We start from the raw sequence: 72,089 nt of genomic DNA, 5'->3' as shown, positions 1-72,089 counted from the left end.
TGTTTTGAGACAAAGTCTCACTCTGTTGCCCCAGATAGAGTGCTGTGGCGTCAGCCTAGCTCACAGCAACCTCAAACTCTGGGGCTCAAGTGATCCTTCTGCCTTAGCCTCCTGAGTAGCTGGGACTATGGGCATGCACCACCATGCCCAGCTAATTTTTTTCTATTTTTGGTAGAGATGGGGTCTTGCTCTTGCTCAGGCTGGTCTCAAACTCCTGAGGTCAAATGATCCTCCCACCTTGACCTCCCAGAGTGCTAGGATTACAGGCATGAGCCACCACACCTGGCCAGTGCTTGGTAATACTTTTGTATTAAAATCTATTTCATATGACATTAATATACCTAATCCAGCCTTCTTATTCTTAAGGTTTGCATGGTATATCTTCTTCAACCATTTACTTTCAAAATATCTTCCCTTTCATATTTAAACTATGTCTCTTAGAGACAGCATATAGTAGGGTCTTGTTTTACATTTATTAAGAAATCTTCACCATTTAATTGCAGTGTTTTGGTCACTCATGATTAATGTAATTATTGAAATGGTTGGTGTGGTAAGCAAAGGATTTCCTAACCCTCAGAATCTAGGAATAATATATTACCTTGCATGATACAAAAAGACTTTGAAAATGTGATTAAGATTAAGGACCTTGAAATTGGGATATTAGATTATCTGGGCGAATCCATTGTAATCTCAAAATCCTTTAAATCAGGGAACATTTCTCAGCTGTGGTCAGGAAGAGGTATAACCACTGAGTGGAAGAAGTTTCAGAGAAATATGACATGAGAAAGATTTAACCCACATTGCTGGCTTTAAAGACAGAGAAAGAGAGCCTGGAGCCGGTAGCTTCTAGAATCCGGGAGCCATCCTTAGTTTACAACTGACAAGAAAACAAGGATCTCAACCTTATAATCTGAAGGAACTAATTTCTACCACCAATCTGAACCAGCAGAAAATAGATTCTCTCCTAGAGCCTTTCTGAAAGCAATGAATCATCACCCTCTCATCTAAGGTTAAAAAGAAAAGCAATGAGCTTTATTGTCACCTTGATTTTAGTTTATTGAGACCCATACTACATGTCTGACCTATAGAACAATAAGATAATAAGTTTGTGTTGTTTAAGCCACAAAGTTTACAGTAATTTGTTGGACCTGGAATAGAAAATTAATACAGATGTTTGGTACCTGAAAGTAGGAAGTGTTGTAACAAATACAGAAATGTGAAAATAGAATTGGCTTTGGAATTGGACACTGATGAAGCCTGGAAGAATTTTGAAAAGCCTGATAGAAAAAAGTCTAGATTGTCTTGAAAAAGCTGTAACCGGTATGTGGATATGAAAGGTGCTGCCAGTGAGGGCTTAAAAAAGGAAATGAGGAACATGTTATTTGAAACTGATGGATGGGAGATTTTTATCCTATAATGAGAAAAAACTTAATATACTTGTGTTCTGCAGTTATGTGGAAAACAGAACTTGTGAAAAGTGAAATTGAAATTTTGTTGAGGAAATTTTTTAGTGAAATGTTCAATATGTGGCCCAATTTCTTCTTGCTACTTGCAGTAAAATGTGAAGAGTGAGAGAAATGGAAAAGAGAGTTGTTAAACAGAATGGGACTGTGACTTGATGACTTTGGAAGTTCTCAGTCTATCTAGATTGCAAAAAATTGCAAAAATTAAAAGAATCCTTGTCAGGAAGTGGTGCTTTATTGACAAAGTAGAGGCTGTGACTGCACAATTTTGTTCTAATATTTCAGACAGATCAAAATTTTGGAATGTTCAGTCATACAAAATGTTCTTTGAAGTGGTTAAGAGTATGACACAAATATCATCAAAAAAGAATGCATCTTAGAAATTTAAGTGATTTCCCCACCCCCATCATCTCAGCAAAAATCAAAAATACAGATGCAATTATCTATAAAAGTCTGTAGAAAAGCCTTTCTTAAAATGGGTTGAATCCCTGTGGCATACTTGGAAGAGTCATAAGGTTCTTCGAAATTATATACCAACAGAAACAATGCCAGATTGAACTGAAAGGGAGAGAAAGTATAAAATGAAAGAAGGCTGACCTCAAAATTCCACAGTCACTAAATAGACTGATTAAAAGTAGCTACAAACATGTTCTACTTTTCTTGAAATAAGAAGGATGACTTTAAGGACAGAGCCTCAAATCTAAAGGGTAAAGCCTACTGCTACAATTTATTCCCAGGCATTGAAACAAAATGGACTTGGACTAGTTAGATTTATAAATTTCTTGGAACCTATGAATCCTTTTTCCTTCCAATTTTGCCCCTTTGTACTGGAATTTAGACCTTTTATCATATGTCTTTTGCATCTCCATATTGTGGGAGCAGGTAATTTTTCTTTAGCTACAAAGGTCCAAAGAGGGAGAAGAAAGGTGTCCTAGGTTTGATTATTCCCAGAACATAGAAAATTTAGATGATTTAGATGATGAGACTTGGGATTTTTGAGCTGATGCTCTTCAGGTGAGAATGTGGACATTGAGTTAATGTTATAATGGGTTGAGACTTTAGAGGATCTTGGAATAAGGTGAATGTATTTTGCACGTTAGGTGGACATAAATATTTAGTGGTTAGAGGACATTGGGGTAGATAGAAAATAATGACAACCAATGATGTCCATGTTCTAATCCCCAGAACCTCTGAATATGTTATCATGTGTGGTCAAAGGGACTTTGCTAAAGTTAGTAAGGTTCAGGATGTTGACATAGAAGATTATCCTGGATTATCCAGGTAGGTCCAATCTGTCTTTAAAAGTAAGTAAACTTTCCCAGCCACAGTAGGAAAGATGAGAAGGTAGAAGAAGAAGGAGAAATTCAAAACATAAGAGTCACCAACCCTCATGGTTTTGAAGATAAAGGATGGGCCAAGAACAAAAAAAAGTAGGTGGCCTCTACAAGGTAGGAATGGCTGTCAGCAGCCAGTCAGCAAGAAAAACAGGGATCTCAGTCCTACAACTATAAGAAACTGAATTGCAGCAACAACCCAAATGAGCAAGAAAGATCTTTCCCAAGCTCCTTAAGAAAGCAATGCAACCTGGCAGAGGCCTTGATTTTAGCCTAGTGAAATCTGTGTTGGAATTCTGATCTACAGAACTGTAAAATAATCAATTTGTATTGTTCAAGCCACTGAGCTTATGGTAATTTATGTCAGCAAAATAAAAATAATACAAGTGGATTTGGGTTTTATCATTTCGATGTTTGTTTCTACTTGTACCCTTTGGTTTTTGTTCATCCATTCATTTATGCTTCTTTTGCCTCTAAATATATTTGAATAGCTTTAAGAATTTCATTTTAATTTGTTGTTGGCTTTTTATTAATAGTTATACTTCTTGCATTGTGTGTATGTGTGTATGTGTGCGTGTGTATAGTTGCTCTAGGTGTTACAATCTACATCTTTAATTTTCTAAGTACATGTTCAGTGCTATGATGTGCTATTTCATGTCAAATACAGAAATCTAACTGTGCAGGGCCATGTCCTCCCTGCTCTTTATGTTTTTATTGTTACATGCACTACATCTGCATGCATTATAAACCCACAAGGTTATCATTTTTTGAAAAGGCATATAGTTTTTAAAGCTATGTATAAAAATGGCAAAAAGAAAAAAAATAATAATAAACATTTGTGTTCACCAAATATTTCTCAATTCCAGTGTTCATTATTTTCTTTGTGTGGTTCCAAATCCACCTGTTATATTGTCACCTCCTCTTGAAGAATAGTCTTTAGCATTTCTTGTAGTACAGATCTACTGCTGCTAGTTGTTTTCTTAAAATATGTTTATTTCACCTTCATTCTTGAATAATAATTTTGATATTGAATTCTACTTTGACAGTTTTCTTTGTGTATTTTAGAAATGTTACTCCACTCTTTTCTGGTCTCCATGGTTTCAAATAAAAATTAGATATTTGTTGCCCCTTGTAATATGTCATTTGTCTCTTGCTACTTGTTTTAATTGCTCTTTATTTTGGGCTTTCAATAGTTTAACAAAAATATACCTCAGGTGGGTGGCTTTGTATTTATCCTGCTTGGTTTTCCTCTGACATCTTGTATGTTCAAATTTTGTTTTTTTAATCAAATGTGGAACGTTTTTAGTCATTATGTGTTCAAATATTTTTCTCCCTCATTCTCTCTTTCTCCTCTGCTTTGGAATCAAATTTATGTGTTTGACCAACAAAGGTCAGCAACGTATTTCTGTAAAGAATCAGATAGTAAATAATGAAGACTTTTTTCTTTCCTGTTTAAAATTTTTAATTATGGTAGGATACATGTAAAGTTTACCATCTTAACCATTGTAAAGTGTACAGCCTAACAACATTAAGTACATTCACATCGTTGCACAACCATTACCACTATCCATCTACAGAACTTTTCATCTTACAAGAATGAAACTCTATACCCATTAAAAATAAATCTCCATTTCCTCCTGCCCCCAGCCTTTGGCAACAACCATTCTACTTTTTGTCTATATAAATTTGACTACTCTTGGTACCACATATAATTGGAATCATATAGTCTTTGTCTTTTGAAAACTAGCTTATTTCTCTTAATATAATGTCCTCAAGTTTCATCCATGTTGTAGCATGAATGTAACCTTTTTAAGGCTAAATAATAACCCATTGTATGCACATAATACATTTGGTTTATCCATTCATACATTTATGAATACTTGGGTCATTTCCACCTTTGGGCTCTTATAAGAATTGCTGCTATGAAGGTGGATGCTCTTTCTTTAAAAAACAACAACAACACCACATTAGAAATATAAAATCCATTCTCATGGTCCATTCTCATGGACCATAGTTGGCTAACTTCTCAAATAGGTCCCTAAAACTCTGTTCATTTTTTAAAAATGGTTTTTTTTATTGTATTATTGGGGTACAAGTGTTAAGGTTACATATATTGCCCAGGTCCCTCTCCCTCCTTAAAAATGTATTTTCTTATTGCTTTTCACCTTGGGTAATTTTTATTGCTCATTTTTCAAGTTCATTTACTCTTTCATCTGGCTTGTCCATTTATCTGCTATGTCTATACAGAGAATTTTTTTTTTTATTTCAGAAATTGTGTTCTTTAGTTCTATAACATAATGTGGAGTATTTTAATTTATTATAAACACATTTAGTTTTTAGTTTTCTGATGATTGTTGTAACAGCCATTTTTAAATTCTTGTTTATTTTTTCCAGTATGTGTTTCATTTTGAGGTTGTATTTGGTCCATTTTCTTTCTTCTTGAGGTTGTGATTTTCTTGGTGTTGCTAGTATTGGACATTTGGACCTCAAATAAAGTGGATTTTTATTGCTGGAAAATTTGGGGGGTTTGCTTTTGTTAGATTATTTTGAATTGTGTCCCAGTTATTATAAACATTCAATTTTATAGATTTTGAATCCTGTTATTTTTTATTGATAAGTGTTGTTTCCTTTGTTTTGCAGGTAATATTTTTGACTTGGTGTGAATTGCCAACTCTACTTCTTGGACAGTATCTCCCTTCTGTTCAATTTTTTTATTAGACCTACCATTCAATACAGCAATCCTACTACCGAGTATCTACCAAAAGGAAAAGAAGTCCCTTTATCAAAAAGATACCTGCACTCAAATGTTTATTATAGCACAACTCACAGTTGCAAAGATGTGGTATCAACCCAAGTGCCCATCGGTTCATGAGTGGCTTAACAAAATGTGCTGTACGTATAGCATGGATTACTACTCAGCCATAAAAAGGGTGAATTAATGCCTTTTGCAGCAATTTGGAAGGAATTGGGGACCATTATCCTAAGTGATATATGTCCACAAACACCACTTATACTCATACATTAGAACTAACCCATGGGCACACAAGTGCACAGAGGAAAGTAAAAGTCATTGGAAATCAAACAGGGTGTAGGGGGGAAGAGGGGAGGAGCAAAAACCCATCTAACAGGTACAATGGAGACTATTCAACTGTGGGCACATTTATAGCCCTGACTCGAGCCATGTAACAAAAACATTTATACCCCCTTAATATTATGCAATTTAAAAAATAAAATATTTCAATAATAAAATCTGTGTAATAGGAATAAATAATGAGGTATAACTGGACAGAGAGATAGTTTACAAAATAATCTTTTCTGTTGTCCCATTCTAGAATGAGTGAGTGGATAAAAAGAATTATAGTAGTCCCCTCTTAACTGCCAGGGATACATTTCAAGAACCCCAGCAGCTGTCTGAAGACACAGATAGAATTGAACCCTTCTATCTGTTTTTCCTAAACACGCATAACTATGATAATTTTTTATTCATAAATTGGGCATGGTAAGAGATTAACAACAACTAATAATACAACAGAACAATTATATCAATATATTATAATAAAAGTTAAGTTAATGGCATTCTCTCTCTCTCTCTCTCAAAATGTCGTTTGTGCCATACTCACCTATTTTCAGACTGCAGTTTACTGCAGGTAACTGAAGCCGTGGAAAGCAAAACCATGGATAAGTAGGGACTACTGTACAAAACCAAGAAATGATTACTAAACTTCAGAGTTCTAATGTTAATTTTGTGGCCAATTTTTATACAACTAATGCTTAATACTTATTTAGTTTCCTAAAGCAATTATTTATTTTCAAATCTTTCAATTAATCTGTTTTCTAAGTTTGCCATTAATTATCATGGGATTTGAAGAGAGTTGGTTGACCCATTATATCATGTAGCAAGGGAACAGGATACAAAATAATATAGTTAAGTGGCAATACATTGTATTTAAATTAACAATTGGAAAGCATTCAGACTATTTTACATACAGGAAGACGAGTTATACTGAGGTTTTTTTCTGGCAAAAGTGAATGCACTTTGCTCCTATATTCAACACTTAGTGATCACATATTATGTCAGACAATATGAAAGGTAAATGAGTCATCCTCCCGCTTATAAAGATCTTTGAATTTAGTAAAACAGATAGATATAAATCAAATAATCACAGTAGTGAATATATAATTGTGAATAAGAAAATTGAATTGATTGAAATGAACATAATACTATGATAGCATGTAGAAAAGGACCCTGGCTCAATAAAAGATGAAGGAAGTTCCAACTTTGACACTATTGTTGAGAAATACAAAGAATTAACCATTGTTTTGGAGGCTTGGATTAGTCAATTGTATCATTTTAATTTATATAGTAGAAAGCATAATGAGTAGGACATTTTTAAAAGGAGGATATTACCAAAGCATGTAAATAATCACAAATACTCGGCACATTAATTTTTCAGCAACATTTGATATGGAAATGTCTATCAAGTGGATTTATTTTATTCTGAGGATTAATTTTATAGAGCTTTGTCACAATTATATTTTCCACCTATATTAGGAATGTTTCTCATCATTTTGTTGTGGTTCCTGTTGTGTGCTAGAAATATCAGGAGACCATCTACATTCAGAGTTAGTTTTGAAATAGGTGACTTTAGGCTGTGTCAATTAGATTGTAAAAGCATCACACTCCTGCTGGTTTAGAACTACACAGTTCAATACATTAGCCACCAGCTACATGTAGCTATTTACATTTGAATTAAACCTTTTAAAAAGTTAAAAATTTTATTCCTCAGTCTCACTATTTACATCTCAACTGCTCAATAGCCACATGTGGTATTGGCTTCTATATTGAACAGCACAGAATAAATTTATCACCAACAAAATTATCTATTGGATCACACTGGTCTAGAGTACATAAAGTGGAGTGACATCTGTGATTCAGAAGAAAATGAAACTTTCAGTCCTCAAATGATTGTATCAGAAACTATCCTGGTTTGGCAGCTAGGAGCAGAGGGACTCCAGTGACCAGCCTCACATTGATCCATTTCATGTGAGAATCTTACTCCATTTTTATTAAGAAAAACAACAAATAATAAAATGTAATCCCTGGTGAAAAATAAAAGATCATCCACCAGTAAAGACAAAAGATACTGTCTTGTGGCTCATTACTCATTTATCGAGCGTCATTTCTCTTAAATACATGATCAAGAATGAAGGATCCACTGGGACAGAATATGCCATCTTCTTTATTTTACCTTGGAAGTTTCTTATTGATTTCCCAGTGGTCTCACAGATGATATTGACAGATATTAACTATTTGTCTTTTCCCTAGGCTTCCAGAAAACAGAGCTTGAGCCAGGAATTAAAGTGCTTAGACTTTATTTAATATGTGAAAGTCCAGGGCAGTGAAGATGAAGAAATAAGGAGAGATAGGCAAGACAAGATGCAAAGTAATATAAAGCATTACTGAGAAGTGCATTTTATAAGGAGATAAGATTTATCATTCAGCAAGTGTTTTACTTAGTATGTGAGGTTCCTCTGGAAAGTTTGCATGGAGAAAACATGCATTGGAGCAGTCCACGAAAGGGAGAAATAAGGGGATTTCTGTCTGCCCTATTCTCTCCTATCTCCCTTTTCCCATTGGTTAAGATTCACATCATGGAGATCTGACTCCTCACTTCCAAGATGTTATCAAACAGCATAGCAATCCATCTCAGTCTGGAAGTGAAGGTAGTAGGGTATAGACAATGTAGTGACTCTGTGGAATATGCAGACTTTGGGGCTTAACTTTGCTTTCAGCAAGATTCAGGAGCTTGGGAAGGGCACCAGCAAAGGAGCAGGAGCACGATACAGGATCAGTGTTGGGGTGAGAGGGATTGAAACTATGATTCAGATAGTTATATCATCAAGGATTGAGGATGACTACAACAGGGAAGAATGATATTGTATGATGACATAATCTTTAAAGGAGCTGAGGATTTTTAGGAAGAATGGAGAGAGAATGTTCTGGAAATGACATGATGAAGAAATTAAAAATAGGGAGAGAAAACAACCACCACTTGCAAGGATAACAGAGAAAGCAGTGTTGTCAGAGATGAGCCATTTTTGTGTAAGATAAAAAAGGAAATGAGAACTTTACAAGAGGTTAAACATAAAGGAAAATGGCTAATGACTGACTCAAGATTGAGGGAATAGAATAGTAGGATTTGATGAGTTGGAAAGTGGGTGGGACTAGGTTAGAGTGGGCAATGTACACAACCTCCTGGGAATGAGTGTTTAGATGACACTTAGGGAGCATTTGGGATGAGGTCCTTGTGGTGACTGACTTAAAGAGGATGTAGGCCTGGAAATGATTAATAGTCTCCGTGGCATATTGTGGGATAAGGCAATAATTGTTAGGGGAGGTGGATGGGTGGGTCTTAAAGCACCATGCAGAGCCCTCTGTGTCTGTTCCTCAGCCGTGTCCAAAGCCTGGCCTTTGCGGGTGGGCGGACAGGTACTGGCACCAGGAGCTCAGAGGCTTGGAAGGCACTATCCCCCCAACACATAGCTCTTCTGAGAGCATAATTGAGGCACCAGAGGAGCCTCAGAATAATTGAGGCACCAGAGGAGCAGTCTTTGCCAGGAGGCTCTGGGATGGGGGATAGTGAAAGGGGGGATGGGGGTGTACCACCTGCTCATCTTTCTTTCCAACATTAACATTTGTGTGTATCACAGTTGAGAAATATTTACCACTGGCTTATATGTTGCTATTTTGAAGAAAATAGCAATTGTTTCAGCTAAAACAGAAAACTATCTAAAATTCTACTGTAACCACTTTCAGACTGATCATCCAAATTGTGAGGCAAAGAATTCTGGCAGCTCAAATTATTACTCCTACATGAATGAGAAAATAGAAGTTATAATCTTTATCTTGTTAATAGGAGAAGAGGGGTGTGGTGATGGTATAAGGACTAACAGGGAAACCCCCAAATGGTATTATGCATAGAACAGAGATTTTAAATAGAAAGAAATATATCTTTATTTTTCTGGAATGAATTCCATTTTAAGATAACTTTATCTCTTAAGGCATGCCTTACATTACAAACAGACAAAAATAAAAATCTCATGTATTCATTACAATATCTCTAAATATCCTATCAGAATTTGACACACCAAAATATTTAGATCAAATCTAGCACCAGCAAATATTCTTTCTAATATTTGCCATTTTTTTACATTTTAAGATGATATTTACAAAGCAAAGCACATTGTTTAAAGAAAGCCATTACATAATGCAAAGGGTATTATTATTACATAAATCTTCAGTGTCTCCATTTGTGCTAATCAAAATGCATAGGAATATGAGTTACTACAATCCTCAGAAAATTGCTAAGAGCTTGCAATACAAATAGATATCAACACTCTTTATAGACCTGGAAGAAAATTATGTTTAGCCTAAGTAATCTTAAATCCCTTCCTAGTTGCAATAAAGACTGTTTTTAGAACTGAATAAAAATCATGTTTAGCCCAACTATCCTTATATCCCCTCCTGGATATGTGACTATTTTCTCCATTTTATGTGCAACATTTAGTCCACTGAAATGCCTATTGTCCAAGAATTAAATGAAATATGAAATTAAATTGCCATCAAACTATCATACCCCTTTGCTAATATAAAATTTCTGAACAGAGACTTGAAAGGAAATCTTCTCATGTAGCAAATAAACTTAAAATCTGCTTTAATAGTCTAGAAAACAGAGAACAAATGCAGGGAAAGCATAGGACGCATATTGACTGCAAGCTACTGGCTCCCACAGAGACTAGCAGGGGCTGAGTAACAGGCAGGTGAAGTGCAGGAAAGCTTGGGATAAAAATCCAGGATGTTCATGGAAAATTCCTCTTCCTCAAAAGCAGAGACATTTTCAAAAATCATCTTCCTCTAATAAATAAAAGATATCACTCAAGCAAGTCATGAGATGCTACTAAAGAGTAATATGACTGGTTGCAAACACACCGCCACACACATATGCGAGTAGGTTTATTATTTCATTTCCTGAAAACATTTTAAAAACCAGAAAGTTAAGGAAATACCACACACATGTATGCATCCACTATGCAGGATGACAAATATCAACTCTGTCTCATGTTGGCTCCAGACATGTTTTCATTAACAAAATGAAATTATGATGAGTAAAATTTATCTCCCTTGTTCCTCTCCATCATTTTACTTATTCCTTGACTATCCAGAGGCAGCCACCATCACTACTTTGTGTGTTCAATCGGTTTATGCTTTTACACTTTATCTCAAATATAAGTAGTCACTAACAGAACATCATCACCTATTTTACACTTCCATAAATGATATCATTGCATGGTATCATTTGAAACTTGCTTTTGTTTTTCATTCAATGTTGTGTTTTTGAAATCCATTGATGTTGACAAATGTCAATTGTAAGAACATACCATATTTGATTTACCATTCCCCTTTTGATATTGATTTTTTAGTTTCTGGTATTTCACTATGACAAATTATTCTACAATAAATATCTGTTTATACCATCATGAAATGTGCAAGAGATTCTCTGGGATGTATACTTATGAGTACAACTGCTGAGTGGGAGCAACTTCAGTGGGAGCAACTTCAACTTATATTGCTAGATTGTAAATTGGTCCTTAGTCTATATACACTTTCCCCAGTATATGAGAGTTTTTTATCTATCCACATTCTAAATTATATTTGGAAAGGTCAAACTGTTAAAAATTTTCTATTCTTAGTGGTGTAAATAATACATCATTTTAGACTGTTATTTAGACTATTATTTTCTAGATTAGTTATGAGATTGAGCATAATTTTAAACTTTTTTTTGTTTCAATTTTGCTCTTCTCTGAATTGCTTTCCATGTGCATGATCTACTTGTTTACTAGGTTAGTCTTTTTTATTTATTCACTTTTATGAATACTTTTTCACACTGTAGCTATGTATTCTTAGTTACATAAGTTAAAAAGTTCTCATATTTTTTGGTTTTATGTGTCAAGTTTATCTATATTTCCTTCACAACTTTTTGTCTTAAATGCTCTCCTTCCACATTGTAAGAAAAATAGTCACTTACATTTTCTTCTAAAGGTTTTAAAATTTTTCTTTTCATCTTGAGGTCTTAGATTCAGAAGGATTATTTTGGAAGGTAAAGTTTATGATAGGGAATCTCCTTGTGTTCTTACCATATGCAAAGCCAATTGACCCAGCACCAAACTGCAGTATTCACCTTTTCAGGATTAATTGGTACCGCCTGCCTCTATCACATGTTGTGCTCCCATGTGAGTTTAGGTCCCCTTTCAGGCTTTTTTTCTTGACTACTGTCCCAATTAAATATTGTTTAATAGTGTGGCTTTAAAATATGGTAAGTGATGGATCAAGTCCTTCATCTCTGTTTTTCCATTTTTCAATGTTAGCTTAGAATAATTTTTGTCAGAATCTAAGACTTTGTCAATTACAATAACTCACAGATTAATTTGGTGGGGAAATTACTTAAGATATTAAGTTTGCCTATTCATTAAAATGATATGTATTCCTATTTATTCACTTCTTATTTATAGTCTTTATTATTTTTTATTTCTCTTATAAATACTATATATCTTCCATTATATATATTCTTCTAAGCCATATGTTTTTGTTATTATTGCAATACTTTATTATATTTTGTAATTGGTGTAGCTGATATATAACAATACCATTAATTTTAATGTCAAGATGTAAGATCCAATTAACTTAATAAGTCATCTTATTCATTTTAACAGTTTTTCTATAGATTCCTTTGAATTTTTTATGAACCCAAATGTATTGTCTGCAATTAAAAGCAGATTTTGATTAAAGATTGTAATTTCTGTAATAGATTATTGGTAAATATGTCCTGTAAATAAAGATATGCAAATTTGTTAAGATTTTAAAGTCTTAAACCAATATTAAATTTTATCAACTACTTGCATATATCAAAATAATCATATGACACATATTCTTTAATCTAAGTTGTATCCATAGATCATTCTGAAATGGTCTTAATTAGGCAAAGTATATTAATATTTTTATACTACAGCTGTGGTTCATTTGTTGGTATATGAGTTCATAAGTTAGTTCATAAGTTAATATATTAGTTCATAAGTTAGTATGTTATCCATGTTCATAGTAGGTTGGTGAGTAATTTTCTCACAATGGCTGTCTAATTTTTCTGTTATATTACCATTGAAAATTTATTTGGATAGTTTTTTATTGTCTTTTAAAACAGTTTTCATTAAGTAGAGATTATGTGTTCATTGGCTATTTGACAAAATTTACCTATTTAACCTTCTGGCCCTGGTATTTATTCTTTTTCCGTGGGTGGAAGGGGAGGGGGAGTGTCCCTTTTTAATAATTATTATTCTCCTCAAGTTTTCTATTTCTTTTTTGTTTACTTTTTTAATGTAAATATTTTTAGAAAGTTCTCTTTGCCATTAATTTTATCATAATTATTTCTTATGATTCTTAAATTGTGCCATAAGTATCCAAAGATACTCTCCTTTTTCACTTTCTAATATTGATTATTTGGGCTTCTCTGTCTTTTCTTAAATTACCTTAATTGAAATTTTTTTTTTAGCTTTCTTTTCTAAATAACAAACTTTTGGTTTTTAGATTTTCTCTTTTATTTCTATATTTGCTACCTTATTTTTTGTTTTTGCCTTTGTATATTTTTTCCTCTTCTTTCTTGAGTACATTTTGTTTTTTATATGTGTTCTGCATATTTTTTTAATTTGTTATTTTTTATTATTATGGGTGCATAATAGTTGTATATATTTATAAGGTACATGTGATGTTTTGATATAGGCATTCAATGTGTATTAATTAAATCAGGGTAATCAAGGTATTGAGGTAATGGATATATATTTTATTTATTGGATATATTGGACTTATTTATTTGTTATATTTTATTTCTCATTTTCATCTAGCTCCTTAAGATTACTGTGCAGCTTATTTATGTTCATTTTGTCTCTTTATCCTAACATACGAATGTATGCCAATAAATGTCCTAATTACCCCTCTGACCATAGCCCACACATTTTGATATGTAAATTTTTTTGCTGCTATTCACTTTTAAATACTTTACTTTGGTCTTTCCATTGTGATTTCTTCTTTAAACTAAAGATTGTTTACATTCTCTGTGTGTGTATGTGCACGTGTGCGAGCACATACACACACCTGTATATTTTAACATACATATGTAATTTTGTTATTGATTTTTTATTATTACACTGTGATGAGATAATACAAACTATGATTTTTTTGGAATTGAAATTTCCATTGTGGCTTGTATTGACTGATTTTTTTGTAGTTTTCATTATGTTAGAAAGAAAGTACAATCTTTATTTCTTGAATGTAAAGTTCAAGAAACAATAGATAGGTAAGTTGGTAGAGATAGATAATAATGTCATTAACAACATTATTTACATTTTCTATAGTCTTGATCGTATATTTTTTGTAATTAGCTTTTTGGAGAATATTTTCAGGTCTCCACTATGATTGTAATTTTGTTAATTTCTTTTTATAATCCTTTTAAATTTAGCTTTATGTATTTTCATTGAATATAATTCGAGTATCATAATTTAGAATATTTATATGTATTAGTGAATACTGTTATTATCATAGAATGTCCCATTCTTGTTAAGCTTTTGCTTTAAATTTTATTTAATAATTCCATTATTAGTATTACTATATCAGCTTTCTTTGGTTACCATAATCAATATATAAGTATATTTTTTATTTCTTTTTGTTTGTGTCCTTTTATTTTTAATTTACTATATTATTTGGCTTTTTGTGTCTTGTAAGAGCAGCATTTAAAATGGATATTTTGAAATGCATTCTGATAGATTCTATATTTTAATAGATAAGTGGGTTACTGAGTTTGACTTGTATCTGGCATACTATGTTTCCTTTTTTCCTTGATTTTTTTGGATTCTTTTCCTTTTGCTTGCAGGATTTATTAATTGTATTTCTATTCTTTTAGTGGTTACATTAATGTTTTAGATACATAATTAACATATAATGATTATTGACTTCCATAATTATTGACTTCTCTGGGTTTATTTTTTATTATTATCAACATTGATTTTTTGTTATTTGGTTTTTATAGTTATTTTGTTCTTGTTTTTATGGTTATTTTGTTATTTGGTTTTTATAATAGGGAAGGTCAGGGAACTTGAAATAGCCAGTGTCACTTAGCAAGAAGTCAAATCCACTTTCAGCAAATGCACTTGCTGAAGTTGAGCACATATTCTGAACTTTGGATTTTTCTAACAAATTGGAAACTATTTGGTATTTTTTTCTCCTCTCAACCCAAACCCCATCTATGTTATTTTTATATAGAATTTTAGTTTCAGCTTTTTTCGAAGAGAGAGAAATAACAAAAAATTCAACAAAAATTATTTAAATAGAATGTACACACACCTTTTATCTTCTTTTCTCTCACAATTGCTTTCTGTATTTGATGCCTTCCATAGTGGTATAATTTTCTTTTTGCTAAAGTAAATGTTTCTGAATTTGTATGAGTTAAAAATTCTATTACTTGTGTATGTATTAAAAATGTTTTCCTGGTACCCTTCTCTTGAATGATTGCTTAGAGGTATACATAAATGTACTCTGATAATCTTTTTCCTGTAATTTGAAGCCATTACTTCATTGTATTCTGGTCTCTATTGCTTCTAAAGACATGTCTACTCTCATTTTAATTATCAGAAAAATTGTTTTTCTCCCAGAGAGGTTTTAAGATTTTTCTTTTTAGCTATTACATTCTACAGTTTCACTGTTTGTCAAGGTAATTTTTACTTTTATCTTGCTTAGCTCTTGACATGCATTTTCTAAATAAGGATGCACTCTTTCAGCCTGGAAATTTCCTAGTTTTTATGTCTTAAAAATATTGACACTTTCTCTTCTTTTGATGATTTTATAGGAAGAAATTTAAGTTTGCTATAACATGACTGTCATATTTTCTCTTTCTTAATCTTTTTTGACATGCTCTAGATTAATTCCTCAGTACTCTTTTTTATCCATTAATCACTTCTTTAGCTCCTCTAAACTGATATTCATCTAATTTACTCACTTTTTGCTTTTGTTAGTTTTTATGTTCAATGACCATATTTTTCATTTCAAAAATTTCTCTTCTGTATCTGTTTATAGCCACTTTTCCTGTTAATAACCATTTTAGTATAATAATCATTTGTTCTTTCCTTTATTCATACATTTTAAGATATTAAAAATACATGTTTAAATTTATCTCAAATTGCTCAATCATAATTATGTCAGCAGATTAACATCTGTCTGATGGCTCTCTTTCGTGATTAATTTTGTGCTCCTTGTATACTTTGGAATTTTAATGGTGTTTCTTGAATGCGCCTTTCCTGGTTTCTTTGTTTGTTTTTGTTTAATCTCTCCTTTTTCACCTCCATGTGTGTGAGTAGTCGTACAGTTGTCTCTACCTGCCTTGCTGTTTTATTGGCAACCAGAGCTCTCGGAATGCAAGGGTATTATAGATGTCTTACCAAGCCAGTTGGGGCCTGGCCTAGCTTTGTTGAAGCAAATAGTTGTGCTTCCTCCCACTTGCTAGGCAACACCTTATAAACCTCAGGTTTGCCTTTGACCATAGGTGTCCTGGCCCAGCTCCCTATAGTGCACACTGAAGCTGGCTGTGTTCCCACTCATTTTAATCCTCAAAAGTCGAATACATGGACATTTCTGCTAGTTCCTTGTCCTGGAACTCAGTAGGCCTGTGACATAAACCACATTTGCTGCCATGTGTTTTTATTCTGCTTCTGGTCTTCAGAGATATTTATATTCCTTTTGATTATAGCCATGTCTTTCAAAAACATATGTGATATATAAACTTTGCTGTGATGTTTGGAAAAGAAGCAGAGATAATATTCTACACAAACTGCCAGTGCCGACTTGAACTACAATGTCATTGCAAGTGGCTTTATGTGAGCAGAGGCCAGCAGTAACAATTACAGGTGCAAGCTTTACATGGAAGAAGGAAAGCCTCAGCCCTTCTGCCACTGTTACAGCTCTGAGTGCCACTTATTTAACAGAAGAGAGTCACCTATGTTACATGATTTCAAAACGTAGATTAGTTTCTTTACCCCATTTGCACACTCATGGTCTGAAATTTCAGGAAGAGTTTCAAACATTTGGCATGAGATTACAAACAGTCTTATTCCCTGATACACTATACATCTCCTTGTGTTAGATATGACTTTCAGCCTTATAAGTCCTGTATGCCCTACCACCTTGTAAATCAATTCGTCAAAATCTTTCCTGAGAGCAAGATTTGGTTAGAAACACAGAAAAAGTATGAGGACACCCTCCACCTAGCATTTAGATTTGCATTAGAAATTATGTTGTTTTTGAGAGAATGCTGGTCTTGGAGTCAATGAAATAGAGTTACTTTGACTTACCGCTGGGTCATCTTGGGAAGATTTTTAAGTTTTGTAAAATTTTATTTTCTTAGTTTCTAAAATAGAATCTTGATCAAGATTACATTAAGTGATGGATGTTGTAGCACTAGGTGTGTAGTCAGTAAATGTTAGTTGAAAGTTGGAAAGTAAAAGACAGAAAGGTGAAATCTGGAGTACCAAAGAGATTTCCAAGTTCATCTACATAATTTTATTTTTGTCAATAACAGATACTAAAAAACTAACCTGGGTAAATAATTTAAGTCACATTACTGCAAAAATAAGGTATCTGGTTATTCCTTTCATGGAAGTACTTCAGATGTGAAGATTTTATAATCATGGCTTCAGAGAAAAACATTCAATTGAATAGACTTGTATTAACAACTGACTTGTCACTGAAGTCAAAGATTCTGAATAAATTCATTGTCATTGCACATTCATTATTTTCACTGACAATTAGTTTAGGTGGGTTCTGAACTCCTTTTGCAAAGACCAAAACAAATCACTTTGCAGAATAGCTATGTAGGCAACAAAGAGCAACTGAATTTGATCCCAGTTAAAAGTATGTGCTTTTATTAGTCTTAAGAGAAACATCATGGCTCAGGACATTGCCAGTGAACTAAATCTTAAATTACACACACAAATATATTTAAGCCCTCAGATTAGCTCCAAATCCTCTACTACTCTTATAAAATAATCACAATTAATTGCTATGGTATAGAAATTGAGCCCAAAGGATAGTAATAACCCTATCTTATATTTTCACAGTTCCTTGCAGTTTTCAAAGCACTTTTATAGGCATTATCTGATTTGAGCCTCAATATAAATCTATAAAGCAGGAATTATTACCTTCGATACACAGATAAGGAAACTGAAGTAAGGAGAAGTGAAATGGTTTTCTTCAGTAATTCAGAGCTCCACCAACCACACTATAGTTGGCAGGGTTGTTCAAAATTTCTAGTGCCTAACACAGTGTCATCTATACTGTGAGTGTTTAAATTTTTATTGTTGGATATAAAAATAAGATTCACTGAAGTGATTATTGCATAATATATTCAACATAGTATTCCCAAGTTTTCTTAGAAAATTGCTATTATAGACTGCCATTAAAATTCATGTTTTGGCATATAATGGAAACCAGTGATTTCTAAATCTGTCTCTTGAGAAATTATCTTTTATATTTTTTATTTCAGAGATTTCAAGCACTTCAATATTTATATTTTAAAAACTCCAAATTGGCAAGGAAAGCAAATAATCATTACACAAAATATAACTTTGTACAATACTACAAAACCAAGCATCATGAAAGAAAAGATTCCTTGTTATTCTTAAGTATAACTTGTCCTGATGTGTCCAAAATTATCCTATGAGACATCAGATACTGAGCTCAAATAACTCCACCACAGGATTAAGCCTGGAGCTTGCCTTAACAACAAGGTCAGATTTATTTTGCTAAGACATCGCACATGCATGTCGACATGTTTTAAATATAACTTACTGTCTCTTGAGCAGAGGGGCTATTGTAATATTTATAATACTGTAATGCTATAAATTTATAGCAGCACATATTACTATGAGTTTATATTTTAACTCTCCAGTGGGTTTATTTTCTCTTTTTTTTTTTTTTTTTTTTCTTTTGGACTTCATTAATTCAGCCATCCAGTGGGTTTAAAAAAATTTTTATAACCTCAAAAGAAATGCTTTTCCTTGTATCTGAAGAATAATACAAATCATTTGTGTCTATATAACCCTTTTCCTATTTTCTGAATTACTTGCTATGCCCTTTATTCACCTGTGTTTCCATCCAATGAGTCCTTCTACGTGCCAGTGTCAATTTTATTGTGAGGATATACATCAATGCAATTCTGAAAAAAATATATATACCTGGCACACTCTAACAAGGTGAGTGCCACCAGTTCACCTAGTCACCACCCCCTCTCCCCCAACAAACAGAAAAGTAACAAAACTCTACTGCTTCCTTTTTCAGCCAGTGCCCTATGCCACCTGGAGAAAACTGTGTCATCTGCAGTCTGGCAGCACAGTTTAAACAAGGCTGCACCATGACTTCCATAGGCCTTTGGCAATTTTGCCTTTGGGCTCCTTCTTTTATTAAAAAATATTTAAAATTCTATTTTATGACTATGTTGGTACAAAGATTAATATACTTAAATATTAAAAATGTTTATCTAAAAGTTCATTTTTCTTCTGATTTTAAAAGAAATTAAAGCATTTTTTTAGTACCCTAAAGGTACTCTGGGCTCTAGGCACCATGCCTACTATACCCAGGAGATAAATCAGCCTTGATTCTAAGGCCAACTCATCTCCTCCAGAAAATAGATTTTTTTAAAAAATGAACTGAGCAAAGGTTTCCTAAAAACCTGTATTTATATTGATGGTCTTCTTGATGTTCAAGTGTCTGAAAAGTATTTGAAGCTTCCTCAGCATAAAGAAGTAGATGTCTCCATGCACATGAAATGAATACAAATATCATTAATTTGTATCATTTCACACAGAAAGTGAGTCTAACATTTATTGAGGCCTTGCAATGTACTGGGGCTAGGGTAAGAGCCTTATGTGCATTGTTTCCAACAATACCATAACTACTCCAAGAAGTAGATATTATTATTAATACTTGTGTTATACAAATAGACACTGAGGTTCAGAAGAATAAAGTGATCTGTTCAGCGTCCCACAGGAAGTAGATGGTAGAGGCAGAATTTAAACCAATGTTTGTCTGGACCTTAACCACAATGCTTATCCCACTTGGCATTTCATATATTATTTTGATAACGATAATGTATTCTCATTACTTTTGCAATGCAATGCTCAAGTTCTTCCTTTGCTAAAATGTGGGAAAAGACAATCTGCTTCCACTGTTTTGCATCATAAGGAGGAACAGGGGGCTCTACTTACACATAGCCTGCTTTGAATCCACCTCCTCCCCCACACAGACACACAAACTTGTATGTGTATCTTATACACCACACATAACCCCTCTGCACAATGTCACCTAGCCTCCCCAAACATGTGTTGTATCAGATTCTTCATAGAATATTTCATCATTCTTCATTTTACTTTTAGTTCAAAAATGTCTTTAGTTCAATTTCTAAAGCCTATATTAGGCACAAATAATGTAAATATGCTTATGAATAATGTAAATATCAATAAAAAGGAATAATTTAAACTTATTTTATTATTTAGGCAAAGGGGTCATATCAGGTCCCACTTCTGTTGATCTCTACACCTCGGCAACCACTCTTCATCTAAAAATAATGTGTATAAGAAGGATTGCATATTACTTGCCAAAATGAAAAAAGAGAATAAAGCAAGTGGGAAGATTCGTAAGCTGCTGGATGAAGAACTGTCACCAACTAATGGTCTGAATTTGTACTAACTCTTTGGACTAGATGCTGCTATGATTCTATCCAACTGCATCAAAAAGAAGCATGGTAGATACCCTTGATGCTTAATGCTCAATTAATTGTGCCTAAACTTCTGTTCTTATCTACAATTGTTTTGTTGCTCTAATTCATACACACTGTTTTACTCAAGGAGTGCTAACATGCCATAATAGGGTTTTGGCAATATCATTAGTTTTGAGAGGAGAAAAAGATGAATAGGTTAATCACTTACTATTTTTCTAAGGTTCGACATATAAATATTTGGAAATATTTAAGCAGAACAATGGTAAATTCAGATTATGTTCATTAAATGTCTTGAATATGTATCAAGTGGAGGGTGGTGCTTTAAAATATTTACACTTTCTCACATAATCCCACATCTCTTATAGGCTTTGCTCTTTTCTCTGTTTCTCTGCTCTATCTCTGTGACTAATTTATTTAATTGGAAGGTGTTATCTTCAGTCTCTGAGATTCTTTCTTCTGGGTGGAAGGGGGAGGTGGGGATGGGTATATACAAATATAATAAGTGAGAAATGCAATGTCTGGGGGATGGTCACGATTGAAGCTCTGACTTGGGGGAGGGGCACGGGCAATATATGTAACGTTAACATCTGTACCCCCATAATATGCTGAAATTTTAAAAAATGGAAAATAAATAAATAAATGGAAATTTAAAAAAATAAAATAAAATATTTACACTAATTTCAAAGCTGCATTTTACCTCAAGGAAGTTCCTCCTGAGAAAACACTGCTGATACAGTGACATCATTTATACAGGGCATGTTAAGGTGTCCAAAAAGCAGCACAATGTCAATTGTATTCATTTCCTCTTTCTTTTCATCATGCTCATGCAGGCAGAAGCATCCTGCTTCTGGAGGGAAAGGCAATTCTGGAATTAATTCCTCTCATTTAGGTAAGGGAAATCCTAGGTTACCACAAAAAAAAAAAAAAAAAAAAACCTACATAAAGGCAAATAAAGGATTCTACATGAGAAATAACTACGTGACTATGTATTATCTAGGCTGTAAAGAATTATTTTTTCTCTGAGCTGTGTGCAGAATTTCTTCGTGGGTCAAGTTTATAAGTTGGGACAAAACTCACATAAAGAATGGACTAAAAATATTAGACCATGATGATACCGCAGTGGTTTTCCAAAGTGTAAATTGCTGTATGAGGCCTGGGTTAGAAGAATCTGTGGTTTATACCTTTAGACCAGGCTCATCCATGGTGGAGCCACTGACCGACTTCCTCTTAGGCATCTTTAAGGGTCACTTTGTTGATTCAAAAGTACCCTCAGTACTGGACATAACTTTTCAGGCTGCTTGCCAATCCTCCTCAGTGGTTAATAATTTGGATTTAATCATTCTGATTGTTCTCATTTCTTATCCCACCTAGCTATAAAATCTCATGAGTTACTCAAATCAGTTGCAATCTGGGCAAACTATAATATAAATGAAATATTATATATGCAAAAGTACTCAAAGGTAAAGGTAATTATCTATAGTTTAACTATGGATGGCTCCATGTCAGTGAATTTTTAGCTATCATTTACTCTGAGTGGTCTACATATAAGGCATATATTATGAGATTATCTACAATTTTCAGAGAGTTGCCTAAAGTCACATAGCAAAAAATGTGGCAGAGCTAGGACCATAGTTACTACAAAAAGTATAGTGAGAAGAGAACTGGAACTCAACAGAGAAAAACAATCAAAATAAATAAATAAAAGCAGAAGTATTAGGTAAAGAAAATGCTAGATAAATTAGTGTCAAGGAGATAGTGCATTTTAAAAGAATTCTTACTCTTTTTTAATTAACCAGAATCCTTTCCCTCTTATTTCTCCTTTGACTCATGTCCCCACTTCCTCTGTTACCCAATATTCTGGGGGCTGTTCAGAAATCCCATGACCCTCAAAAGGTGTTCCAAAATACTTTCAATTCAAACTCATCTTTCCCTCCTCTGTTCTCAGGTTGCATTGTGGCTTCCTCATGCCACCATGACATGTGCATATTTCTCTATCCCACAAGACTGACACCAGCCACACTCAGTCATCTCTGTGGTCCCTCAGTGCCACAGTCATGGTAGGTACTCAGTGAAGTTTTGCTGAGGTGAAATCAACTGACATAAACTGAATAAAAATGTATACTAAACTGACAACTGTTTACAAACTCAGAAGCCTATGAGAAGAAAAACTGCTACCTGTGCTTAAAAGGGAATTGACACTAATGATTTAAGAAAAAAAAAAAGACTTATACTAGACCTATGAGAGTTTCATAAGGGCTGTAGCTGAAATAAATATGAATTGAAATTTGAAATGGGTTATAGCATAAGATGTCAAGAGTCTAATTTATGATCAACATTTGCCACGCTAGCCTAAAATTCAGACAAGCCTTGTCATTATATATTTGTATAATCTTTGTATTTTTGATATTCACACAGTGTGGTAGTCACAAATAATGACCAAATATGTAAAATTACTTTCCTAACAGGATAGTGCAGCTAGGATCCCAGACTCACAGTCTTCTAAAGAGAAATCCTTAATGTACTAGGAGAAATTGAGAATTTATCATTCAGGAAATTGTATTAATAGTAAACTTATCAGGGGAGCATGCAATCTGGGAGCTGTTAGTTTGCCTTGTTGGTGCCTTGGGTTCTGATGTTGATTTTGCTAATGCTGGAAATGGTTTCTAACTTTACTACAAATTCTTGATTCACTGTAGTACAAGCCTTACCCTTTCCAGGACTTCCCTGTCTGAATCCTGAAATGCAGTTGTTCTAAAGACCATCAACACTGGGCCTAGATAATATGTGGAACCATCTCCAAAGCTCAGGGAATATACCTAGAGATGCTTCTGTCTTAGTCTGTTCCTGCCCCTCTAACAAAATACTTTAGGCAATTTATAAACGACAGAAATGTATTGCTCACAGTTCTGGAGGCTGGGAAGTCCAAGATCAAGGAGCCAGTAGAGTCAGTGTCTAGTGAAGAGCCGTTCCTGATAGATTGTACCTTCTGTGTTCTCACATAGTGAAAGGGGGAAAACATGTTCCCTCCGTAATCTTTTATAAAGACACTAATACTATTCATGAAGGTGCTGTGCTCATGACCGAATCACCTCCCAAAGGCCCCCACCTCTTAACACTATTGCATTGGGGATTTGGTATCAACATAAAACTTCTAAGGGAACACCACTATTCAGACTACAGTAGCTCCCAATCTTATTCTTCAGATTGAGAAAGAGGTTCATAACAGTACAAAACATTTCTCAGATGTATGTTCCTCACAGTCCTAGACTAAACTGAAAGATGTTAAAACTACAAAAGTGATTTGAACTGATGCTTATGTACCTGTTATTGCTACAGATGTTAATTTTGATAATTTCATCAAAGCATGGAGCATTTTTTATGTTGAGATGATAAAGAGCACACTAATGGGAGAATAATGGTTTTTTCCCCCAGTGGAGAAAAACTAATGGCAAAAAGAAGCATATTGATTCTAATGGGAATGGAGGATGTCATTTGGGATAAATACATTTTGAAACAGCAGAAATGCAAATCATTTTAATAATGTAAACAAAATGTGCTCTTGCTTTCTCTTATAAATTTCTCTCCCTTGCATCTTTTCTTTTGCTCAAAGAGAATCCTATGACTAAAAGGCTTGCACTCCACCTCATCCAGCCAGGTAGACAAAGCCCCACATCCTCCATCATCTTCTCTTTTCTTCTGTCTTCCTCCTTGAAGCCAGGAATGGCCCTTCTCACCTACTTAACTCTTTTTATCCTGAATTTCTATTTACCATATCACATGTTACACAATATGAGTACTTCTGCCCTGTCCCATTTTCTACTTCCTTAGTGTGTATATCTTTTTTTCCCAATAAAAGTGCTTTAGTAGCACTTTTTCCAATTTCAATGCTTTAACAGCAGGAAGTGTCAATACAAAACATCCAAGTTGTCTTCCATGTAATATCTTAATGTGAATAAATATAAAAAAGCATTTATCAGTACAAAATCCAATCTATTTTATTATTAACTCTGCCATTTTTAAAGATTTACATATAAATTTTTACATATTTCCCATCATGATTTTTATTACAATAATATTTATTCACCTTAAGATATGCCCACTTAACACTTCTTGTGCTTGAAATTCTCCCCCAACACAGCCTCCTTCTATTACTACTACCACTACTGCTGCTACTATTACTACTACTACTACTTACACTGTAATAATTATTACAACCCTAACCACCACCAAAGCTACCACAACTATCACCGCTAGGACTCATCCTTCTGGTATCAGCTTTGTCTAATGTTCCAGATTAGTTACTTACTTAAAACCAGAGCTTTCTTACCAGTGTTGCAGTCTAACATGAATTGCTGATGTGCTGAGATATGGATCTTCTTTACCTCCCATTGATCTCAGCTGCTAATCACATATCATTATATACTATCACATCAAATGCATTTTGATTCCACAGGGAAAATATGCAGACCCTGCTCTAACCATTCTCATCTCTCTCTCTCTCTTTCATTCCTTGTCTGTATCACAATTATTTCTGTTAATATGATCATTTAATACTAGGTAGGGAGTAACACCAAGGCAGTGACTAAGTCCCCCTTACACGGGGTGTTATCTCAGCTGCATAGCAGAGTGTGTGACACCCAGTGATCAACACACATTTGTTGAATGAGAAAAGTGACCATCTCTACATTTCACAGCCACTGTAAAAACTAGGGGAATCATTTGGGGTCCCATCACCTTTTCTGGAGAGTTGAAATGAAAGAACCAAAAAAGTAGGTCACATGCTGATTATCACAGGGTAGGGGATTTCAGAAAATAGCTGAGTTGCCAAAGAAGGAGAACAGAGTAATTAGACATAAGTGGAGACTAAAAAGATGTCAGTAAGCATTAAATGAACCACTTGTTAAGAACAATCAATGTCCTGCTTAGTTTGCCATAATAGTAGGTAAGTAAGATAGCTGGTGTGTGGACAGGGAGGAAAGGAATTTTTAAAAAAAAAACAATGGAAACCAGAAGAGATACAATATATATTAAGATTCTAATGTACCACAGTGGAGCTCTGCCTACTTATTTTAAAGTCATGTTTATTTATATAATTTATTAATACATATTATAAAAATTTACCCCGTGTATTATACAGTTCTATGATTTTTTGACTAGCACAAAGAGATGTAACTACCACATCATCAAGATAGAGAACATTTCCATTGCCTCCAAAATTTCCCTCATTCCTTTTTGTCAGTTTCCTTCCTGCACCTCCACTTATCTGCTTTCTGTTACTATTGCTTTGACATTTTTAGGATGTCATATAAACAGAATCAGCCTATATGTAAACTTTGAACCTAGTTTACTTAACTTAGCATAATACATTTGAGATCCATCCATGTTTTTGTGTGTATCAGTGGTTTATGCCTTTATTTTATTTTGTTGAGTAGTGTTTCATTGTGTGGATGTATAATATTTTATTTATTTATTCATTAATTGATGGGCATGTGGGTTATTTTCAGTTTGGGAATATTATGATTAAGCCTGCTATAAACATTTCGGCACAGGATTTCTAGTGGACACATGTTTTCATTTCTCTTAGCTAAATACCTAAGAGTGCAATTGCTGGGTTATAGGATAAGTATATGTTTAAGTTATAAGAAATTGCCATTCTATTTTCCAAAATTCTGCCTAAGTTTTATTTCCTTAAATTTGTAACATCCTATCTTCAAGGGTAACCATTGGCAAGGCTGAGGTCCTGCAGATGGTATATGACAGTTGTAGAGAAAAAATAGGATCCACAGTTTTGATGGGAAGGAAAACACAGATGACACGTAAAGGTGTAGATACTGGGTATCTTCGGATATGGCCTTACACTCTATGCTTTGAAGACACAAATCAGGACAAAATCAAGATGAGACAATGCTGCCTGTCAGCTGCCATCTGTAAACACCCATTTCCCCACTCCTGGCTCTATCCTCAGGCTCAGCACTCCCCTGTCACACACGCACGTCCTACCACCACACACTGTCCTGGCTTTGGGTTCCACAAATGAGACTAAGGGTGTAATTTGAAAATTTAATGTGTGCCAAGAAAAAGGAATTATGCCTCTTTGACAGTATTAACGGTGTTCCTGGAGGCTTTTTATGAGGAAAAGAAAAAAGAAAAAAACGAAAGAAATCTTGCTCATAATACATTATTATGTTTTTCATCTGGCACATTTCCTGAATTCAGCTGGAACTGGAAAAGCGTATGTCAAAATGAAATTTGGAAAAGTGTTTATATTTGTAGGTGTTTCTGCCCTGCCTGGAACCAGGAAGTAGAAGTCTTAAAATGAGAATAAGTTCCCCCTTGAGCTTTCCAAACCAGTTTTACAGTATTATTTTGCCAAGCATTATTGCCAATCAGAGCTCTAATTCCAAGTCTCCTGAGATACAATTTTAAGCAGGATGGACCTACTCACATTAAATCAAAGATTAATGAAGACTGGGGTGGAGAATGGAGAATGCTTCTCTGCTTCTGGTTGCTGACACTGTCAGAACTTGTATGAAATTTATAAGGCAAATGACTTCAGAAAGGGGGGAAATGATTTAAGGAACAGATGAACCCTGTCCCTGGAGATCTTGGAGCCCTAAATTGTTTTACCATCTTCCTGTGATTTGAAAGGGTAAATTAGCTGCTGTCAATGTGTAATTTTTTTTTTTAAAATTGGCAAGGGCTCGGTGGGGTTCAGATGACTTAGTGATGATAGAGTCCTTTTAAAATAACTTTTCACATAGTGAAAATATCACTCTTGACGAGTGACTCTTCAGAAACACTGGTTGAGAGTCATACTTTAGTCATCACTCATGACCTATCTCATTCATGACTTTTAGACACAGCTGTTCGTGAGTGATCTCTGATGAGTTGTCTGAACAGGAGAAGTTGAGCAAGCAACTTGCAGGCTGATTGCTCATTAATTCCTTCTTCGAACTATGTAAGAGATACGAGAAGCTGTCCAGAATTTAATAATCATAGGATAATAGTCACAGACTTTATGAAAAAGGGATAAGCACAGAGAAATGAAGCCATTTAGAGTCTGTCGAAGAACAGAGTGAATTTCAAAAACAACCCTCTGTTTCATTAAAATGTATTTATTCAAGTTTAATGTACTTTGAAATGAATTTGCATTTTTAAAGAACAGAATTTCTTTTTATAATACTTTATCAAGGAAATACCACCCCAGAAAGTTCACTTATATGCTGTAACAATGTCAAGTGGTTTCTGTCCTCAATTTGGCATGCTTGAGTATTAAATTCTTGTTTCATAAATTACTCATGATAGCATCTTACCTTTATAATGTAACATGGCTTTTGATCAAAGCCTTTTTGAAATAACACTTTGCACTTCAAGCTCATTTATTCTGAATATACCCATTCTTAATTCTTATCAAAAAATACATGTAATACATTTCCTGAAAGTGCATGAAATGAGATAATAAATTAAATTTTTTGCTTCTGAAATGATCTTAAATGCTCAATGATCTGTCATGAAAAAGCTGAGCTTACAAACTTATAGTTCCAATTTTTTGACAAGGAACTTATACTTGTTATTTAAACCACACAGTATTTTTCTAGAATATTTTCTGTTTTATTTTAGCAGAGTCATAACATGTTAGATTCTTGGGGGAATTTAAATATTATTTAATTCAGTGGTCTGGGAACAATGACCAACCACCTCTTTTTGTAAATAAAGTTTTATTGGAACCCAGACACTCTCATTCATTTAAGCAGCATTTATGGTTGTTTTCATGCCATAGTGGATGAGTTTAGAAGTTTGCAACAGAGACCATAAGGCCCACAAGCTTAAGACACTACTTAGCCTTTAATAAAAAGTCTGCCAAGAAATTATCTACTGTAGCCCTTACATTTTGCAAAAATTAGAAAACACAAAATATTTAACATTTTCCATTATGGTGTTGAAACAATGCCAGGGAAAATAGATCATTATGTTATGAAATCTTATAGTGTCAAAAATATGTGCTGGTTTGCTTCATATTAATATATATGTGGAAAGATTATAATACTTTGTATTAAAATGGGATTAAACTATTGTGTCTTATGGGAAAAGAGCATAGCCTCTATGGTCTCTATCAGAGAATGGATGTAAAGGGCCTCAGGGAAACTACAGCTACATAGTATTTAATGAATTCAAGCATTATTTGTACAGTCAAGTTATTGATTGAAAAAAGTGAAGAACTTAAAAGCAAACTAGTCAATGCAATAAAAATCATCTCTCCCTCCTTATTGTAAAAGCAGCAATAAGGAGGTATGAAATAAACCAACCACACAACTCTTCTTATAATGTCTATTTTTCTCAGTCTAGTAATGACTGAAAAGGCAAACCAGACATTTGGAAGAGCAAGTGGAACGTCCCTCGGGTGAATTGTAAACTGGCAGCTTTCTCATGGAGAGACTAGAGCCATCCTTTAAGAATACCTACAAAAGCATTTGATTTCAAGTGCTTTGAAGCCAAGAAGCATCATGGATGGTCTTTAACTTAAGGGCACTTGAAAAGGACTTTTAATGCCAACTAAATACATGGTAAAATCATATTGCAGTGTCCACGAATAGTGCCACTTGAGTTGTACAGTGCACAATTCACATGAACATATGTGGCAGCACTGTTTCTGAAATACTTGCACTCACACTTTTAATGTAACAACAAATTTCATAATGAGAAATAATATAAATTTACAAAGTAGAAGTAATTACATATATAAAAGTACATTTTGCATTACTAAACAATCATTCTAGGTCCTTGAGCCTGTGTTTCAATTCACTGAAATTGAGTTGCTAGAGAACCAACTATTTTTTTCATCATGATTACTTAAATTCTGTCCAACACCAATCTCAAAATCTTCTCTTGCATAATACAAAATATATTTCTATCTCCAAGTACGTGATATTTTAAATAAAAGCAGTGAACATCACTAATATTTTATAACCTTGGCTTTTTTCTTTTTAGAATTTAATGCATAATTTCCATACCCTAAAAGGTACCTGTATTAAGTATGTTGTTTGATGAGTTTTGACAATGTTTATACCTTTGTGATCACCATCACAATCAAGTTACAGAACATTTCCATCACCTCGGAAACCTCCCTCTTACTCTTTTACAATTACCTTTCCACATCCTCGAATAATGATTGGTCTACTCTCAGTCACCACCAATTAGCTATGATTGTTGTAGAAATTCACATAAATGGAATAATATTGTATATAATTTTTGTATCTCCTTTCTTCTTTCAGCATAATTTTTTGAGATTCATCAATGTTGTTGTGTGTATCAGTATTTCATTTTGTTTTATTACTGATGTTATTCCATTGTATGGACATACCAAAATTTGTTTAGCCATTCATCTGTTGATGGACACTTGGTTGCCTCTAATTTGAAACTATTATAAATAATGTAGTTATATGCATTCATGTAAAGTCTTTTTACAACATATGTTTTCATTCCTTTTTGGTAAGTAACAAAGAGTAGAATTTCAGTTTTAGGTATTCATCTGAAGTTTTAATGTTTATTCTACTTTTTTTTCAGCTAGAGATCCCTATTCCCTATTCTCAGTATTCCTTCACATCTATGTTCCAATTTATGTTAATTATTAATACTTTTGAGATAAAATAGGATGAAATGTAATGCATACACCAATATGTGGTCAAAATTCATAAAAAATAAGAAAGTATTTCCAAAATATCTATTCTTTTCCAGTACACATTTATCAAATAGCTTTGCTGAAATTCTAAGAACAAAATTCAAACCTAGAACACTCTGATTTACATTAATTCTCTTTTATTTTGGAGGAATCACAAAACAAAAATGAAACTCAGAGAGTTGTGCAAGTTCTGGACAGAAAAGGTCTTCCCCAAGTATGAAAAATATGAAAACTTATAGGCTTTCTGCAGTCTTGATGACACATTTTCTTGACCTTATATGGTGTGAAACCATAATCAATATAATTCTTAGCAGGGAGAAGACAGAATATAACCAAGAGATATGTGAGACAATAACATATAAATCTCTACTGAGCTTAATTAAAGGTCTAAAGGATGGCCTAGATGAGCATGAGTACTTCTAGAAAACTAAAGGGATCCCTAAAACTTGGGAACATACATTGTGAGTCAATAATGAAACAGTATTCTCAGTAATCAACAATAAGTGAATTCTTATATGTTAAGACTGTCAAAAACTATGAAGGAAATGAGATTTTATCCTACTTGCAAGCTAACAAGTTATCCTGCCACAGTTTCATGGGTTCTGGCAGAAGACATGAAACTACTGGGTAAGAGACAAAGGGTGTGATTATTCACAGCAATATCAGTAGCCAGAGTATCAATATTTGTGCTGGCTTCCTGAGCCCTAATTCTCATGGGGAAATATGAGGAAACTAGGTGATACCAACCAGCATATGCAGGGGGTTGCATTACAGGAAAGGAATTCTGAGCTTCAGGAATCCAAATATTTCATAACAGGAAGTAAACATGCCTGACATTCATCTTTAAAGGAAATATTATCTTTATTATATTAGACAATAAACAAACCTGTCTTCAGAGACAGAGAGAGAGATTCTCTATTTTCCAGGGCTCTTTACTATAAAAAATATATATATATTTGAAAAGATAGTCCAGAACAAAGAAAATTAGTGCTTTTCCTCTAAAATACAAATATATGAGAGGCCCATGGAGATTTACTTCTCAACATCACTTGATCTTCCACAGTCAAATCATCATTTTCCACCAGGTCCCTATATCACATAAACACTAAGGATAGCATAGACTTGCTCCAGAATCCCAGGGACCAACATTTTCCCCCACTATCTGGAATTTGCCATAATGTCTATACTGTATCTTTCCTACCATTAACATTTGTAATACCGTAAGATCTGCTGAATTGTTTGGCCCAAGCAGTAGGGTGACTGCACTTAGGGTAGTCTAGACCTACTCTGGCTCCCACTCAAAGCAAGTAGCTTTCCATGCTACTAGGTATTGGGGCTGGAGTAATATTGGGTATGTAATGTGTTGCCTCTAAAATGTGTTGCCTCAAAAAAGGCTACCACACTATTTTGTGGTAGGTGAGGCAAGATGCAGCAATTTGTCTTTTATTTTGGAAGGAATATTCTAGCATAGCTGTGATCACTAGACCCTTTAAACCTCTAGTGAATCTATGCAGGATCTATCTCCCATCCTTGGATGTGTCTTACCAAGGTCATCAGCACACAAGCCACCTCTTACTTGCTCTGTTCAGTCATTGACATAATGTGGTGGTTCTCAAAAACAACCTTGTACCCCAAGCTGAGGGTGGGGGTATGGTAGAGATTGGTATCATCATTAAAAATGAAAAAAGCAGGAATAGTGGTTCCTACCACATCTCTATTTAATTTGCCAGTCTGGCCCCTGCAGAGGACATATGGACCCTGGGAAATGACTTTGGACTACTCCTACTTAACCATGAAGTAGCCATGTTCACAGCTATGCTTTCCACACTATGATAGAATTTATCCCAGAGACCAGAGACTTAATGATGGTGCTACTCCAACCACCAGGTAAGCTAATTCTAGTTATACACTCAGAAACTACAGACATAACCACAGTGGCCCTGCTGTGAGCTGCTTAGGCCAAGGCTCAAATTATTAGCTGATTCCTGTAGGTCTCCACTTTAAAAGTGGAACAGCAGTAGTGACGTTTTTAGTCTTTAGAAATTGATGTTAACTCAGACCCTATGGCCTAAATCTCTTCCCAAACTAGACATGAACTTGAATAAATGGCCATTTTTCCCTTTGGGGAAGGACTAGGTAATCATGCTGGTAGATATTTGCCAAGGTGTTGAGGGCCCTTTCTCCCAGAGACAGAGCCTTCTCTTCAGTCCATGGATTCTGGATATGAAAACTGGATCAGTTCTGGGAACAAAGCAAAGGATCATGAGTTTTCATTGATTGAGGAAACCACCCTCATCCATGCTCCACTCTTCTTGATTTTTTTATTTTGTTTTGTTATCCCCCTCTGCCCCAGATGTTAAGCAACACCTTACATATACACAGATTGCGATTTTAGACAGAGACTCAAAGTGATTCCTATGCAGATTTCTGGAGTTCTTTCCCGGCATAACTTCCTCCTATTTCCTACTTTGTCCTGCATATTCAAGGCCACCTGTGTTTCCCCTAACTCCAGTCTCTGTCTCCTTAACTCAACAGGAACAGTGTGCTTTACTTGAGATCAAAAAAAGCCTCCAGGCAGAAAGCTCACTTTATGTGTTTACTTCCCGCAACAACCACATATCTGTGCTCCCTGCTGTCCATTGGGTGAGAACAGATGTCTAATGTATTTTGTCCAGTGTTCTAATTGTTTATGATGAGAAGTTAAGTCCAATCCCAATTAGTCTGTGGCTGAAAATTGAAAGTCCTATCTTTAAACATTCACTTTTGAAAATTTTATTGACACATAATATTTTACATATTTATGGAATACATATGAGTATTTGTTACATGCATATAATGTGTAATGATCATGTCAAGGTATTTGGGGTATCCATTATCTTGAGTATTTTTCATTTTGATGTGCTGAAATATTTTGAGTCCTCTTTTCTAAATACTTTGAAATATATAATAGATTGTTGCCTACTATAGTCAGCCTACTCTGCTATTGAACATTAGAACTCATTTTTTCTATGTACACCCATTCACTAATCTCTCTTCATCACCACTCTTGGCCCAAACACCCTTCCCAGCCTCTGGTATCTATCAATCATTCTCTTCTCTATCTCCATGATTCTTTTTTATGGCTGAATACTTTTCCATTGTGTGTATATACTACTTTATCCATTTGTCTGATGATGGATATTTAGGTTGATTTCATGTTTGCTATTGTGAATGCTGTGGTAAACATGCAAGTACAGGCATTTCTTTGATATACTGATTTAATAAATATCCAGTAATGATATTGCTAGAATGTATAATAGTTCTACATTTAGTTTTTGAGAAACCTCTATACTGTATTCCATAGTGGTTGTACTAATTTAAATTTCCACCAACACTGTGTAAGAGTTCCCTTTTCTCCACATCCTCACCAGCATCTGTTATTTTTTTGTCCTTTAATAATTGCCATTCTAACTGGGATAAGATGGTATCTTATTGTGGTTCTGATTTGCAGTTCCCTGATGATCAATGATGTTGAGCACATTTTAATATACATATTGGCCATTTGTATGTCTTCTTTAGAGAAATGTCTACTCATGTTTTTTGCCCACTTTTTTTTAAAGAGACATGAGTGCATTTAGGGGACTTGTAAGGCAGGCTAGACAATTCTCCATGCCAACTAAACTATATTTAGTTTAATACAGTCCCATTTGTCTGCTTTTGTTTATGTTGTCTGTGCTTTTGAGGTCTTAGTCATAACATCTTTGCCTAAACCCATGTCCTGAAATGTTTTTCCTATGTTTTCTTTTAAGAATTTTATAGTTTTTGGTGTCATGTTTAAGTCTTTAATTCATCTTTAGTTGATTTTTGTACATGGTGAGAAGTAGGGGCTCAGTTTAATTCATCTGCATATGGATAACCAATTTTCCTACCACCATTTATTGAAGAGACTTTCCTTTACTCAATGTATATACTTGGAGCCTTTCTCAAAAATCAGTTGACTATAAATACGTGAATTTATTTTTTTGGACTCTGCTCTGTTCCACTGGTCTCTGTGTCTGTTTTTATACCAATAACATGCTGTTTTGATTATTATAGCCTTGTAATATATTTTCAAGTTAAGTAGTGTGATGTGTCCAACTTTGTTCTTTTTGCTCAGGATTGCTTTGGCAATTTGGGATCTTTTTTGGTTCTATATGGTTAGTACTGCTTTTTCTAATTCTGTGAAAAATGATATTGGTATTTTGATAGGCATTGCATTGAATGTGTAGATTGCTTTGGAAAGTATGGCCTTTTTAACAATACTAATTATTTCAATCCATGAGCATAGAATGTCTTTCCATTTGTTTGCATGCTATTCAATTGCTTTCATCAGTGCTTTTTAGATTTCCTTGTAGAGATCTTTCACCTCCTTAGTTAAATTTATTCTTAGGTAAGTTTTTTAAAGTTATTGTAAATAAGACCACCTTCTTGATTTCTTTCTCAGTTTGTTCATTATTGGTCTATAGAACCACTACTGATTTTTGTATGTTGATTTTGTATCCGGCAGCTTTACTGAATTTATCAGATCTAAGAGTTTTTTGGTGGAGTCTTTAGATTTTTCTAGATATGAAATCATATTATTGGCAAAGAGGAACAATTCAACTTCCTCTTTTCCAATTTGGATGCCTTTTATGTTTTTTCTTGCCTGATTACTCTGGGCTAGATCTTCCTATACCATGTTAAATAGGAGTAGTGAAAGTGGGCATCCTTATAGTAATGAATTGATTTTATAATTTAAATGAACAATTAAAAAATCCAACATTTCTCCAACAGGTCCATGATAAGAGTATTATAATGTGTATTTTTCAGGCAAGATATAGTGCATTCAAGTAGTATTGCAGTAGACAACATGTGCATTTTTTAAATTGTGGTAATCCTCTACCCTAATTCATTTGCTTTGTCTTTCATAATTCCTCATCCAATTTGGAGCTACACAAGTAGCCTACATTCACAAATTTCATGAGGCTTCAAATTACCTGAATAGATTGTGGTATCTTTCCCCAAGTTATTTTTTCTTTCAATGTTTGTTTAATAAAGTTTTATTGAGTCAACACTTTTCTAGGAACAGTACCTGGTTCCCTTTGCCATGGGATTTAGTGATCTTTCCAATAAATTCGGACACCCAAATGGTGCTCTAGCCCTGTCATTCTTAGCCTGCCTCCATTTCCCACATCTCATTAACAGTTTACAGTTCTTTTCTTTAGTTATAATTCATTATCTTGAACACAATTCAAGCCCTTTACTCTCTAAAGAAGTAACTTCCATCCTGAATAGTGTGCATTTTGCTGATATTCTTATGTTCTGAAGTTCTCACTCATTCTTTCTTGCAACCTCTCCTTTCTTGGTCTGAGGCCAACTTTCCACCTTCACTGTCCTTAGGACAGATAGTAGAGAACAAACTTCATTTGTTTTCTGGCTCTATCACTTGTGTGAAGTTAGGTAGGATATGTAACCTTTCTTGATCTCTGTCCTTCTCGAAAAGATGATGTTAGTATCTACTTCAAAAGGCTATTGTAAGAATTGAGTCTATAGACATAAAGCACTTAGAACAATATCTGGCACAGTAAACACTCAATAGTATTAACTACTATTAGTATTTCTTAGAATCATGAAAACCTAGCTTTCCATTATCTGATCACCATAAGATTCTACATTACTGTAGGCTACATCTTAGTCATAAGTTTAGATGCTCTAAGTTCCAATGAATTTGGAAACAAAATTCATACTTGGACCCTTTTAAACTTTTGGCCCACACCCCTACTGCCTTCTTCAAGGTGAGTGTCTGCAGCCAGGTCACTTTACCTTGTCACTGATTCCTCCATTCTCAGGTTGCTCTGTACTGGTTGCTAGCCCTGTGTCTCTAAGGGACTGGTACCACCTCTCTCATGAGACAGCCCAACATGTAGCAATAATGTTCACAAGGCCATCATGAAGCCAGCCTTTTGATCCTAAAGTGGCAGCTAAGACCCCAAAGTGCCAGCTATGATTGTATGCATTTTGGGGGGAAAAAAGATGAAAATAGAGAATAGTAGATAACAGGCAAAACAAGTCAATACTTGTGTATTTAGCCCTAAAAGGAAAAAGAAATAAGTCAAAAATCCATCTTGGTCAGAGCATGTTCTGAAAGAATGTAGTACAGCATGCAATAGATGTTTCCATAAACTAAACTACAGTTACACAATCCGTATTTTAGAGAAGAGACTCATTTGAGAATCACATGGATTTAGAGAAAGACTATAGCTAAAATTTAAAATCTGTCTACATGAATAAGTAAAATAAATCAGTCTTATTTTATTAATAAAATGGATATGTACACCCTAAGTATAAAGCATTGACTTTTGCCTTGGCTGGAGGAATTATAAGTCAGTAATGCATCTTATAAATCAAGTGTATGAACCATTCATCATCTTCTGAGATTCTAAATCAGTTATGTTCACAAAGCAATTGCATGACTTGGAAACAACTCCCTGGATGAATAAATCAGTCACTTCCAGATATATGAATAAGTGACATGATCCATAAATCACATGACTATATACTCATGCTTCATCAATCAGAATTTTTATTTATAATTGAAAATTTGAAAACACTTATTGTGAACAATTTACTAAATGTCCATCTGGAATTCCTATAGTAGTGTAAGATGATATGTATAAGAAATACAAAATTTTCCTGTGCCAAAGAGTGTTTTTTACTAAACAGAAAATTGTTTCCAATATTTGCTAGTATTTCTGTTTGTAGTAGCAACTCATTGTCCCTGCATATGCGGGGTGAGGGGGAACCTGTTTTTCCTCTTCTCTACTCTCATAACACTTCTGGTCAAAATAGATTTTTTCACATGAAGCTATTCTGTAACACCAGCTGGGTGTCCCACAAGTCAATTCAATTCTGACACTAACTATAGTTATCACAGACACTACAGGTTAAGGGCTCAGTCCCACAAGACTGCTCCCCATTTCTGATGTCAATGGCAAGTAGTAGGTTTTCTGGTTACTCACGAATTCTGTGCATCTTGGCTACAAATGGGAAGTTCCCATGACCCCCTTCTGTGTTCCATAATTTGCTAGAGCAGTTCACAGAACTTAGAAAAGCACTTTACTTGATATTACCCTCTTACTATAAAGGGATATAATTCAGGAACAGCCAGATAGATGAAATGCATAGGGAAATGGGGTAGGGGGTTGCATGTACTCTTGGAACACCCTGCCCTCCTAGTGTTTGGCAAACAGGAAGCTCTCCAAACCCTATCCTTCTGGGATTTTATGAAGGCTTCCTTATTTAGGCATGATTGATTAAATCATTGGCCATTGGTGATTAGCTCAACTTTCATCCTTTCCCCTGACCCTGGAGGCCCAGGGGTGGGGTTGAAAATTCCAATCCTCTAGGCATAGGATTGGTTCCCCTGACAACCATCTCCCAAACAGAAGCTATCCAGAAGTCTCTACCCATCAGTTATCTCACTGGCATACTAAAGGGTATCTATTATATTACAATATCACAATCCCATATGGAAAATACAGGCAACTACAGCTTACTTATTCATAATTGTACCTTTTAAACAATGTATTTTGAGTCATATGGATATAAATGTATCAATATTGGAAATTATTCCTTTTGTTTTTGAAAATAGGTAAAGCAATGTAATTACAATTCAAAAAAGATAAAAATAAACATTAACCTAAATAATTATGTTAAGACTACACACTAATGTCCCAATTAGTGCATGTAAATTTAATTAATATAATCATGTTTATGTTTGCATAGCCCTTTATATATTTATTATTCTTGCAGTTTTGTTATAGTGGTTATCATCTTTTTATAGATGAAGAAAATAAGATAATTAAAATCTGAGTTCACATGTCCAGCCTAACTAGAATTCAAATTTCTTGTCTTCTATTTCTGTATTTATTTCACTGTGTTGCCATTCATACATTTTTCTGCCATTAGAAGGGCATAGGTAATTTTTTATCTTTCTATGAATGTATATCTGATCTAGGCTTAAAGTTCATTTATTCATTTAAGCTTAAAGTTTACTATTTTAGGTTTATTTATATAAGCTAGAAGGGTCACCCACATTCTGAAACACTTACCAACTACTAATTGTTCATGGTGTGATAATTATGAACTATTTATTTGTACACCATTGTATGTTTGACGTGAGCTAAAGCTTATATTTTACATTTGTGATGATAAATGCCTCATTTCTATATAGAATCTTTATATGACATTACAAGTTTAATGACTTTTGTCATTGAAATAAGACCACCATTGAATGGTGGAATTTCATCCATCTAACTGAAATTTATCTGACTGCATAATCACAAATTACTGATAATTTACAATCTCTCCAAACATGTCCACACATATTATCTGATGATCAGGCACTCTCCAAGGAATGTCAGGCCACTCACTGCTTTTTCCTGTGACTTAAGGTGGGTGAAGGTTCAATCACTTTTATTTTTCATTATCAAACAGGTAGTTTATATAAAATCAACTTAGAATCTAGCAACAGAAAAACAAACTGATTTCCTACCTTCATAAAGAGTACAATATACAATGTACACCATAAGAAACATTAATTAAAAGTCACTTTTACTTATTGGCTTTAGTATTAGTTTGACTAGCCATTCAATTTTAGTTTCTGATTTTTTCATTAAAACTGTTGTTTTCATCAGCTCACAGACTGTGTTTTGGCAACTCTTCCTTTTCATGTTGGTTATCATTTGAGAAGGAGAAAGTGACAATTGTGCAGCAGAATTTATAGTATCAACTCCAAAGAATGGCATTTAGCGTTAGATTCTTTTTTAGTTCTTCCTCAGTGATTTGCTAAAGAATGATAATGACTTTCTAATATCTCTGGAAGGTTGCATATCACACAGTCATTAAATGTTGCTTAGTTAGCATAATTATACTGGATTCAGCATTATTTCAGTTTATGAACAGAGTGACCCACTTGGGAACTATATAGACAATGTGGTGTATTGTAGATCAGGAAGACAATTCATTCTATTTTCATTTTAGGTGGTATTTTTGTGATCTTGGGCATGTCACTGACTCTCTTCTGGTCTCAGTTTCTGTCTATAACTTGAAGATTAGATTCCCCCCATCATGGTTCTTGAGAATATTGTGAGCAAGCATTAACAAAATGCATATGTGTTGAATTCCTCAGATGAGACTAGATAAGTCCAAAAGCTGTGATTGAGTCATGAGAGGGTCTGGGGCTTCGATATTCCATCTGGTATACATATTCAGGGTAAAATAACCTATTTTAGCAGTTGGTAATTCATTACTTTTAAGGTTTCTTGGGTAAGTCATGGCATTTACTTCAAACCTGTCTCATGTATAGCTTTTGCATTTCTCTTTTAATTCCTATTGTTCTTTCTTGGTAATGAAAACATACATCTGGTCTTTATCTTTGTCAGACTTACTCCGTGAATGAAATTCCTCAATATGATGATTTCTATGAAGTTTTCAGATTTGGTGAAGTTCACACAGAATTTCTGCTCAAGCCAAAGCATATATGACCATTGTGCTATGCATATAGCAAATCCCCAGTAAATATCAGTTGTTACCAATTAAATATAATATTAAGTTAAAGGTTTTTAAACAATAATATTACTAGGATATTATTATTAATGAAGTTATATTTTGGTGAAATGCCACCAATCTGTATGCTTCATGGTATCTGGGCACTCTAGCAACTATGGCAGGGTTGTATTCCTTAGGACTTCATCCTCACCCCACATATTCCAGGAAACAGACTATAAAATCATCCTCTTTTACCACCCCATCCTGTCCATCTGGATGTCAGATGGAAGCAAAGAGATCCATAGCACTTTGAAATAATTGAGGTGGCCTGGGTAGCATTTCATAATGCAACTTACAAAACCATTTTTTAATATCCACATCTCTGTTTGAACTACTTCTAAGTGGATAATGGAGGCCACATTGCAGTCCACTGTCACTGTATTACTACATCTTCTAATTCATTGTTCTTAAAGTACTTCAGTATAGCTAGAATAGAATGAATTTAATGTAGTGTTCTTCACAGTTTGACAAAGTACACTGCACAATCACTTTTAAACCTTTGACCTTCCCCTCCCCACTGGCCAAAAAAAATTTCCCTTCCTATATTGAGTCACCTTAAGCTTTCACACTGAATTTGTTATTCTAGTAATTCTGTCTGAGACAAAGGGGGAAAAGAAAAATGTAGAAAATGGCCCCCCAAAAATGAACATTGAACAAGATGTCATAGTTACCCAAAAAATCCTTAAAAGAATATAGGAGAAATGAATTTATCAGTTGTCAAAATTTGAAAGTTATCTGTCAAATATTTTCCCAGAATAATATTAATGCCTTGGAGAAGTTTGACAGGATTCCTGGATAGATACTTTGGAGTCAGCAGCACTGTGCCATTCCTCTTTGCTCCGGGTTCATTACAGGATTGTACTTCTTAACCATTATGGTCTTTTGGGATCATGTAACTAGTCTGGCAAATGAGGTGTGAGCAAAAATGAAGTGTGTCACTTATGGGCCATAGTTGAAACTCTCCGGAGCTGTCTTTTCCCTCTGGTAGAAAAGGAAATATTTATAATGTTGGTTGTTCAATTAGCCATACTTGAATACTTATAATGAGTACCTGGCAATGTGCAACTGTTAACGAGCATGGATAAAAAATCCATGTCTGTTATTTTAAGTCACTGAGATCTCGGATGGTGTTTTATGGCAGCACAACTCACACAATTCTGTTATAGATATCCAATTTTGTTAAGAATGATTCAAGTACAGTCCTCAGAAAGCACTTTCCAGTGCTTCAAGCAACTTTCAACCTGTATTTTTTCTGTATTTGTTCTAGGTCTTAGAGCTTTATTTGATGTAAAATAAAGGGATGGCTTAAACCTATGTAATAATACTCATTAGAAATGTGGGGACACTATGAATTATTCTCATGTAGTCACTTATTGAATGTTTTGTGGTACTCAATGGATCCATTCAGCAATTATATCCATATTCAGAATATAAGTCAATTCCAGTATAAAAAACTTCTTCTCCTTCTATAATTAAATGGGTTCACCAGCCTCTCTCTAGGTGCTGATTGGTTCCATATGGTGTGATGCTACATCAGGGGTTTGCCATTGTTCTCTATTAATGCCATATTTGGCACACCATAATGTAAGCATTTAGGTAAAAACTTCAGCAAGAAACCTTGAGGCCCTGCCATTATGCCCACTTTTTTCATGAAGCCAAGTGTCATGAACTGTAACCCTTGAAGAAAGAAACTGACACAACAATGTAGAACATATGGTCTACCCGACCAAGAGTCTGCTCAGAAGTGGGAACCATGTGATGATCATTTACATGAAAAACAAATAATCTTTCATTCTGCGCCCATTTTAAGAGATCTATTCATGTATCTTCTCCCCAAATCGTTTTGCCATCAATCTTGTAACCTTTACTCTGAGTACCTATCCATCTGGCCTAAGAATTTCTTCCCTGTTCATGAATCACCATAGACCTATATTTCTGACAATCTCTTCAGTTGCAAAGCCTCCCACTTTGACCTTTCTAACATGGATAAATTTTGTTCCCCTCTGGTAATACAGATCAAGTAGGGAATTAATGGACTGCTCATCTATTTCAGTTCTAGAAATGCCATGATCAATTAGTTATTACCTAAAATAACTGCAGATCAAAGCACTTCTATTACCACCTTGGCTCTACTGCCTATTAGAGTAACTTAACTATTACAATCTTGTTCCTTTTCATTAAGTGCTGCTACTTTGTCTCTGTTACTCAGAGATTCTGTAACCCCACTGAAATCAGACAGTCTCTTTCAGTGTCACCATTTCTTACCTTCATCCTTAACCTACAAAGAATAAGCACTACAGGGCTTTGACTAATATATTAATCTATACTGATATATTTCTCAATTTTGTGGTGAAGGAAGTACAAACTAGACACTCTCCAAAAACATAATTAAGGTGTGACTGGACCAATGCCTATAAAAGAAAATCTTCTTCAGCCATGCTATTTCCCTAAGACTTTGGAATTTTTTCTACATTATACTAAGAAATTCTATCATCCTGATTTCATTTATCATATGCCAATATTGAGTCCAAGTTTTAAACAACACCCTGAGAAAACATTTAGAAGCACTCCCAGCTGCTCAAATTAGAACTCTAAATTAAGAAACTTTAGTTGAGTAAGCTCTAGCTGTGTAAACCAATATTAGCAATAACAAACAACAAGCCAACCCAAATGCGATATCCTTCCCATCCTTATCTAGAACCTGAGTCCATTTTCATAAATATTTGTCATATCTTTCTTACTGTGTGAGCAAAATATTGCAATTATTTTGGTGTGCAATTTTATTTCTCCTGGTTTGCTTTGTAGTTGACTCCCTAGGGCATATTGAAACCTGACTCCATTGATAGGCCTTGAGGCAAAAAAAAATGTAAGTAGACATGTTGAAATGAGGAGAATTTGCATTCTCTTGCAAGATAACTATTTCAAGTAAGCCATTTACTGGGTCATCATGCCAGAAAGAACCAGACACATGAGCTAGGGAAGGAGAGGTTGCTTCTGCTGGCATGGGAGGCACATTGGAGTTCGAGGGGGTGGTTCAGGGAACCCATAGTTGTCCCATTAACTCTCCAAATCCTTCTCCTTTCCAAAGATTGCCTTAGCTTTCACTCAACAGAACTAATGTAGCTATGGATTTAACCTACAGTATAATTCAACTACCCTCATGTAGTGAGTTTGAGGTACTTGGAGACTGATTTTTTAATAAAGGATAAAAATGGGTGGCAATAGCACATGATCAGGTTTATCTGGGCTACACTTTGACAGGCTTGTATGTGGGAGAAGGCCCTCACAGCATGATGGCATTTAGAGGCTACAGGACAGGGACCTCTATCTAGAATGTGAAGAGGGCAAGGGAACTCCCAGGGGAGAGAAGGAGATCAGACAGGAAGCTTGTATGTTGAGGCAGTGTTGTTCAGCTGTCCAACAGGGAGTCTCTGGGAGTCCAATACCTCCAAAGGGCAGTGGTCGCTTGGCATCTTTGCTACTTACACAGTTTATCTTATTTCTGGATAGCAGATACTGGGTATAGTTTTATGGGACAGGGAAAGCAAGTCGACTGTAAATGGCTAAAAATCTGCATATTTGGATTATGTTTAAAGCAATTGGATGTGTACAAATTTGAATTTTGTGCTTGCTAACTTTTGAGGTAATAGACCTCAGCCTGCTGAAAAAGGAAAACAACATAGGGCGAATACAGAGAAACCACCTTTGTCTCATTTATATAACACCTGGAAATCAGAAAGACTCAGAATTTTTACTTCTTCAACTCTGATATAAAAGATAAGATACCATGCTAAGGCAGTCACAGAAATTTCTTGGTTCTCTAGGGATATATTGAGGAATTCAAAGCTCCACAGTGCAGTTGGACATATCCATTCCAACCACACAGTCCTTTTATGCTTGAACTATCATTAATGGACTATTGCAACAGTCACTCAATTTGGATAGCTTTGTCTTCAATAAGACTTTATTCTAGGATCAACACAAGAGAAAATTTAAATAACCATTTCAGCACCGGTTGACATGGGAACATATCCCATCTTTTAATGATAACTGGGCACTAGTCACATAGTCAACCAAAGATTCACATTGCCTTGAATATTGATGAAGCAACTATTGTATGACTCAAATTTCACCTTCAAATAGACAACACAATTCTTCTATTGTCTGAATGTTTGTAGCCCACTAAAATGTGTATGTTGAAATCCTAACCGGAAGGTCATGGGATTAGGAAGTAGGGCCTTTTCAAGGTGATTAAGACATGAGGGTGGAGCCCTCATCAATGGGATTATATTTGTAAAGAGGCCCAAGATATCTCATTTGTCTCTTCCTCCAAGTGAGGATACAATGAGAAAGTGACTTCTATGAACCAGAAAGTGGGCCCTCACCACATACTGAATCCCTGCCACTTTCATCTTGGACTTCATAACCCCCTAAACTATGAGAAATACATTTTTGTTGTTTGAAAGCCACCCAGTTTATGGTATTTTGTTATAGTAGCCCAAATAGCCTAAGAAAAATTCATTCTAGTTAGTTTGAGCAGTTAAAATCTATTAATAAAAGAGAAAATTAGGTGAATAAAAAATGATAAAGGAGCAAGCTCTGAGGACGGGCTCTTTCCAGAATCCCTCTGCCTCCATCCTAAGGGTGCTAGCACAGAAGGTTAAAGACTCTCAATGCTGTTGAGGCTCCTGTTTATAAAAGGCTCCTGATTCCTTCCTTCCTTCCTTCCTTCCTTCCTTCCTTCCTTCCTTCCTTCCTTCCTTCCTTTATTCATTTGTTCAATCTTAAATTACCTACCACATACTTGATTACTGCTCCAGAGCTAGGAATACAGCAGTGAACAGAAACAAATTTCTTCCTTATTCAGTCAGGTAGCAAGAAAATAGAAAATTCTTTATAAAGTATGCCATATGGTAAAAAATGGTTTTAAGAAAATAAAGATAGGATAAGGGATAAGGACAGTGTTAGAAAAGGAGGGATTATGATTCTGTATACCCCTGTCAGAGAAAGCCTCAATCACGCATGGTAGGTATGGTAACTAACATTTGTGAGGAGACCTAAAAGAAGTAAGGGAGTAAGCCATAAAGATATCTGGGGAAGATGATTCTAGGAAGAGAAAAAAAATGTGTTCAAAGGCTCTGAGGCAGGAGCATGCCTAGTGTGTTCAAGAAACAGGAAAGAAGTGCAGTTGAGGAGGGGCAGAGTGAGCAAGACAATGAGTGGAAGAGCATGAAGTTAGAGTGTTAGTGTTCTACATTAGGTGGTGCCTTTTAAGCCATTCTAAGAATTCAGCTGTTTTTCTGCATGGAATAGAAAAACATTGAAAGGCTGCAAGTAAAAAGAGTGACACGATTTGACAGAGACTTGAATAATTTCATTTTCACTGCTCTGTGGAGAATACACTAGTAGGGTCAGCAAAGGAATAGAGAAATAGCTAGAGTAGTCAAGAAGTTATGATGCATTGGACCAGGTTACTAGTGGTGGTGAATGTATTGATAGTAAGTGTCTGTTTTTTTAATGTAATTTGAAGGTAGAAAGAGTCTATAGGATTTTATGTCAAATATAAGAGAATGTGATAAGTCAAGAATGACACCAACATTTTTAGCCTGACAAAAGGATAAAATTGCCATTAACTGTGATGAAGAAGACAATAGAGTGGTGAAAATATTAAGAGTTCTATTTTTAATATGCTAAATTTGAGAAACATAACAGACAACCAATAGAGATGTTGAGTTGGTGATTGGAAGTATATTTGGAGTTGAAGGGAGATGGCAAGGCTGAAAATAGAAATTTGTGATTTATCAACATATAGAAAGTTTTTAAAAGCATGAACTACATATGAATAGTATCACTTAGGAGTAAGCAGAGATAGAGAAAAGAATATAAGAACTGAAGCCCTAGGTACTCTAAGGTTTAGCAATCAGGGAATGGAGGAAAACCTAGAAAACTAGACTAAGAAAGACACCAGGAGTGAGTAATTTTCTAAAAGCTAAATTAAAAAAGTATTTAAAACATAAGCAATATCTTATTGATAAGTCAAATAAAATGAGAGTAGTGAATTGGCCTTTAGATACAGCTATGTTGAAATTATTGGTAATATTGACAACAATTTAGGAGAATGAGAATGAAAACTTGATTAGAATAGATTCAAGAGAGAATGAAAGGAAAGGAAATAGTAGACAACAAATACAGACAATTCTTTCAAGTGGCTATAGCTGAAGGAGATGTGGGCCCAATGAGTTTTTAAAATAGGAAATATTATAGCATGTTTATATTCCAATGCAATGATTGGCGTAGAGTGAAAATGTGGTGATGTTAGAGAAAAAGAGGGACAAAAGTAAAAGGATATCTTCAAGAGATCAAAAGGTCATAGAAAATAAGTAAAATTTTTCTAAATTAGCAGAAGACAAGAAGAGTATAGGTAGTAGGGTTTGAAAAATCTTTTTTGATTGCTTGTATTTTCTCAGCAGACTAAAAGCAAGGATGGAAGGGAGGCTGGGATGATGTTATTTTTGAAGTTTGAGGGAAAAAGTATGAAATATCCTATCTAGGTTAGAGGGAGAATGACCGGAATGACAAAGTGCAGAATTGCAAGGCAAGGTTAATGGTCCTGACTTTAAGTAAGAGTAGTCAGCATGGTTGTTTGATTTTCTGCAATCGTTTTTACTACTCAAGTGCTGGAAGAATATGAAGGGGAGTGGATTGAACCAGCATTAGCACTTTTCTAAGTGAGTCTGAAAAAGGAATAGAGAAGCAAAACAGTTAAAGTTGCAACCAAGGTTATGCTCTGAAAGATAAATCATGTAATGATAATAGTAAACTGATAGGATCATTGGATTTTAAGTCTTAGTTATATAAAATTCTTGAAGTTGAGATAATAGAAGCAGTGTGCTAGAAAGATAGTGCAGTTGGAACTGTGAAACCAAACATACTGAAAGGATTACCTACATGGATATTGAAATTACTTGAGTTATGAAATATGTTGTGTTAGAAAAAAATGATATGAAAGCTAAAATCATCAAGCAAGGTCAGGAGTGACCCAAGAGTCTGAGAATGACTACAACCAGAAGAGATCATAAATAATATATTTTGGAAAATGGAATTCTAAAATGAGAAGTGAAAACCTTCAAAGGAGCCTGAAAAAAAAATAATTTTAAGCCTTCTAGCCTCTGTACACTAGAATCGACTTAGGACAGATGTTATCATGCCAGTCCAAGAGTGTGTATGTGTGTGTGTGTGTGTGTGTGTGTTTGTGTGTGTATATACACAACAATGTTTGTTTTTTTGTAGAGGATATAGGTTTATAGTTTTATTCATATGGTCAAAAGTCTATGATCCAGGAAATTTGTATAAACATTAATAAATGTTAAATTTGATTAAACACTTATTGGGCATAAATTTGTCATTGTTTCTGGAATTGAGTCCCAAAGATGTATAAGACAGAATCTTTATCATAAAGCTTCTTAGACTCTGGTTCTCATGGGGTAGGGATTAGGATAATTGTAAGTGGAAAAGTCATATTACAAGATTAATTTGAATAACTACTATTTGGAACAGAAGGGACATGCATAGGATTGTAAGTGAAGAAATTATTCATTGTAACTGAATGATTCAAGAAGCTTTATGGAAAGAGTAACCTTGAATTGGACTTTAAAGAAAGCGGAGCTTCTATAAATAAAGAGAAGAATAATCTAAGCTCAAGAAATGACATTTAAAAAGTTATAAAAGACTAGAATTTCATTATCTCTTCCAGGACAACAATAAACATACTATGACTGAATTCTAGGGTTCTTTGAATGGATGCAGAAGGGGATAAGGTTTTTAGGGGGCCATTTAGGAAATGTTTGGAATACTACATAAGGGTATATAGAGTTCTGTACACAGCAGCAAACCACTGAATATTACTTGAGATTACAAGTGACATATGATACAATCCAACCTGTGGTTTAGGGGAAAAATTCCAATAGCAATGCAAAAAATGAATTAGAAAGTCAGGAGATTAGAGGTAGGGAGATAGCTACATGACTAATGCAATCATCTAGACAAAAAACTGTGAGATTTAAATTAGCATGAGAATAGTCAGCTATGGACAAAAGGATATACATATAAAATATAACATATTAATAGAATAGAATCTCTAGTATCTAGCTACTGATAAATTAGCTTGGGTGGGAGGGGAAATAAAAGGTTGAAGAAAATAGAAGAATTAAAAATGATTAGCATTTCTAGCTTTTGAGACTGGATCCCTGGTAATGCCCTTATCAGAGAAGAGACTCAGCATGGGAGAGAATTTCAGTGGATGCTAAGAATTAAAGTGTTCAATCTTAGTACACTGTCTCTGCATTAGCAGGACATTCAGGTATGAAGTTCAAGAGTCAGGAATAGAGATACAGGTTTTGTGGTTCCATAGAATCATTTTTTACATTTATATGTAGAGTATCATTGGTATTTGGATAGGAATTGCATTGAATGTATAGATCACTTTGGGTAGTATGAACATTTTAACAATATTAATTCTTCCAATCCATGAAGACAGGCTATCCTTCCATTTATTTATATCCTTCTCAATTTCTTTAATCCATGTTTTACAGTTTTCAGTGTAGAGATCTTCTACCTCCTTGGCTAAATTTATTCCTAGGTATCTTATTTTATTTGTTGTAGCTATTGTAAATGGAATTGTTTCCTTAATTTTTTTCCAGATAGTTAACAGTTAGTGTATAGAAATATTATTGAATTTTGCATGCTGATTTTGTAACCTGCAACCTTACCGAATTTGCTTATTAGGTCTAATGGATTTGGAGTGGAGTTTTTAGAGTTTTCTATATATAAAATCAAGTTTTTTGCAGAGACAATTTAAATTTGTATGGAATTCCAAAAGACCCAAATAGCCAAAGCAGTCTTGGTGAGGAGAAGGGAGAGAGCTAGAGGCAACCAACTACCTGACTTCAAAATATACTACAAAGATCTAATAACTAATTATGCTACTGGCATAAAAACAGACACATAGACCAAGACAATAGAATAGAGAACACAGAATTAAATCTATGCATCTATAGAAATTGATTTTCAACAAAGGTGCTAAAAACACAAATTGGGGAAAAGACAATTTCTTCAATATATGATTCTGGGAAAACTGGATATCCACATGCAGGAAATGAAACTGGACTCCTATCTTTTATCATATACAAAAATCAACTCAAAATAGATTAAAGACTTGAATGTAAGACCTGAAACTATGAAACTATTAGATGAAAACATAGGGGAGATGCTTCATGACATTAAACTGGGCAAGAATTTTTGAATAAGACCTCAAAAGCAAAGATAACAAAAGCAAAAATAGGTAAGTGAGATTACCTCAAACTAAAAATCTTCTGTACAGCAAAGGAAACAATCAACAGAGTGAAGATGCAACCTACAGAATAGGAAAAAATGTTAGCAAGCCATGCATTTGACAAGGGGTTAATATGCAGAATATACAAGAAATAACCCAAAGCAAAAAGAAAAATAATAATTTGATTAAAAGATGGGCAAATGTTATTAATAGACATTTCTGAAAAGAAGACATACAAATGGCCAATAGCTATGCGAAAAAATGCTTAGCTTCACTAATCATCAGAGAAATTCAAATAAAAACCACAATGAGATATCACCTCACTCCAGTTAGAATGGTTCTTATCAAAAAGACAAAAGATAACAAGTGTTGTCAAAGATGTGGAGAAAAAGAAACACTTAGACTACATTCTTAGTGACAATGTAAATTAGTATAGCCATTATGGAAAAAAGTATGGAGGTTCTTCAAAAAATTAAAACAAGAACTACCGCATCATCCAGCAATCCCACTACTGAATATATTGAAAAGATATCTGCACTTCCATGTGCATTGTGACACTATTCACAATAGCCAAGATGTGGAATCATCCTAAATGTTCAACAACAGATGAGTGGTTAAAGAAGCTGTGGTATATATCCAAAATGGAATACCATTCAGTCATAGAAAAGAGTGAAATCTTATCATTTGCCACAACATGGAAGAACCTGGAGGACATTATGTTAAGTGAAATAAGACAGACACAGAAAGACAAATACTGCATGATCTTGCTCATGTGCAGAATCTGAAAAAGTTGATCTTATAAAAGTAGTAAATTGTACAGTGGTTACCAGAGACTAGGGAGGGGAGGAGGAAGGAGGTAGGGGGGAAAGGTGGCCAGTGGTTATAAATTTTTAATTAGAAAGGAAGAATAAATTCTATTGTCCTACTGTATAGGAGAGTGACTGTAGTCAACAATAAGGTGTTATATAGCTCAAAGAGCTAAAAGAGATGATTTTGAATGCTCCCACCACAAAGAAATGATAAATGTTTGAGGTGATGGATATGCTAATTACCCTGATTTGATCATTACACAATGTATCCATGTATTGGAACATCACATTGTACTCCATAAATATGTACAATTATTATGTGTTAAAAATAATTTTTTAGAAGAATACAAAAAAGAAATACAAATTTTGAGGTCCTAGCTTTGAAGTGATGTTAGTTACCATGGGCTGAAAATCATTGAATTTAAAGAGGCTTATTATATTTATATTAATCATAATATTAAAGGACGATCCAGTGAAGTAGTCAAATGATAGAAGAGCATTTTAAAAGGCGTCAAACATTTGTGCTGATTAAGGCATAACTACTAATAATAAAAGCAATTTCAGTAGACAGTGAGGGATCAAACATCAGCTTGTTTAGCCCTGTTCATTTGTGAGTGTGTTTGTGGTGGAATGGAGGCAGCAAATGCAGATTAGTATTTTCTCAAGTTGATTAGTGGAAGCAAAGAAAGAGATGGTCAGAATTTTCTTGATTACAAGTGAAAGAAAACCTGATTTAAATGACATTAAAAAATTAATAACAATAAGAAATGGGAGTTGAGAGGTTATGAGTGGTGACTGAATGTACTCAGTTTATGAACACATTCAGGCAAGGCTAGATTCAGGTTTAGTGATGTAATCATGTTCCAGTTTTTCTCTTTCCCTATTGCTCCTAGGGCTGTATCCTAACTGAATTTCATGAAGAAGGAGAGAAGAATCACTTTCTTAGAATTCCCAGTAATTTTTTTAACCTCAAGTCTTAAAGATTGAGTCAACCACAGCTTTCAGTTCACGACACATCAACATTGACCCTTCTAAGACGCCTTGCTTTCGGTATTTATTTATCTTGGAGTATCTTAGAGATTAAGAACAATAGTAGTAATAACAAAAATAGCTCCAACCCAAACTGATATCCAGCCAGCACTACACTGAATAACTAATTTCAACATTTATTCATGTATTTCCTATCACAATGTGCCAATCTCGTTCTATTTTCCCCATAGAAAATCATTTTAATTTGTTTAATGTATACCTTTTTATTTTATGGTGTTCTTGCTAAATACTTACTATTTGTATAATTGTTTTCCAACTTACATAAATAATATATCGTAAGTCTTCTTTTTCACTTAAGCACTATGATTTTAAGTTCCAATTTTGTTGCTATTGTATATCTAATCCATTGATTCTATTTGCTTTATAGCACCCCATAGTGTGTATATACCTTATTTTTACTATCTCTTTAAGTGGCATTAACCTGCCTCCAACTCCCCATTCCACAAACAACTTATTTATTCACAAAAATGATAGGCATTTACACTGCATCAGACACTGTTTTAGGTACAGGGAATATATTAGTAAATAAGACAGACATTGACACAATAAACGTCCTTACACGTGGCCCCTTATGGATCTGTGAGAATATTTCCCTACTATATTTAGGGCAGAATCCAGCAAAATTCTTAATGCTTTGGATTTAATTTGGTCATATGTCCTGTTCATGTAGCAATCACTGTGTTAAGGAAATATGATGAGCTAATTAGCTTAGGTTAATAAATGCTCACCTCAGAGACAGTGGGTGGGGAGGCTGTAGACTGTAGCCCACTTAAAGCAAACGAGGACAGGTGAATCCCACAGAAGGAAGCTGGGTAAAGTGGATGGTAAATGAACACTGAGTAGCAAATAAAATTGTTGTCCACTATAGATGGGAAAGAACTTGGTAGGTAAAATTCCTCCTCCCCGTGCCCAAGAGATTTGAACACCTCATGGTGGGGAAAGGCATTTTCATATACAGAAAACAAAACAAACAGAATTTCTGATTCAGTACTCCTGGAGAGCACCAAGATTTTGCATTTCTGTCAAGCTTCCAGGTGATGCTGATGCTGCCAATGTAGGAAACATATTTCAAGAACCACTGCTCTGGTGTAGAGGTTAAAAGTAACCAAGTATCATAATCAACAAGTTCTGTGAGGAACAGAAAAAATAATACTTATTAATGTGCTTGAAAATTCCAACATGTAACTTTAGAAATGTTGATTATTACTATTTCATTTGTTGTGTGACTAAAGTGAATAATTACATTAATTTTTGATGAGGCTTCAAGAAAAAATATATATAATGAAAGACTGGAATGAAAAGCCTGAAAAGTCTAAATATAAACTTCACTTACTTCAAAAATATCCCAATGAGGTTTTTGTTAGACTTTCGTTGATCCTTACTAAAATTCCCAGAATGACTGTGTAATCATAGATTGAATTTAGTGACAAGGTGAGGTCAGAAGGCTCACTCTTTGAAATATAACCTAATAAAATCAATATAAAATGGACGGGCTTGGCTGTCTATAAGATGGTATCTGAAAGGGGTATTAATGAGACTAGCAAGCCTTTTGCAAAACGATCAAGCCATCTCTTGAATGTAATAAAAACCTGGAGTGCTTCAATTTAATTATGGTGACCAGAATATATTCTCAAGGCTACCGTTTAATCATGGGAGAAGGAAACTGTGTTGTTATCTGCTTAATATTCTGGTGAGTTAAAGTAGGGCTGCGGTCTACATGAAGAACACAAAAACAAACAGTTGAGCAATAATAATTTATTAATATATATCCAGTACTATTCAGATAAGTGTCTTATCTTCTAGATATGAGACATTACAGAGGAATAGTTTAATAAATAATAAGGAGAATTCATGAATTTTAACCTTAGTTTATAGAAAATAGTTGGTAAGACAATGGATAAATTATTTTACTAAATTCAAGTGTATTCTGGTCATTTTATTGACCATCTGGGTGCCTGGATCATAGGCTCTCAGCTTCACTGACATCATAAACATCTATGATTTCCCCTTTCCCTCCCTACCGTTCAGCTGGAAGCTGGATTTCTATTTTGTTATATCAGAGGAGTTATCGTCTAAGCTTTTAAAAATACCTTAAAAGTTGTAAAGAAAGTAAAGAGAAAAAAAGGGATTCTTTGAAAATAAGAGAAAAAAAAAAAAACTTGGATGGAGAAGCAAGGATTATAGGGGGACTTCAAAATATCCCATTGTTCCTAGAAACAAATTCTCCTGGGCTATGGTCTCTGAACTGCACATCATCTCACCTATTGACCATTTGGTGAATGAGAGTGCATTCTTAAGAGCCTATTCAATTCAGGGTAAACTGACAAATCTGTGTTTCTGGGACTGCAAAGCCAAGGGCCACACCCCTTACCCTGAGCCTGCACCAGGTTTATCACCAATGTGGGTGTCCCTAACTTAGCAGTTTCCTGACTTTTTTCCTAACATTTTTAAATCCACCAGTGTAGTGCATTAAAAAAAAATTAGTGTGTTTGAGCCTTTATACCTTTCAATGTGGTGAGCAAAATACTCATGGGTTTTCAAAGTATAAATATTATAAATATGACAGTGAATCTCTGGCTACAAATAAAAGCTCTTCCATCACATGCGAATATGTTAATGACATTAATTCCAATCATCCATCATAATGCATTTTATATTGATATAGTAGTATGCAAAAAAGAATAATAAACCACATCCAGTTTCCTAAACATTATGAGGCATTACTAGGCAAATCATCATGATAAATGTCCACATTTGTGGGCTATCTAGTTAAGCACCTAATTCTTGAGAAATATGTTAGTGTCAAACACTGCTCCATAATTAATTATAAGACTTCTATGGTGTCAGAGAAATAAGATTTATTTTGTTTGGCTCCAGAGGGCAGAGTAAGAGCCAGTGAGTGATATTATAAGGAGTACATTTTATTATTATTATTAGAAAGACATTTCTAAGAAATAAAACTGTTTAAAAAATGGAATAGACTTACCCAAAACTGAAAATCTTCAAACAATGATTGTACGATTATTCGGGATAATATTGAGGGCATTTGGACATCACATAAGGAGTAGACCAAGTGACTTCCAAGACCCCACCCCATTCAAAATCTCTAATTCTGTTAAAATAGAGATTGAAAGGTTTCTAATAGTTTGAGTCCATTTATTTCTAAAATTCAAAAATATAAATAAGACTATAAAAAATGTGCTCTGAATATAGATTCTTTCTCTGGTATTGATGCTTTTTCTTCTTTATATTATCCCACAGGACTACACAAAACCCCAAAGCATGGCAAATGCTTTGCACATCTCTGTATTCACAGCCAGTGCCGGGCACATTGCTGGCACTCAGTTATTACTGTTCAGTGGGGGCTGGGTGATATTGGGAAATACTGACATGCATTTTTTTCTGAGATATATTTCCCTTTCTGTTCCTGCCATTCAACTAGAATGAATCTCCACCACATTAACTCTAAGAAGCTATGTGGTACATCTCAAACCTTTGAAAAATACTTTAAAGATTGCAAAAGAAATAAAGAAGAAAAAGGGATTCTTGGAAATAAAAAATGTGTCTTAGAGAAGGGAGGGGTAAATGGGGCTTACCCTATCTCTTCATTCCTAGAAACACTTCTAGGTTGTGGTTCTCTGAGACTCGGGAACAGAACCTGCCCCCCAGCAGTGTAATCAGCAGGCGAAGTCACCAAGGATGCAGTGACTCTCCAGGGCCAGGTGAGCAGACAGGCCCACGGGCAGATCTCTCTGGGATTCTGTCCCTCTCCCTTGATTCTCTGAACTCAAGCCACCTTGGCCTTCTTTCTGTTCCTAAGCAGGGCTGTCACTTCTTATCTCAGGGCCTTCGCACAGGCTTTTTACTTAGACTCTCCTTGCTCCTCTCTCCTCTGCAAGTGAGAGTAGCCAAGAGTCTCCTAACAGGAAAGAGTCAGCCAGACAGAAACAACAGCACATGCAGACAGAACAACTGACACCGAGTAACACTCAGTGTGAACCAGTGACCGAGTATGGGAGGAAATGCATTAGGCCTTAAAAACCGTGCCCCAACCCTGGGAAAGAGAAAGAGGGCCAAGAGGACCTGAAGTTAACATTTTTCAATAGCCCATTAAATTACAAAGTCAGAAATTAAGTTGTTATAGAAAATAAAATGATCCCTCTTTCATACACAAGGTATATGCTGAGATTTATGCCAGCCACTAGTGGATGAAAAGAACCTATGAAATTAGAAGATATCAAAAATTATAAGGCTTATATTCATTCACTTTTTAATGTTTCCATTGGATATTTGTGCTCATTTTTTTTAACTCACCAAATGAAGCTCCACAATGTCACAATCTTTGCTGGTGAATTCTGTTTTAATTAGTGATAGCATGATATAAACCATATTGTGAAAAAGTTTATAAGAATTTGGTTTATGCTGTGTGCTCTCCCTCTCTACCTCCCCATTGATAATAAAATGTAGTAAAAGAAGTATCTTTGCTCTTTGAAGACACCCAGAGTCAGTTTAACATGTGGTGTACTATTGTTTAATCTTTGTGTAAGAATGAATGCCAAGTTTCTGTCTTGAATATGTAGTGTAACAATGGCTTCTTAATCCTCCTATGAATACTTGTTTAAATGTTCTTTAAGTTGAAATTTTCTCTGTATTTGACCTAAATACTCCCTACTGCAGCATATGACCATTATATCCTCCTCTTTCCCCTTGTCTGGAAGAAATAATGGCTCCCTGGCCTCTATTTAATACCCCTTTATGTCATTATATACCATGGTTTTATCTTCCCTCTCTCATTGTGAATAGGTTGACAGTGCTCACATCCCTTAACCTTGACTTCTTGCTCTCACTTTCCAACCTTTTCTGTTGTATAACGTGCGAACTCTACCACTGTCATTCATTTTCACCTCAAGTGCACATCTATTTCAGCAGGCTGAGGCTGCTGGGATCTTACTGGAGATTAAAACTGAAGGAGAGCTATTAATCCCAAGGTGGCACTTCTGAATTTTAAAATCAATTTGAAATGATCAGCTTTATCAAGTGCTTTCATGAGGTTTCCAGAGCCATATGAATTAAAAGCATCTTGCTTCACAGCATGACAGAGAGTCCCTGTTGAACTTGAAGATTGCTGAGGGCTGTGGAATACTTGACTGCTTTGATCGTGTCACTGCTTGCTCAAAGTTTTTTCCCTTACCTAAAAATAAAGTCAGAAGTCCATACTCTGGGGCTGAAGGCCCTATATCTTAGTCGGTTCCTATTGCTATAACAAAATGTCATAGAATGAGTAATTTATAAACAACAGAAATTTGTTTTCTCATAGTTCTGGAGACTGGGAAATCCAAGATCAAGGCTCAGCAGATTCATTGTCTGGTGAGGGGCTCATCCCTCATAGATGGTGCCTTCTGTGTCCTCACATGGCTGAAGGGCAAAGGGAGTCCTTTAAGCCTCTTTCATAAGGGCACTAATCCCATTCATGGGGAGGAAGCCCTCATGACCTAAGCACCTCCCAAAGGCCCCACCTCTTAATATTGTTGCATTGGAGATTAGGTTTCAACAGAAGAATATTGAAAGAATGGAAACATTCAGACCGTAGCACCCTGGCTCCAATAGTCTCTTCAGTTTTATTACATATTGCTTCTCATATGGAAGCCTTTATTCAGCCTCACTGGGCTACTCAGTGTATGCTCATTCCTGGTTATAGTTATGCATTCATATGTAGTACATGACCTACTCAACATATTGGTTCCATCTTTTTTTTTTTCCTGAGATGGGTCTTGTTTTGTCTCCTGGGCTAGAGCTATCACCATAGCTCACTGTAACCTCAGACTCCTAAGCTCAAGCAATCCTCCTGCCTCTGTCTCCCAAGTAGGTGGGACTACAGGCACATGCCATCATGTCTGGCTAATCCCCCCCCCTTTTTTTTGGTAGAGATAATGGCTCTTATTCTTTCACAGGCTGGTCTCAAACTCCTGGCTTCAAACGATCCTCCTGCTGTGGCCTCCTAAAGTACTCGTGCTGGGCATGAGACATCATACCCAGCCTAGTTCAATCTTTATGTAGTTATATAAGCCTATGTGCTGAATTCTTATACTTGTTATTCCTTTAGTAAAATTGCTCTTCTTGAGCATAAGGTGTACCTCCACTGTTGAATTATTTTTAAATGATCATTCTGAAATTGGTTTTGGTGATTTTTAAATTGGTACAAAGAAGGGACAAAACATTTGATGCCAATACACATTTTTTCAGCCAAAATGAATTGCTCTGTTTCATATAAGTATCTCTTACTCTTGGTTAAAGCCACTATGGTCAGTATATTGCAGGTGAATTTCCTGAGGGTACTCTGTAGACAAGGGAAATGAAAGATAAAAGTAAGGGCCACTATGAGGCAAAAAGAAAGGAGCGTGCTTTTTTCATCCTACCAATTTATTTACATTTCTAGTCTTGTGAGGGTCTTTTCTAAGGGTCGCTCGAGACCTGTGAGTGTGGGTAACTCTACATTAAAATGCCATTAATAATATCAAATAGCTAGGCCCACTTAATATCAGTTCCCCTAGTAAAGAAAAATGCCTCAAAGGGAACATTTTTCAATGAAGCAATATATTTCACACTAATTCAGGATAATTGTGCTCATTCAGGAGTTAACCCAAATATATAGGGGCCAGAAAAACCAGCCTTACATAAAATAACAGCATGGACCACCTGGACAAGCATTTGATTTGAATTTTTGTACAAGGTAGGGGACAAGAGAGGAAAAATATCTGCACTTTGGGGATTTCATTCTTTAGTAGAATAAAGGTCAGAGCCCTCAGTGGAAAAATCACTGACAATGCCTATAAAGGTTCTAGTCAATTTACATTAGTACTACATGGGATCAATTCATTTATTAGTCCTGGACAGCACTGCCATAGAGCTTTTCAATGTGTTTAAGTTCTTATTTTAAACTAGTTTGTTTTTCAAACTGTCTCAGTAAATTTAAAAGTTGTTATTTAAGAAATTAAGGCTATGTTTCACATTTTGAACATACTGCCTTTCTTTAAAGAAAACTAAGACTTCAGATTTGCTTAAAGCTGAATGAAGAGTGATTAAGTTATAAAAAGCATTTCTAGATAATCACCCTACTGAAATATATCAATCTCAATGATTTCACAATTTTAAAAGCAATTATTTTTTAAAAATAAATTTTATTGTACATATTTGAGGTTTATAACATGGTGTTATGTTGCAAGAGTAAAATGGTTACTATAGTGAAACAGATTAACATATCATCTCACAGTTACTATTCTTTGTGACAAGAGCAGCTAAAATTAATGTTTTTTAACAAGAACCCTTAATACAATACAATTTTATTAACTATGGTCCTCATGTGTATACATTAGATTTCTATATTTGTCTAGCCTATATATTTGCTACTTTGTATCCTTTCACCTACATTAAAAGCAATTAGCTTTCATATTTTGTTATAGACTACCAAGCATGTCTAGCCAAACATCTAGGGACTGGAAATTATATTATCAACAACTTTTTTTCCAAACATTGAAAGCTAGATCTTTTCAGCCTTCATAAATAGTCAGTAAGTTACCTAGATTATCAGAGGAAAAAACTGTTGATAGTATTGGGTTACCCTTCAGAAGATTCTTGGAACTCTTTAAAACCCTCCTGGAAAATTTAAAAAACATAATATATACCTGAGTACATATTTTTAAAACAATCAAACAACATATATCAGTAAAATATCGCAAGAGAAGAAATACCGGTTTATAAATATATCCTTTTTCAAGATCTGTTTTCTACACATTTCAAATATTCTTGCAAAGAGACTATATAATTCACAGTTCCTAAAGTATCAAGTGATGTTTAAAATATTATATATATATCATATATATACTATTGTCATGATTACAATATAAGCAGTAAATTTAGAGCTAAAAACCTCATAACCCAAGTATATTGCTTTTTTTCTTCAAATGGAAAGGGAGACAAAATGGAGACTAATACAGAAAACTAAGATTTACCATAGAAATATATATGGACATGAAAAGAATGGACATTTCTAGCAGTTTGTATTTAAATTACTGACTTTTATGAAAGGCACATTTTCAGGTAGAATGAGATGTATAATGCACCTCAAATGTCTCCCTACTTTCAATATTTCACTGAGACTTTTAAAATAGAAACATTGTTAAGGACATAAATCTCTAGATTACCAGTGGTTCTATTTTTTATTTCCTGGCACTTCTCTTCCTGAAAAATCTTTCCCTTATATAGATATCTCTTTGATGTGTAAGAACAATACAGAGCAGAAAGGTACACAGAGGACAGAATAAGAAGCTGTTCACAGGTATTAAATGAAATAAATGAATAATTAACCATTTAATATTAACTGAGTATCTCTTATTTAGAACTGCACCAAACTTAGTGCAACATGTTAAACATGTCAAATAGATTTTCCCAGCTGTCAAGAAGTTTGTTCATTCAATAATTATTTATTATTGTTGTTATAGATTGCCCGTTGTCTAAAGGCCATGCACAGGATTAGCCATCTCAAGATGCAGATCCAAAAGGTGCCAGTCTACTTTCTAAAAGCTTAAGGCTCAGTAGAGAAACAAAGTGCAGGTAACCAGACGCTTTCGTGGCTGGGGCAGAGGTTAGTGTTGTGAAACTCCAGAAGTAGAGTTGCATCAGAACGTGAGTGCTATGGAGTGAGGGGAGTGTATGATTCCATTGGTGGACAGTCAAAGAAAGCTTCCTGAAGGGGTTGATATCTGGGCCAAGTGTTGAAAGATGGCATCAACTAGCCACTGAAGTTAGTGGAACCATCCAGGCACAGAGGATACTATGTGCAAAGGTGCAAAGAGGAAATGTGATAGAGTTCAGAACTGGCAAATTGATGTGTATGGATGGGCTTGAGAGTAAGAGGTAGGGAATAGCAAGACATGAGATTTATGCAACCATGTGTCCATTCATTCAAGAAATGTACATTGAGAAGTGACTAATAAGCCAACATCCTTGCTAATGCTGGGGATATGGAGTCAATTAGTGAATGGAGTGAATCCCTGACTTTATAAAATTTAAAATACATCAGGTCAAATAAAATTTAGATAAGTAATTATAGAAATCAATAATGATTTATAATAATGGTAAATGCAAAGTACATGGTGTTTTAAGGGAATATAGTTGGGAGAGGTGACTGAACTTGTCTGGAATTTCAAAGACAGTGATTGCTTTAGAATAAGCAGGAGTTACACAAGAGGAAAGAGGAGGCAAGGGGAAAGAGATTGAGCCTCCCATGTGAAGACTTGTAGCCTATATTTTGGTTTTTGGTATAATGTTAAGAGTACTTTGGAAGTCACAGAAGTTTGACCTTGAAGAAGAGAACAATTGTATAGCAGTAGGTAGAGGAAATATGGAGTCAAGAAAGATTTGTAGAGGGAAACAGAGATCAGATCATGAAAGGCTTTGCTTAAAAATATTCATTTTTATCTTGAAATGGGGAGTTAAAAGTAAAGGAGACATCAAGTATGTCTCTGAGATTTCTTGGCTTGCAAAACTAGCTGGATATGTGTATAATTCACTGAGAGGGGGAAAAGGAGAACAATTGATTTGGAGACTTTATGTGCTCTTATTGAGATAAAGTGTCTAAGGGACTTCTGAGCGGTGCTGTCCATGGGGCTGACACATTGATAAGTTTCTCAGGAGAAATGCCTAGTAGTCTAGTTGGGGAAAGAAAACAAAAAGTAAGTAAAAACTATGTGAAAATTTGGGTTGCATTGACCCTAAGCAATTCAAATCTTTAAACATAAATGTAAAACCATCTTCACTAAAGAGGTTGGAATTTCAGTTAGCATTGAAGGTTACGTAAAATCTATAAAGGGAACCAAAGAGTAGGGAGTATGACAAAAGGGAAAACAACATGAAGACATTATATTATGTATAATAGAAAGTATAAAGACATTAAGGGAGAAAAATATGCATGGCCAATAGGAAAGACAGATAATCAGGTTGAAAATATTTTTTTCCAGAGTCACCTTGAGTTAAAGTCCACCATCAATCTTTCAATAAATCTCTTGGTTTATAAAGAAATGCACACATACACACACACACACACACACATACACACACACACTAAATTAGAGATAAAAAATGGAAACTTGAGGAGTGGAACATCTGGTTAATGAGTCATACTTTCACCATACAATTGTTATAACTGAAATGAGAAAAATAGTGATTTCCAATAAAATGACTTTCACTTTGTCTATCATGATTAACAGTTTTCAAAGTGCCTTCATATATATTACTTTATGTTCTTATCAACCTTGAGGTTCAAAGATGCTTAGTGATTGCCTAAGATTACAAACTATAATAGTAAGAGACTAACAGAGATTTGATCTGAGTTCTTCTAGCTATTTCCACAGTACATCTTTATCATGGCCATGTAGGTCCTTTTATATATTATAAGCATGTAGTTTGCCCCATACAATTTTTCTTGATTTTTTATTTGTTTTTCTCAAAGCAAATGCTTTGATTACTCTAATAGAAAAATACATATTTTTCAAAGATAAGTCATTAGCAACATCTAAAAGGGAATCAGTGATGGCCAAAATGCCCAACTCATCAGTGTTCCCTTCACTGCCTTAAATAATAGAGATGCATTTAGAGAACTAATGCTATTTTTAAATGCTTTTCAGCTCTATGAACATGTAAAAATCCATGTGTGACTACAGATGGTAGCCTGAGCTCAGATGTACCTGTTGTTTGGGTTTCTATGGAAATAGAGAAACTTGCCATTTAACAAAAATCATTTACAGGGGAATGTAGAAATCAAACAAGGAGAGGATTCTTAATACATGTGCATTTTTCCCTTTGTCAGGATAAAAAGCTGTGTTCATGCTTCAGTGAATGGCAACCATAGTAATGATTCTTTAAATATAAATTCTTAAGTCCGTCAGATAAAAATTATATCTGAATTTAAGAAATATTCCTAATGTTTACATAATAAACTCTGTTTTTTACAAATATTTTTGTTGTCTGTGTGTGTGAGAGAGAAAAATAAGTTTAATCAATTTTTCACTAGTGTTCTTTAGGACATTTTTTGTATGATTAATAAATTTTTGGATTACTACATTAAATTATTTTATAAAATCTTTCTAGCATTTGTTTACATTAAATTACATTATGATCCTTTGTTTTTGCTTTTTTCTACCCCCACCCCAAATGACATTATGACCCTTTAAAGAGCCATAAAATGATGTGATTTTTTTAGCAAACTCATATCACTTATTTGTTAATTACATCCATCCTATAAGTAGAACTGGTCTTAAAGAAAGAGCAAGAAGAAAAAAATACTGTATGCTGACATACGTATTTATATAGAGGACATTGATAAACTCTAACAGCCATTATCTGTGGAATAAAAATCACAGAAAGGTGACCTGAGGCTGAAGGACATTGGAATGGCGTTCTAGGCCCCTTTGCTTTGATCATGATTGTTAGTATAATGCCGTGGATAGGAGAGACTTGGCTTTCAGCTCCACACTGTCACTTAAAATCTATGTAATGGATAGACATAAACTTCCAGTCAAGACAGAGTAACAGGGATTAGATTTAGTCTCCTACCTGAAACAATCACTAAAAACAGACAAAACATATGAAATAAATGATCTTCATGACATTGGACATCAGGCAACAAAAAGACAGAAAACAAGGTAAGCCCTACTCTTACTCTGGTAGATGTAATAAAACAACAGGGAAGATAAAATTGAACCAAAAAAACAATTTCAGCAAATGCATATAAATGTATAGTGATGGAGCTCAGATCAGTGGTTGTCTGGGGATACATGTGTTAGGGGAGGGTTTGCAGAAGAGTGCAGGAGGGGGAGACTCCAAAGGAGCATGAGGAAACTTTGGGGAGTGATGGATAGGTTCAATACCTTGATTGTGCTGGTGGTTTCACAGATATATAAACATGTCAAAAGATATCAGATTGCACATATTGAATATACGCAGTTTTCTGTGTGCCACTATACTTTAATAAAGTTGTTTTAAAAAATCCAGATGACCATGAGCAAGTTACTAAACCCTGACTTCACACATATGTAAAGTAGTGATAACAACTCTATCAACTTTATACATTTATTATATGGATTAAATGAGGGTATTTGTGTGCATCAGAGACTTAACACATTACCTAGCACATTAGAAGGGTTCAGTGAATCTCCGGGCTTCTTCGCAGAGTAACAGATGGTATATATTCTCCTTTATTGTACACCCACCCCCCGTTGACAATGAATAGCACAGTGTATGTACCCATGAACTCTTATCATGCCCCATAAGACAAGTCATCATGGCAGCACCTCTGTGAATTTGTTGGCAAGAAATTAATCTTCCAGCATTGCTGAGCTGTCTGATGCTTGGCTGCAGGAAATTAAGTCTTGCGTGCTGTCCCTGCCCTGTTGACTGCCTGTAGAAGCCAAACTGATACTATGCCAAGATTTCTGTCAGACAAAGTGACAGGAGCAGGATGGAGTGGGAAAGAGCTGCAACGGGAGTAACTCTGACAGGAATTTTGATATTCCAAAGCTGAAGTGACAGAATTTGCCAAAGACCTCAGTTTCATGGCTGTGTTTGCATAGCTAGTGCGTATGTTGGTGATGCTGGAAGACATACTTTTGTGACAGCCTGTTGTGGGCTGATTTATGTCCCCCAAATGGTTCTATGTTGAAGTCCTAACCCTAGTACCTCAAAATGCCACCATATTTGGAAATAAGTTCTTTAAAGAGGTATTTAAATTAAAATGAAGTCATTGGGGTAGACAATAATCCAATATGACTGGTGTCCTTATAAGAAAAGGAAATTTGGACACAGACACATAGAGAGGGAAGGTGATGTGAAGACAACAGAAGACAGCTGTCTACAAGCCAAGAAGAGAGATCTCAGATGAAAGAAACCCTGATGTCACCTTGATCTCAGACTTCTCCAGAACAATGAAAAAATAAACTTCTGTTGTTTCAGCCAGCCAGTCTGTGGTACCTTGTTACAGTAGCCCTAGACAACCAATTTAAAAGCAATTTATATTGTCCTTAAAAAATGAACCTTTCCTCCCTCCTATTAGCACCCACTATCTCCTCTTGACACCAGTGAATTAACTGTTTTACTTTGGAGTACTCATTATACTTCTATATGTTTTTATGTAGGCATATATGAATTGTCAACAAAATTTCTCAGTCTACTGTCTGTGTCTCTGTGCTTGTGATTTTTTTCCTTTGCTAATGCTTCTGGCTTCGCCTACTGCTAATTGTTTTTCTTGTAAGTGTTATTCACTTTTTGGCCTGGTACCACACTCACATTAAGAGCACAGAGTTTTCAGGAATCTCCCTCTTCTTTTCCTACAAGTAATCATTCTGGCCTTTCCACTGAGATATTTTCCTCCCATTCATTAAACTTTTGAATGTTAAATTTTTCCAATAATAATATATAAATCTTCCTTGAACAGCATCAAGCAAGTTGAAAAATGAGATAAGTGGACTGCCTTTTATATTTTGAAAATTGGAAATTTTACCTGTTGGCCTACTTAATTAACCATTTAAAATTTTATTTTGGTATCAACTTTGTTACATATGTCTTGGCACCAAAACTGAATAATTGAAGTGATAATTGAAAATAATTTAAGTGATGGAGGTTTTTTGTTTTTGTTTTTGTTTTTGCTAAATTCTTTCAAACAGCTATAACTTTGGGAAGACTGTGAAAGAAGAAAGAAAGAGAGAAGGAGAAGGATGCTAGAAGAGGAGGGAAAAACAGAAAGTGAATTTAATGGTTAAAATAAATTGTTTTCCCTTTTGCAGTGTCATATTTTCTATCTGTAACATGTTTATGCCAAAGCCTTTAATGTTTTGTTTGCTACACTTTATTATAGTAGTATATTAAGAACTAGGGCTATTGTTTACATTAGTGATCCTCAAACCATGGTTCATCACCCTTCTGCATCAGAATTATTAGTACTTAGTTTGGTGAAATGTAAATTCCTGGCCTACTCCAGATCTACTGAATCAGGATCTTGAAGGGGGTATGGCTCAGGAAGCTGTATTTCTATCATGTTCCAAAGTCTTTTTTCTTTTTAAGTCTGGGAACAACTTCGTTAAATTCTATAATGGCAGGGAAAGGTGATGGTTATAACATTCCCTGAGTAAAGAGAAAGCTGACTAAGTAGGTGGAGAATAAGGAAGGTAGTGGCAGGTAGAACAGTTTTGTATTTGTCAGTATTCTCTTGGTGTTATTGTGAAGAAAGAAAGCGGCATGAAGCTGGCAATCATTTCATGTTACGAATAAGAGAACTACTTTAGAAACATATTAATAGTTCAGAGTGCTCAAGAAATCAATATCTTTATTAATTAAACTCAATATGCCTATTTATAATTGAGTTTTATGATATTTAACAGTGATTCTTGTGAATATTTCAGACTACTATACAGAAATTGATAGATTTTTGTCAAAAATTAAAATACATTAACTATATAAAATGCTTTGAACAAATAAAAATTTGCATGTCTATCTAATATTTTCAAAAAAAAAATGAAGAAGAGCTTTATCAGTTGGAATTTTAGAAATCACAAAGACATTTTCAGTAAAGAACACCAAGAAGTTAACAACTGATTGTTGTCTCCTCTGAAAGAGGGTAACTTAGGGCTACCACTAATAAATCATCATGTGCTAAGCCAGCATGTGTTAACTCAGCTTCTCCGATTTTCTGATTGCAGTGTCTACTCAAGACTTCAGTATCTCACTCCTACATTGTGAGAATCTAAACCATATCCAGATATTGCCAAATGTTGACTAGAGGAAAAAGCTCCCTTGGTTGGGATCCACCAGTCTATCCAGTCATTCTATCATTTACTCCATATCCCAAAGCCAAACTCAATTTCTCCATTCTCTGTTCTTCTAGAGACGTTAGGTTTTATTATTTTGCTAAATCATAAATAAAGAGTTCTGTTTTAAAAAAAAAATTTTAAATGAACTAATATATATAACAGTATCCTATAAATATAAAATGATATGAAAATGTAGGGCATAGAATTTTATCTTTTGTGATGCCATTTTTGATATTTATTCATTCATACAAAAAACTGAGCATTTATCATCCTTTAGTTATCATACAATTTGGCATAGTTGGGTTCCCTAGATCAGAACGATAGACTGGGAGTAGTTAGGAGCTGTTATCCAACCTTCTTGTAGCATGAGACAGATACTGGGAGTGGGACTGGACACATACTATGATGAGGGGATGAATTCCAGTTGAGTAGGCAGACAAGGTGGCTGGGTATGGGGCATTTTGATGGTTAATTTTATGTGTCAACATTGAAGGTGTTTTTGAATGAGATTAGCATTTAAATTGGTAAACTTGGAGTAAGCAAACTGCCCTCCATAATGCGAGGGGGCCTCATCCAATCAGGTGGGGACCTGAATAGGTCCCCAACAAAAAGACTGGCCTCCCCAAACAAGAGAGAATTCTCCAGCAGACTGCCTAGAACTGCACCATCAGCTTTCCTGGGTCTCTAGCCTATTGCCCTGCTTTGCAGGTTTTGGATATGCCAGCCTCCAATAACCACGTGAGCCTATTCCTTATGATAAGTCTAATTCTATATATGTACATCCTATTGGTTATTTCTATGGAGAATCCTGACTAACACAGATGTCCAAGGAAAGTTGGTAGTTGAATAAATTTGTATGGAGAGGCTGGTGGGACACAGGCATAGGAATTTTAGAAAGAGTAAGCATTTAGAAATCCAGGCAGTTCATTGACATCAGAGTAGTCTTTCAGCAGAATGCTTTATTATGGGTAAAGAAACTAGCAAACAAAATTTGATCCTAAAGATTTGCTAGGATAGTAACTTGGATCAGGAAATTCATGATGGATTGAGGCTTGGATCCATGAAGAACAAGTTTGATAATGAGTAAAGAAACTTTTTTATTCTATGGCATTGGATATATCACAATTGTTATTAGAATTGATAAGTAATAATGCTAATCGTGACTTTCGCAGAATGGACACAGGAGTCAGAAACACATGCTGGCTTAGCACATGATGATTTATTTAGTGGTAGCCCTAACTTACCCTTTTTCAGAGGAGGTAACAATTAGCTGTTAACTTCTTATTGTTCTTTCCTAAAAATGTCTTTGTAATTTAATTCATTGTTGTGGGAATCTATCCTCCCACAACAATAAATTAAACCTGGGTAGAAAACTACAGTATTTAAGTGGGGGCCTCTAAGAATTGGTAATAATCTAAAAGGTAAAAGTGGAAGAAGTTGATTCCAGTCAAAGGAAATGCCATAAGCAGACAAAGTGATAACAAAATATGGAGATAATTTAGAGAATTATGACTGGTCAAATTTATAAGTGGAGAGAAAGTGGAATACAGTAAGTTCAGAAAGGTGGGTTGTTAGGGTTTACAGCCGTGCTTCTAAAATTTTAGTGCATAAGAATCACCTGGAGATTTCTTTAAACACAGATCAAGTGGCTCCACCTCCAGAGTTCTTTATTTGGTAGGTCTGGGATGACATCTGAGAATTTGCATTACTAACAAATTCCCAAGTGTTGCTGCTGTTGGTTGTCTATGAAGCACATTTTTAGAGTGTCAGAGATGCCTGCAAGATGTTAGGAATTCAATTTCTAGGCAAGAAGAGGGCCATTAATCAGAACAGTTGTTTAGGAGGATTACTCAACCTTTAGGATGCATTGTATTAGGGAGAAAACCAGTGCAGAAAAACAAACCAACTGAAGGCCATGCCAAGAGCCACTGAACAACTTGAATCCTCTGCATCAGTGACTTGGGAAGCCTGGGAGACCTGGGGCAATGTGCCTGTAGACATAATTCTCTCTTGACTCCAGCTGTGTAATTACGGTCTGCCTGGAGTTTTGTCTTAGCCAGTTATGCACGATCCTTGGTTCTTTGTAATGAATCTCCTGGGATAAACCCTAAGCTGACAGCCTTCAGACAAGCTGCCTGGGCTGCACTTAATAAATGGGATTGAGGTTACAAAAGCTAGGTGGCAGGGCCAGGAGAGGCTCCCTTAGACAGCCAAATCACTCGGAATTGTATTTCTTTCTGGGTCAAGAAAAGAGCAGAAGATATTGCCTCTACTGCCACCTCATCCTATTTTCCCAATTATCTTTAAGGGGGTTGGATAAATCCATACATCAAAAGGCCTTTGTGCAGTAATGCAATTTTGTAATAATGTAAGATTTGCAGGGACTGTCAAACAGATGATCTGTTTTAGAATCACACATGATACCTAAGAATTCTAGTAATCGAAGGGGCTCAGTTTGAACTGATTAGACTGCTTTTCCAAACCCAATTTTCTCTTCATAGCTGGAAAAGTACTATTTGCTTTATCTATGATGCTTGGTACCACCAGCCCTCGGGAAAGGGGAAAAAATGTTCCTTCTAAGCAACTGATCTGACCCTCCTGAGGATAAGGAGCTCTTATCAACAAGCAAAAGTCCTACAAACAGACATGTGGAGACTACTTCCACTACCAAGGAACTCTCCTGCCTAAGGGTTTCTAAACACAAACAGGAACTGAAAGAAATTAGAGAAATGGAACACATGTTTAACATCTTTGCTCCAACTTTTTTTTACAAGCTTTTTACCCTCTTTCCTATAAAGGAACTGCTTACTCTTAATTGATTTTGAGACCAGCATCTTTAGAGAATACTGCCCCACTCTTAATCATGGTTTTTGTTTCTCTTCAGAGATCCTATGATCTACAACCTCTCTCACTTGTGTTCTTTTCCTTATTTTTGCCAGTTGCTCACCTTCAGAATGTGCTATGGTAATTTTTTACATTCTGACAGCTACTGTGGATATGTTAATAAATAGAATACAAACTTGCTTTTTTTAGTAAAAAGATATACATTATTTTAAAGTTCTGACTTGGGACATCAAGTGAGAAAAAAGTGAAGAAACAGAGAAGAACTGAAGGAAAGAAGGAAGGAGGGCAGAAGGGAAGGAAGGGAGGGAGGGAGGGAGGAAGGAAGGCAGGAAGAAAAGAAAGAAATAAATTAAAACCATGCAATATGGCAAGATAGTAATTTGTCCAAGACTCCTCAGTGGTTCTTGAACTTTGCTGTGTGTAATAACATCTGGGATACCCATTATGGCTGCTAATTTTAGGGCTGCAACCCTGGCAATTCTGATTCAGCAAGTCTGAAATAGGACTCTACAATCTACATTTATAACGTTCTCCCCAGAAATTTCTGTGTTGGCAGCTTGGGATAACCACACCTTGAGAAGCCTTGAAAGTTTAGATTGTCCCTAAAGAATACTGTCAGGGTAAACAGCCTGTGCTTGTTGTCAAGTTTTGCCAGATGAGAAGAGGGAGGGATGATAAACAGCAGCTGCTTAGATTTGAATGCCTGGGGAAATAAGCACAGGTGGTAGGAGATTTACCAACCTTCTTCTAAGGCACCAAGCACCAAGATTCTCATCTGCTCTGGGCTTCCCTCACCCAGACAGGCCTTTTTCCAGCTGTTGGACAGCTTTGTCAGACCCCTCCTCACTTCCTTGTACAAAAGCCTTTTATTATAGACTCAGTTGTGTTTCTCCAAAATTCATGTGTTGAAGCCCTAACCTCCAGTGTGACTGTATTTGAGATAGGATCTTTAAAGAGGTAATAAAGGTGAATTCATAAGCCTGAGCCCTTAATCCCATAGGACTGGTATCTTTGCAAGAAGAAGAGACACCAAAAATAGCTTGCTCTCTCCCTCTGAGCACACAAGACAGGATATACGAGAGCATAAGAAGAAAGTGATCATCTACAACCCAAGGAAAAGGCTCATCAGACACCAACCCTGATGGAACCTTGATCTTGAACTTCTAGCCTTTAAAACTATGAGAAAATAAATTCCTATTGTGTAAGCCACCCAGTCTATGATATTTTGTTATGGCAGCGTAAGCAGACTAGTACACCTTTCTTCAAGGCTCATTTGAGTGTTTCTCCATCAAGAGATATAGGCACCAAAAACCTTAACACTACTTCACTACTCAAGTTTCAAAGGATCTCAATTCCCAGAAAAGTTGTGGAATTTGATTTTGAAACTTGGGACTAGGGAAGGGAGGTGCTCAGAGGTACTATAAATATGTTTTCAGCCAGAGCATGTGTTACAAACAAGAATTTTGTGTCCTGGCATCTAATCTCATTGCCTTTATTCCGTTGTTTACAGAATGGATCTGAGGTCATGAACTGGCTAAGAATTAATCATGTAAGATCTTCTAGGTCATTACAATGATGTCTCTCTACTCTGAGTCACATGAGAAGCCATTGGAAGGAGGAAAGCAGGGGAGTCTTATGACACATGTTTTAAAATAATCAATTGATTGATATATGAAGAATAGTTTTTAGAGGTCAAGAATGGAAGCAGAGAGATCAGGTAGAAGGCTATTATTGCATTATTGACAAATTACAATGATTTAGACTAAGTTGGTGGGTGGTATTGGGAATTGGTCAGGTACTAGATATACAGCAAACCCCTTTTATCTGTAGGAAATATGTTCCAAGACCCCTACTGGGTTCCTGAAACCAGAAATAGTACTAAATCCTATATATACTATGTTTTTTTTCTAAACATACATACCTGAGAAAATTTAACTTATAAGTTAGGCACAATGAGATATTAACAACAATGACTAATAATAAAATGGAAAAATTATAATAATATACTATAATAAAAGTTATGTGACTGTAGCCTCTCTCTCTCTCAAACTATCTTATTCAGTGTAATATTTTTAGACCATGGTTGACCACGGGTAACTGAAACCATAGAAAGTGAAACTGAAGATAAGGAGGGACTACTATATTTAAAAAGTAGAAACAACAATCTTTGCTAATGATTGGATGTATTTTATCAGAGAAAGGGGAAGAATAAAAATGTTGAGAATTTGGTTAAACTAATAGGCCTGTCTAGAATTAGCTATTTTAAGAGATAATTGGGTGGATCTATGTGTCTGTAACAGTTTATAAACTAAAACACTAACAAAGGTCATCTCTAATGATATAATTATAGAAAACATTTATTTGGCATATTTTGCTTATTTATAATTTTAAAAAATTTATTGACATAATTTTTAAAAGTTGTAGATACATGAAAAATTTTAGACACATGAAAAATTCGAATTATATGGAATTCATGATAACATCTCTATTTCAAGGGGATATTTCTAACATGTGAGATTAAAGGTAGCAAGATAAAGAAACTGATTCTACACCTTTATTTAACTTGGGGATAAAAGATACTAAAATAATGTTATATGTTCAAATCTTTTAGTGATATTAGTTTGTAAATTCTATTAAAAAATTGGCTGGTGAATAAAGTAAAACCATAAGAAAAGAAAAATAGAAATATAGTCTGTGAATCTTTTTGAAGAGGCTTTTTCTTTTCTTAGGTAGCATTGCCTGCAGCAATTCTCTGGATCCTGAGATAAGATCAAAAGCATGACTCACTCTCAAAAGTGAATGCAGTTCACTTTGAAGTAAACTTTGAATCTTGTCTTTATGTTTTTATAAGTAATATATATTCACACACATCTATAGTATTTGTATAAATGCACACCTTGTTTGTCATGGTTTTATTAACATTCATGCAGAAGAAGAAGAGATTAATGTTTATCATATTTAAAAAATAGGACTCTTTTATATCTGAGATTCATATAAAAGCTTTATTTTGAATACCGCCTACTATTTGAGGCATTTTTTTTCAATCTCTATGTATATAGTTTCACCAGCAAAAAAAAAAAAAAAAAAAAATTCTTGAATGACAGGGCTATTCTTGTTTTCAGAATGTTTTAGTGAGTTATGCTATTAGTATTAAAAAAATTCAGACAAAACAAAACTAACTATAAAAATATCTTCCTTGAAATTATCCTACTATGAAACGAGAAAGCCAGAAGACTTTTCCTTGA

This window comes from Microcebus murinus, chromosome 1 (genome assembly GCF_040939455.1).
Source record: "Microcebus murinus isolate Inina chromosome 1, M.murinus_Inina_mat1.0, whole genome shotgun sequence".
NCBI classification, from domain to species: domain Eukaryota; kingdom Metazoa; phylum Chordata; class Mammalia; order Primates; family Cheirogaleidae; genus Microcebus; species Microcebus murinus.
The sequence above is the reverse complement of the archived record's forward strand: the minus strand, read 5'-3'. Positions refer to the sequence as shown.